The 72089-nt window shown below is 44.1% G+C and overlaps 2 protein-coding genes across 2 annotated transcripts in view; both read right to left on the minus strand.

Annotated features, from left to right (window-relative positions):
* Positions 1 to 24459: 24459 nt before the first annotated feature.
* On the minus strand, positions 24460 to 53110 carry GTF2F1 (general transcription factor IIF subunit 1). The gene is made up of 14 exons (XM_089652654.1): positions 52990 to 53110; positions 48414 to 48456; positions 44883 to 44929; positions 44521 to 44593; positions 42719 to 42912; positions 42454 to 42624; positions 41665 to 41873; positions 36051 to 36189; positions 35713 to 35774; positions 33696 to 33809; positions 33542 to 33615; positions 30436 to 30577; positions 30228 to 30351; positions 24460 to 25876 (listed from the first exon to the last, which is right to left on the minus strand). The coding sequence occupies exons 2-14, from the start codon at positions 48423 to 48425 to the stop codon at positions 25672 to 25674; spliced, it is 1566 nt and encodes a 521-aa protein (XP_089508780.1). The 5' UTR covers positions 48426 to 48456; positions 52990 to 53110; the 3' UTR covers positions 24460 to 25671.
* Positions 53111 to 65394: 12284 nt separating this feature from the next.
* Positions 65395 to 72089, minus strand: part of YJU2B (YJU2 splicing factor homolog B) — a 17624-nt gene continuing 10929 nt past the window's right edge. Inside the window, exons 8-9 of the mRNA XM_089652655.1 lie at positions 69749 to 69887; positions 65395 to 66056 (exon numbers count right to left, since the gene is read on the minus strand). Coding sequence (XP_089508781.1) covers positions 65617 to 66056; positions 69749 to 69887 — 579 coding nt within the window. The 3' untranslated portion in view covers positions 65395 to 65616. The remainder of the gene's footprint in view (positions 66057 to 69748; positions 69888 to 72089) is intronic.

The following is a 72089-nucleotide window of genomic DNA, read 5'->3' on the forward strand; positions in this document are numbered from 1 at the left end:
CATTATTATGGAACCTCAAGTGTCAGTGTGCAATTTCTCTGGGACCACAAGTGTTGGTGTGCCATTCTTCTTGAACCATAAATGTCAGTGTGCCGTTGTTCTGGGATTCCAAGTAGAAGTGTGCCATAGCTTTGGTGCTTCAAGTTTCAGTGCTCCATTATTATGGAACCTCAAGTGTCAGTGTGCAATTGCTCTGGGACCGCAAGTGTTGGTGTGTCATTGTTCTGAGACCATAAGTGTCAGTGTTTTGATTTTTGAGGACCACAGGTGTCTGTGCATCCTTATTCTGGGACCACAAGTGTCAGTATGGAAATATCAGTGTGTCTTCTGGGATCCAACATGTCACTTTAGTACATTTGGCCCTACTGCACTCATACAAGCACATATATTTTGTTAGATAAAAATCTACCTGTATGCAATTGGTTGGAACTCTAAAACATGAAGAGAATAGAGAACCTTCATGTAAATAATGTCCCTAAGAAAATAATTTTAGCCAACTGCACACTTAGCCATTGTCTATAGCAAACGCTGGCCAGAGTAGAGATACGTTTACTAAAAACAGTTTTGTGACAAGAATCCACTGGCGTTATCAGTTGTAGAAAAGAACAGAATGTAGATTAGCCATGGAGGAGTTTTAGGTTTAGGGTGGTCAGTCAACAGGCATGCAGAACCTCCTGTTTATAGCAAATATACAGCCTAATATAGAGCCATTTACATCAGAATTTATACAGCTGTGCCAGACTTGTTGGCCATTTTCATCGCAATGAGCGGAAACAATAGTTTCTACATGGCTGGGCTTCGGGGCCAAAAAGAAAGTATGACCTACATACAGAACTAGATCATGCCTATGCAATGTGTGTTGGCAGAGATGTAGTTGCCACCAGGGCCTGTGAGAAACCTGTGACTACACAGGAGGAGAATAAGGAGACAATTTGTCACCCCTTGCCTGACCAAGGATCTTCATGGTAGGATCACTAAGTATTCTACTTATAAATGTATAGGATATTTTAGTGTATGGGTTACATCTACTTTAAATAATTAACATTATTTGATTTAAGAGTTAAAGGTCTGTTGTCATAAAAGTCAAATAGCAAAATGTAGCCCTCATCCAATATTATGTATTGCTTGAATCCATCAGAAACCACACCTCCTCAGATGGGTCGATTTCAAGTTCTTGAAGAAACGAAGCACATTGTTCTTGATATGACTTAATCCTTTATTGCTAACCAGCCACATATAACGGCTTACTATGAATCATAAGCATACACGCAATATTGAAGAATGGCGGACCGCTGCAAAGACAGATGTTGTAATAGGTTGGTCTTCAAAGGCCGCTTGGTAGTTTATGATGTGGTCTTGTTACGCCAGTGCGTCAGTCGGCATCCGGCCGGGGTGACACCCTCTCCATTCTGTCTTTATTTTTAGCAGCATCTGGATAGCTGGATGGAAGCATCCATCTCTCCCAACGCATTCCAGTCTAACCAGCGAAACCTGCTGATAACTTGCCAGTCACGCGCGGAATGCTAGAGGAATTCCCGTAAATCAGGAAGCAGCTTCCCCAGCATGTCTGAGTCTGAGAGGATGAGGGCAAGAGGGAGACAAAGCCTAAAGCCATCATGGAAGCTGATTCTCCATCGCTGTAATTGCTAAAGCAGGCGTATCCGGTGTGCAGGGGCGGACTGACCATTCTGGTACTCAGGCACTGCCCGAGGGCCCGGGGTCAGTAAGGGGGCCCCATGAGATGTCCCTGGTACCTTTCATAGGCTTTTTTGGGTGTGGTTTGAGTGTGGGCGAGGACACAGGGGCCCCATGATCCCTTATTGCCCAAGGGGCCCAATGAGTTGTCAGTCTGCCCCTGCCGGTGTGCCAACTGTCAGCAAATTAACACTCTGTAAAAAAAATGCAGGGTAGATGGTTATCAATTTAAAGTTGAACTCTGGGTACAAAACATTTAAATGTCTACCTCAATAGCCACAAAGGATAAAAAAAAATCAACTTTGTAAACACAGATTGCCTTTGCAAGTTAAGTTATTACCTTGTAAACTCAGCAGTGACATCATCACTGTGTTGCACATAGCCTCTGCAGAGAGCAGAGCTGTGGGAGGGACCAAGAGGGTTCCATCACTAAAGACTGTCTGCAGAAAATTCCCAAACACACCCCTGTAGGCTGCTTACTGTTTGTCACATGAAGAAAGCCTAATGCTCCACATACTGTACATGTTACTATCTGACCATGACCCTCCTCGAGACGTCTGCTGTGTTTTCTAAAAACAATAAAAAAAATAGTTACAAATAGGCAACAGTGCTTCTAGCGGTTACTTTTACTGTATGCTGATGCATCCTCAACTGCCTGTGCCATGGCATGTCAGGATCCAGGATCATATAACTGACAATACAAGGGTAATTTTTCCTCTGTTTCTTTCAGTAGTCAGCTGGTGGATGGAATAATGGAAGGGCACTTTCTTTACTGAGGATACAGTAAATATATTTTTTTTATGCTCAGGTATGCATGCTTATGGTAGGTTTGCACCTATACCCAACAATCAAAACCATGGTACTTTTGTACTTACTGTAAAATTAATTTCTTGGAGTCCATTGAAGGGCTACAGCAATCAGGAAACTGCTGGGTTGTAAGGACATCTACAGTCAGGTCCATAAATATTGGGACATCGGCACAATTCTAATATTTTTGGCTCTATACACCACCACAATGGATTTGAAATGAAACAAACAAGATGTGCTTTAACTGCAGGCTGTCAACTTTAATTTGAGGGTATTTACATCCAAATCAGGTGAACGGTGTAGGAATTACAACAGTTTGCATATGTGCCTCCCACTTGTTAAGGAACCAAAAGTAATGGGACAGAATAATAATCATAAATCAAACTTTCACTTTTTAATACTTGGTTGTGAATCCTTTGCAGTCAATTACAGCCTGAAGTGTGGAACGCATAGACATCACCAGACGCTGGGTTTCATCCCTGGTGATGCTCTGCCAGGCCTCTACTGCAACTGTCTTCAGTTCCTGCTTGTTCTTGGGGCATTTTCCCTTCAGTTTTGTCTTCAGCAAGTGAAATGCATGCTCAATCGGGTTCAGGTCAGGTGATTGACTTGGCCATTGCATAACATTCCACTTCTTTCCCTTAAAAAACTCTGGTTGCTTTTGCAGTATGCTTTGGGTCATTGTCCATCTGCACTGTGAAGCGTCCAATGAGTTGTGAAGCATTTGGCTGAATATGAGCAGATAATATTGCCCAAAACACTTCAGAATTCATCCTGCTGCTTTTGTCAGCAGTCACATCATCAATAAATACAAGAGAACCAGTTCCATTGGCAGCCATACATGCCCACGCCATGACACTACCACCACCATGCTTCACTCATGAGGTGGTATGCTTAGGATCATGAGTAGTCCCTTTCCTTCTCCATACTCTTCTCTTCCCATCACTCTGGTACAAGTTGATCTTGGTCTCCTCTGTCCATAGGATGTTGTTCCAGAACTGTGAAGGCTTTTTTAGATGTTGTTTGGCAAACTCTAATCTGGCCTTCCTGTTTTTGAGGCTCACCAATGGTTTACATCTTGTGGTGAACCCTCTGTATTCACTCTGGTGAAGTCTTCTCTTGATTGTTGACTTTGACACACATACACCTACCTCCTGGAGAGTGTTCTTGATCTGGCCAACTGTTGTGAAGGGTGTTTTCTTCACCAGGGAAAGAATTCTTCGGTCATCCACCACAGTTGTTTTCCATGGTCTTCCGGGTCTTTTGGTGTTGCTGAGCTCACCGGTGCGTTCCTTCTTTTTAAGAATGTTCCAAACAGTTGTTTTGGCCACGCCTAATGTTTTTGCTATCTCTCTGATGGGTTTGTTTTGGGTTTTTTTCAGCCTAATGATGGCTTGCTTCACTGATTGTGACAGCTCTTTGCATCTCATCTTGAGAGTTGACAGCAACAGATTCCAAATGCAAATAGCACACCTGAAATGAACTCTGGACCTTTTATCTGCTCATTTTAATTGGGATAATGAGGGAATAACACACACCTGGCCATGGAACAGCTGAGAAGCCAATTGTCCTATTACTTTTGGTCCCTTAACAAGTGGGAGGCACATATGCAAACTGTTGTAATTCCTACACCGTTCACCTGATTTGTATGTAAATACCCTCAAATTAAAGCTGACAGTCTGCAGTTAAAGCACATCTTGTTTGTTTCATTTCAAATCCATTGTGGTGGTGTATAGAGCCAAAAATGTTAGAATTGTGTCGATGTCCCAATATTTATGGACCTGACTGTACACTAGCAAATACAAATGTGTGGTTCGTCCCAGGATAATCCCCCCCCCCCCTAGTCTTAGCATGCCTCCGTTTTGTGGAAAAACAGTACCAAGGGCATGACCATAAACCCAGAGTGGGAACTGTGTCCCTCAATGGACTTCAAGAAATGGATTTTACAGAAAGTACAAAAATCCCATTTTATTTCTCATCCATTGAGGGACACAGGAACTCAGAGACTGTTAGTATGTCCAAAAGCAGGGATGGGCAACAGCAACAAGAAACTAACATGTCCACAAAAAACATAAGATCCACTCCAGCTTGAAGAGCAATCTGACTGACCTTATGAAGAAAGCCTGAACATCCACCTGGTAAAACCTTAAGAACATGTACACAGAAGACCAGGTTTCACCCTTACAAATTTGGGAAAAGGTTGCTAGATGCTGAAAGTACAAGAAAGACCTCACACACCTAGTGGAATGTGCCTTGACGGGAAAGGGTGGAACTCGATCCTTAAGACTACAGGCCTTAATGATGATCTGTCTGAGCCACTGAGAAACAGTGGATAGAGAAGCTGTTCCCCTTTGCAAGGACTATTAGGAATAATAAACAGAGTCACTCTTTCAAATAGAAGCACTGGCTGCAAATTAAATTTGCACAGCATGAACTACATTCAGACATTGGAGCGAGCTCTCCTGACAAGTTGGAGCTGAACAGAGGGATGGAAGAATGATGTCCTGGTTTAGGTGAAAGGCCGAAAACCAACTTATGTAGGAAGGACGTTATGAGCCTCAACACCACCTGGTCTGTGTAAGACTAGAAAGGGTTCTTTATGTGAAAAGACCACCAGCTCAGATATTTGCTTTGCAGATGTGATGACAACTAGAAACCAATCTTGTGAGTGGAAAAGGGAATATCCCCCCTCGAAAAAAGTATTTTTTGAATTGCCAAGATACAAATTCAGATCCCACTGAGTCACGTAGGAAGCACAATGGGAAACACCCCATTCAGGAGTCTTGATGAAAGAACTGAAAGAAGAATTGAAAGCTAGCAGACTCTAGAACAAGATCACAAGCGCAGAAGCCTGACCCTTCTTGGTGTTTAGGGCCAAATGCTTATCCAGGCCCATCTTCAAAAAAGGCAAGGAATCATACCAAAGAGTTTCCTGGGATGAAAGTTTCTCTCTTGCACCAAAGAAGGTGTGCCTTCCATGACCTTGTGGGATGCAGACATCCTAACTTTTAACATTTTGAAGATATTTAATTCTGAGATCCTTCTGACCCTCAGAAACTGGACCGTGGTGGGTTGGTAAACCAGTCCTTGAAACAGGACAGCCAGATGATCTGGAAGAGTCTACGTAGTGCCTGTCAGGAGTTTAATCAGGTTGAGTTACAGCCAGGGGCGGACTGACCATTTGGAAACTCAGGCACTGCCCGAGGGCCCGGGGTCAGTAGGGGGCCCCATGAGATGCCCCTGGTACCTTTTTCATAGGCTTTTTTGAGTTTGGGCAAGGACACAGGGGCCCCATGATCCCCTATTGCCCAGGGGGCCCCATGAGTTGTCAGTTCACCCCTGGTTACAGCATCTGTCTAAGCCAGTTCAGAGCTATGAGGATCACTGGAATGTCCTCTATCTTGATTCTGTGAAGCAGATGAGGAAAGAGTTTCAGGAGAAAGGTGTAGATTAGAGTGTACTGATTCCATGGAGTCACCAAAGCATCCATTGCTTCTGCTAGAGGATCCCTGTACATGAAGGAAAAGCTGTCCAGTTTCTTGTTGAATCAGAAGATCCACATCTGCCATCCCTTACCTGTGACACAGATCCTGGAACACTTTTTTGTATAGGGACCATTCTCAGGACCCTGGAGCTACTAGCTGGGGAAATCTTCCTGCCAATTGTCCACATCTGGGATGTAAACAGCAAACAAGGTTGGAACTTGAGAATCTACCAAAGACAGGATCTACTCTACCTCTCTTTCTGTGGCAAGACTTCTGGTTCCTCCCTGATATTTGGGGTATACCACTCCTCTCCAGCATAACAGGCTGACATCCATCATAAAGACTGAACTGAAGGATTTTCTGACTCCAAAGCAGTATTTCTAAGGATCCAAGCCAGGAACAATCTTATCTACAGTGCCAGACTTACAGGTCTGTACAATGAATGGATTAATATTGTGTAAGAGAAGTTTGGAGTGTGGGCAAACGGGACTGCTTTGAAGGAGACTCCCATCAATCCCAAGCCTCTCATGCAGAAGCGAATTGTTGGATGACTCCTGTACTGAACAGAGTCAGGGAGCAAAGAGTGTGAAGTTTCTCCTAGGGAAGAAAACTTTTGACTTGAGCGGTGTTCAGGATCAGATCCAAATATTCCAAGGGTGAGTTGGTTTCAACACTAACTTCTGAAGGTTCAGGACCCAACAAGGTCTGAATGGTAATAGCACAATTGTCCACTAGAACCTACATGGACTGTTTCCAGAGCACAATATCCTTTAGTTTTCCCACAGTGGGGATGCCCCAAGAGCAAAACAAGGCTAGCACTGGAGCCAGGATGTTGGTGGTTACCAATGCTACAGAAGTCAGGATGAATTGCGGTGCCACAAAGTGGAAATTCAGAGGACCCAGAGAAAATTGAAGGATTTACTGGTGCACTGATAAAATGGGAACTTGCAGGTATGCGTCTTTGGTGTCCCCTTAGGAAAGAATTCTCTGTGATGAAAAGAGGCTATAACAGACATGGTAGATTATATAAAGACTTTCTGGGCCCAAATGAAGACATTTTAGGGCCTTGAGATTCAAAATGGGATATATGCCCTGTTTTGATTTGGGAACTGTGAACAGGTTGGAGTAGAACCCATGGACCGTTCTGACCCAGAGACTGGGGTAAAGATCCCCTTCACTTTGGAAAGTGGGGGCACCCCCTCATGCTGACGAACATTTATCCAAGGGTTTGAAGGACTTTGAAGTCCAAGATTTATAGGTGGCCAGGGAGCCAAACTTAGGTTTGACTTTGGAAGTTACGGCATGGGACTTCCTCTAGCCTCAGACTGGACAACAAAAAGGCAGCAACACAATGTTGAGGTCATCCCTCTACTGTAAGAACATTCAGTGTTGTAATTTATCATTTTTAATAAAGTATATACCAAAATAACAGTATTTGCCAACCACCCTTATCCTGCACTACTGTATCTAAAGTACCTTTAGACATGTGTATACAGTTGTGTTCAAAATAATAGCAGTGTGTTGAAAAAAGTGAATAAAGCTCAAAATCCTTCTAATGGCTTTTATTTCCATCCACACAAATGCATTGGGAACAAAACACATTCTATTCCAAATCAAAACATGAAGAAAAATAGATCAAATTTGTGTTGTACCTCTAAAAAAAATTGAAGAAAAGTGAATATTAGACGGTTCAAAAAAATCGCAGTGTTTGTATTCTTCTTTACAAGCTCAAACATTCACTATATAAACTGAAAAATGTTTGAAGAGTTTGCTTTCCTTTGAATCACTTCATGAATATTTGGTTGTAGTCGCACTGTTTCTGAGAACTGCTGTACATCTGTGTTGCATGGAGTCACCCAACTTCTGGCCCCTGTGATCAGGTATTCCAGCCCAGGATGATTGGATCACATTCCACAGTTCTTCTCTATTTCTTGGTTTTGCCTCAGAAACTGCATTTTTGATGTCACCCCACAAGTTTTCTATTGGATTAAGATCCGGGGATTGGGCTGGCCACTCCATAACGTCAATCTTGTTGGTCTGCAACCAAGATGTTGTATGTTTACTGGTGTGTTTGGGGTCGTTGTCTTGTTGGAACACCCATTTCAAGGGCATTTCCTCTTCAGCATAAGGCAGCATGACCTCTTCAAGTATTCTGATGTATTCAAACTGATCCATGATCCCTGGTATGCGATAAATAGGCTCAACACCGTAGTATGAGAAACATCCCCATATCATGATGCTTGCACCACCATGCTTCACTGTCTTCACAGTGTACTGTGGCTTGAATTCAGTGTTTGGGGATCGTCTGACAAACTGTCTCCGGCCACTAGACCCAAAAAGAACAATCTTACTTTCATCAGTCCACAAAAATCAATTTCTCTTCAGGCCAGTCAATGTGCTCTTTGGCAAATTGTAACCTCTTCAGCACGTCTTTTTTTCAACAGTGGGACTTTGCGGGGGCTTCTTGCAGATAGCTTGGCTTCACATAGGCGTCTTCTAATTGTAACAGTCCTCACAGGGAACTTTAAACCTTCTTTCATCTTCCTGGAGCTGATTGTTGGCTGAGTCCGCGCCATTTTGGCTATTCTTCTATCCATTCCAATGGTAGTTTTTCGCTTTCGTCCATGTCTTTCAGGTTTTGGTTGCCATTTTAAAGCATTTGCGATAATTTTAGCTGAGCAGCCTATCATTTTCTGCACTTCTTTATATGTTTTCCCCTCTCCAATCAACTTTTTAATCAAGGTACGCTGTTCTTCTGAACAATGTCTGGAACGACCCATTTTCCTCAGAATTTCAGAGAGAAATGCACTGTAACCAGCATGTACAACATTTGCTGCCTTTCTTCCTTAAATAAGGGCAATAATTGCCACCTGTTTTTCAAAGAATGAATGACCTCACTAATAGAACTCCACACTGCTATTATTTTGAACATGCCCCTTTCAATTAGTGATTCAATGACACAGAATCAGCAGCATGCATGTCATGACTGTTGGGTCTGTTGGATTTCTATTACTCTACTACACCTGCTAGTACATTATTTGCCATGTAGAAATATCATTTCTACCAAAAACAGTGATTGATCCGGTTAGTGATGTCTGAGTGCTATTATTTTGAACACAACTGTATGTAATATCAGAATCCCATAGTTATGCAAAGAAAAGATTATAAAAATATCTGTTGTGTTTTTAAATTGTTAGAAATACTCTGATCTATTTTATATGCAATTAATCTCATCTTAAAAGTTGTTTTAATAAATTTAGTTTAACAAGCAGAAATGTCATCAGGGTTACACATAGCAGTGGTCAAGATCCTGGATCTGGTGCAAAGTTATAGAATTTGACTGGCTCACAATAATTCTCCTCCCGCTCCCAGTCTGAGTGCTGCTGGACAAGGCATGACTAGAGGCTGATATAAATCTGGTAATTATAGTGTGTTTACTTGTGAGCCACCAAGGTATACGAACAGAGGAGCATATATATTTTTCTAGATCGCTGGTTATTTTGCACACTCTCTACAGGTATGCATTTAATATCAATTAATTCAATAATTACCGCGCTCTAATACTACCGTATTTGCCGGCGTATAAGACGACTTTTTTGCCCTGAAAAACATGCCTCCAAGTGGGGGGGTCGTCTTATACGCCGGGTGCACTTCAGTTGGGATAGACATAGCTGCCATAGTGGCCTTCCGATACTCGCTCGGTGACCATAGTGGCCTCCCGATGCCCGCCCACCTCATTCTACATACGAGCCGCGGCGGGTCATCAGCGTGGCTGCGGCGAGCATCAGCAGCGATACAGGGGTGCCAGCCTTTTCGGCGTGAGCGGCCCGTTCTGCTCGGCGGGAAGCAGCGGCACTCCGGCCCGCCCCTTGTCTATTCAGAGCTCGCACATGCGGACTTGCGCACTAGTGCCAATTACAGGGAGATGCAGGGACATGGTAGTGACATGGAGACAGGGAGGGCAGACAGGGAGCAGGGACCAATCCAATCAGGCTTTGTATACAGCCAACCACAGTACTGCACCATTGTACAGTACAATACAGCATAGAAAATGTCCAGCAGTCAAACCCCTATCAACCCTATCATGGCACCAGCAAAAAGAAAGAGGGGGTAGTCTTATACGGCGAGTATATAACAAACTCTATATTTTGAGTGGAAATGTTGGGGGTCGTCTTATACGCCGGCAAATACGGTAATTAAAAAAGTTCTCAGTGCTTGAAAAATAATATAAATAAATCAACAATTAATGATACCTTTAAAAAATTGTAAATACTCCTATATATGTGCCAATTAATAAATCAAATAATAATTAATGATAAAAATAATATATAAAGTCCAAAAAATCCAAAAGGTATAAATAAAAAGTCCCAAATGCAAAAAAAAAGTGCTATAGTGTTCAAGTCAAATCAAATCATACTCTCCTTCCAACATATGGTGTGCTTCAATCCTGCAGCTTTATAATTAGCCTGTGTGTCTGGGAGGGATGATCCCTCCTTTGATCCACTCTCTCCTTCTAATATGTGCTTCAATCCTGCAGCCTTGCAAGTAGCTTGTATGCCTGTGAGGGATGATCCCTCCTTTGATCCACTCCTTGTTGTAACAGCCAAATGCATGCAAAGAGAAAAGAATATATGGTGCCTTATCCCAGAGACAAATTCAGATTTTAATTCACTTTCACATTACACTCACTTCTTAAAAACATCAATAGCGCTTTTTGTATAGCAAACAACCGCTGCCTGTGGTGAAGGTCTGGCCAGAGGGTGTGTACCCCACGCCGTCAGTACTCGCCGTATCAGATGTGCAGTGACGTCACTGCCCCTCCCCAACGTGTTGCGCCACAGGGACTGCGTAGCTTCGTCTGGGGGATGATCACATCAGACATTTTGCACTTGGGACTTTTTATTTATACCTTTTGGATTTTTTGGACTTTCTATATTATTTTTATCATGAATTATTATTTGATTTATTAATTGGCACATATATAGGAGTATTTACAATTTTTGAAAGATATCAATTGTTGATTTATTTATATTATTTTTCAAGCACTGAGCACTTTTTTAATTAGTATTAGAGCACGGTAATTATTGAATTAATAGAGGCTGATATAAATACAGACTGAGAAATGTGCATTTAAATATATATATATATTTTTTTTTTATTCATGAACTGGATTAAACCAGGTTTTTTTTACGTTTTTTTTTTTTTTTTGCACATGTGCATGAACTTTCGCTACCACTGCCCATGATGATGCTCCTAACACAATGTCGGTACCATGAATCCAGTGGGGCGGGAATGATCTGTGAATGGGTGAATAAGGACGTGTTGCTGACCCAGGCTCCACCATAGTCAGCCCCATCTGGAGAACACTAGGCATTTCTGCTGGATGAATTCCCCTTTTATGGAAACATGAATGAGCGGTGGAACCATGAGCACAAAGCAGTTAAAATATGGGAAGTTTTGGCAGGAGACAATGATGGAGATGTTTACAGTAAGGCCAGCCATAAAAAAAAAAGAAAATATCAGAGATGCCACGATCTTGCAATTCCTCCCGTCAAAATAAATCAGAGGAGAGGGAGACAAAAGGAATTATATCTGCCGGGCCAGAGACGCACCTGGGACAGAAAGATGAATTGATGGAAGAAAGAGGAGAACAATACTAGGCAATGAAATACAGCACGAGGGAAACGTGACCTGAGCACCATGGCGAAACAGCCGAAGACGGTAAAGAGCACTAGGCTAATGTACAGCAATGGCACAGAGTACAGAGCAGGAGGCTGATAACAGCACAGAGTGCAGAGGCGCCATAGGGGCCTGTCGATGGGATTTTCTTCACGATAAATGGATTTTGCATGCTGATACGAGCCTATTGGAATGCAATCTCTGCTTGAAGCAAGTCAAACACAAGAGAGGAAGAGGTCAAATGCAGGTCGAATACACGTGTCAACGACTACTGAATGATCTCATAAGAGTCTAAAGCTGATGTCAGACCAGGGGTGGGCAAACTTTTTGACTTGAGGGCCGCAATGGGTTCATATATTGGACCCGGGGGCCGGACCAAGAGTAGATGAATGATGTGTATGTGTCATCCATAGTAAGTATAGTAATATTCCCCCATAGTAAGCATAGTAATTAATCCCCCATATAGTAATTCATCCCCCATAGTAATTCATCCCCCATATAGTAATTCATCCCCCATAGTAATTCATCCTCCATATAGTAATTCATCCCCCATAGTAATTCATCCCCCATGTAGTAATTCATCCCCCCTATAGTAATTCATTCCCCATATTAATTCATCCCCCATATTAAGTCCCCAAGTCCCCCCTGTGTCAATTCACTTACCTTTGCTCCGCGCGTTCCTCTCGCCGTGTTCCCGCGCCGTTCCGGTGTAGCATGAAAATCTGTCTCCTATGAGGATCTGTCCCCCTCGACGTATCTGCGCATGTTCCAGTTTCAGGCATTAGCAGCCGATCGGCGATCTCCGGCACATGCGCAGATACGTCGAGGGGGACAGATCCTCATAGGAGACAGATTTTCATGCTACACCGGTCTTCAGGGCGGACTGTGAGAGGAGCCTAGCTCCGCGGGCCGGATTAAAAGGTCCGCCGGGCCGTAGTTTGCCCATTGCTGTGTCAGACTGTCACCATCAACATATGGCCTAAAAGCACAGACGGCAGGGGATGAGGTTTGGTAGAGAACTGAAGCATGACAGGCAAGCCTAATAAAATGTGACTCAAGGAGCGCTTATAAATAAAAGCAGCTGATACACTAAAAAGGAAACCGTAAACCTTCTAAAAGACAAATAAAAGAAAAAGTGCAGCCCTAAAATGAGTATAAAAATCAATATAAATGCCAAAGAAGCATAAAAGACAAATCTCTCAATAAAACTACTGGTAATAATGCATATATCAAGACTGTTTAAAGCACTCATAAACCTAAAGGTATATCATTAGAATAAATAATAAATGTCCAATAAAAGGTGCAAGTAAATAACAGTTAATCCAGGTAGGTGACTCTTATTATCCCAGTGGAAAACAGGTAATCCGGTGATGTGCAGAGTATAGTAAAAATGCACACTCACCAGATGCGCATTGTTAAGAGCGCAGTATTATTATTATACAGTATTTATATAGCGCCAGAAAGGTTTGCTCAGCGCTGTACATTATAGTGGGAGACAGAACATGAGACAATACAGTAACAAAACAATACACGAGGGGTTTGTGTATGTATTAATCAGCCAAAGGTCCCCTCTATGGTGGAATAGGATGCAGCCTGGTATGGAAACCTTCCTCTGTAGTTATGGGCGATGTCAGTCAGAGGTCCCCTTAATGGTAAGCTGCAGTATGGTCTGTTGTGGATCTCCCTCCTCTGGGCCCTGGGATTGTCACCTGGGTTCCTTCTACAACTAGTTCACAATAATCCAGAGATTTCCTTGATCCCCAACTGTCCTTTAATTCAAGATCCCAGAAATGCAGCGGCAGATCTTCAGGGTGATCCCGGTCTTGGGTGTCATCCAGCACAGGTGCCTGGCTCGTTGTCTCCTGATCTGGGCTGGTGTCACACTCTGGGTGGAGGGGGGACTTCACAGAGACCTCCAGATGAGCTGGGGCTGGCACTGCCTAGAGGTCACAGTCCATGCCGGATGGCGTAGTAGAAGAGCCGAGCACTCACACGTATGGAGTGAAGCCTACTCAGAATAAATCTACAAAAAGCAGCTTTTATAAAAGTTTTTTTTTTTTAACCCCCTTCCTGCCCAGGTCAATTTCCAGCTTTCAGTGCTGTTGCACTTTGAATGACAATTGCGCAGTCATACAACACTGTACCCATATGAATTTTTTATAATTTTTTTGTGACAGAGCTTTTTTTGGTGGTATTTAATCAACCCTGGGTTTTTTATTTTTTCTTAAACCAAAAACCACTGAAAATTTTGAAAAAAAAAAGTTTTTTCTTAGTTTTTGTTATAAAATTTTGTAAATAAGTGATTTTTCTCCTTCACTGATGAGCGCTAATGAGGCTGCAGTGATGGGCACTGATAGGTGGCACTGATGAGGAGGCAATGATGGGTATTGACAGGCATCACTGTTAGGTGGCACTGACTGGTACTGGTAGGCTGCACTGATGGGCGACACTGACTGGCACTGAAAGGCAGCTCAGATGGGCACTGATATGTGGCATTGATGTGCACTGGTAGGCACTGATGGACACTGACAGATGGCACTGCTGGGGTACACTGATCATCAGGGCACACTGATCATCAGTGTACATGTCCCCTCTGCGGAATGCCGATTACCGGCTCTCCTCTCCTCTGTCAGCGTGACAGCTCGAGAGGAGAGAAATGCCAATAAACTGCATTTCCCTGTTTACATGTGATCAGCTGTGATTGGACACAGCTGATCACATGACCGAGCCGACATCTGTGGCTCTTTCCGTGGATCGGTGATCCGCTGTGTCCGAGGGACACAGCACACCGATCACCGCGCATGCGCGGTTAGAATGGGAGAACGTCATATGAAGTCCTCCCATATCGAGAGAACCACCTTGCCTCCGTCATATTACTATATGGTGGGCGGGAAGTGGTTAAACACGATTCCCAAGGCTTTTGCCAAAATGCTCAAGCATGCACCATATACAGTGGGGCAAAAAGGTATTTAGTCAGCCACCAATTGTGCAAGTTCTCCCACTTACAAAGATGAGAGAGGCCTGTAATTGGCAACATAGGTAGACCTCAACTATGAGAGACAAAATGAGAAAAAAATCCAGACAATCACATTGGCTGATTTGGAAAGAATTTGTTTGCAAATTATGGCAGAAAATAAGTATTTGGTCACCTACAAACAAGCAAGATTTCTGGCTCTCACAGACCTGTACCTTCTTCTTTAAGAGGATCCTCTGTCCTGCACTCATTACCTGTATCAATGGCACCTGTTTGAACTTGTTATCAGTATAAAAGACACCTGTCCACAACCTCAAACAGTCACACTCCAAACTCCACTATGGTGAAGATCAAAGAGCTGTCGAAGGACACCAGAAACAAAATTGTAGACCTGCACCAGGCTGGGAAGACTGAATCTGCAATAGGCAAGCAGCTTGCTGTGAACAAATCAACTGTGGGAGCAATAATTAGAAAATGGAAGACATACAAGACCACTGATAATCTCCCTCGATCTGGGGCTCCACGCAAGATCTCACCCCGTGGGGTCAAAATGATCACAAGAACAGTGAGCAAAAATCCCAGGACCACACGGGGGGACCTAGTGAATGACCTGCAGAGAGCTGGGACCAACGTAACAAAGGCTACCATCAGTAACACACTACGCCGCCAGGGACTCAGATCCTGCAGTGCCAGACGTGTCCCCCTGCTTAAGCCAGTACATGTCCGGGCCCATCTGAAGTTTGCTAGAGAGCATTTGGATGATCCAGAAGAGGATTGGGAGAATGTCATATGATCAGATGAAACCAAAATAGAACTATTTGGTAGAAACACAACTCGTCGTGCTTGGAGGAGAGAGAATGCTGAGTTGCATCCAAAGAACACCATACCTACTGTGAAGCATGGGGGTGGCAACATCATGCTTTGGGGCTGATTCTCCGCAAAGGGACCAGGACGACTGATCCATGTACAGGACAGAATGAATGGGGCCATGTATCGTGAGATTTTGAGTGAAAACCTCCTTCCATCAGCAAGGGCATTGGAGATGAAACGTGGCTGGGTCTTCCAACATGACAATGATCCCAAACATACCGCCCGGGAAACGAAGGAGTGGTTTCGTAAGAAGCAGTTCAAGGTCATGGAGTGGCCTAGCCAGTCTCCAGATCTCAACCCCATAGAAAACCTTTGGAGGGAGTTGAAAGTCCGTGTTGCCCAGCGACAGCCCCAAAACATCACTGCTCTAGAAGAGACCTGCATGGAGGATGGGCCAACATACCAGCAACAGTGTGTGCCAACCTTGTGAAGACTTACAGGAAACGTTTGACCTCTGTCATTGCCAACAAAGGATATATAACAAAGTATTGAGATGAACTTTTGATATTGACCAAATACTTATTTTCCACCATAATTTGCAAATAAATTCTTTCCAAATCAGCCAATGTGATTGTCTGGATTTGTTTTCTCATTTTGTCTCTCATAGTTGAGGTCTACCTATGATGCCAATTACGGGCCTCTCTCATCTTTTTAAGTGGGAGAACTTGCACAATTGGTGGCTGACTAAATACTTTTTTGCCCCACAGTATTTACTGTACATATTATAGCACTCTTTTTTTTTACATTATAAATATTTTATTTTCATAAAGAAAAAAGAGAAGGTATACAGCTTTGTGCATAAGACCAATAGAGACAAAATAAAGGCAAATCATGGAGTTACCAGTGGGACCCTATAGAAAGGACAGGGCATTTTACAACAGGGCCAACATATGTCAGGAGTAAAAAAAAAAAAAGGGCCGATTAGGCCAAGACTCATTGGTTGAAAGTGGGTGCTACAATAGGAAAAAAAAGATATATTGTCCATCATAAAATTATCATTTGAACAATGAATGTCCATGTGAAACTATCATAAGTGACCTGGAAAAAGCAAAATGTATGGTGGTAAAGTTGGAAAAAGGAGACAGGAAGAGTATAGGGGAAGATGAAAGAGACAGAGCATATCACTGGGCATGCGACTAAGGAAAGGCAATCAAGATGGGGATTACTGCAAACCATTGTTATTGGGGCCAGTTATAGACAGGGTTTGAAATGATCCGAGTCTATATATGGAAACCAGGGACCCCCAGGTCTAAAAGTGAGTCTTGTGTCTATCACGTAAATGTGGTGGTCAAATTTTTTTTGCATATTATGTCACAGCTCCCTAGTCCACACAGCATAGATTGCCAGTGAAGCAGGATCTCAGTGATAGTAAAGAAACATTGGGGTCACTTCTTATTATGAGAAATAGATCCTGGTAAGATGGATTAAAAGAGTGTTGAGGGGTTTGCATATGTTACAGGAGGTGGCTTGGTGGAATGTTGTAAAGACATCAGTCCAGGACAGTCTCTCCATATCCGACTCATTGGGGCCTTCTTTCCACCACACCTCCAGCAGGTTCCTGGGATAAATGGTATTGTTTTGTGTAATGTGCAGGGACATCTATACCATCTAGTTAATAGTTTAAAACTCCTCCTGAGCAGAGGATGCTACTCTCTCATTTTATTTCAGGCCTTTATACGGCACCATAAAAGTTATGCAGCATTTTACATACTTTTCTGCCCTCAAGGAACTTAAGATCAAAGGTCCCTATTTCACAAAAATACAAGCACCCATATAACAATGCCACTGTAGACCAAAGCCAATTAATCTACCTTTTCAGCAGTCTTGATTGGTTGGCCAGATATGATGCAACTCCATGTATGTGCACCAAAGTTACTACGTCCTGCCACCAACAGTATGCCTAGTTTGTACTTCGAACTGCACAATTGCAGCTTAGGCTGTTTTCACAGTGATTCGTTTTTTTTTCCCAAAAAAAAAAGGCAGAAGAAAGACATGTGACCAGGTATTCCTATGGAACTCTTTGCACTGATCTGTTGTGGGTCTGGTTAATTTTTCAAAACCCTGCTTGCTGCATTTTTGGTGCAGTAAAAAAAGTGCAGCAAAAACGCACCTCTCCATTGAAATCAATGGAAGACGTGGCAAAAACACATCAAAAAAAGCACCCGTGGTGCAGTTTTTGAGTCACATCATGTTAAAAACACACTGCAAATGGTAAAAATGTATAAGCATTTTTGCATGGATCAGTGCGAAAGTGAAACATTTAAAAAAATATGCTCCCAGGCAGAGAAGGAGCTTTTATGGAAAAAAAAAGAAAGAGAAAATTTGCACACGGGAAATAAATGAGTCCACTGTGAGATAAAAGTCCTTATTATGACAATGATGTAAAGTCCATCAACCCTGATCTTTCCAACTGTTAGAATGGGTAATCACCAGTGCAGGAAAGGCGGCTAGCCCAGTCAATTTGTACTGGGATTTAAAGGAGGGATTCTAACTGTTTGTGGAATCCTAAAAGGTAAGCTCACCTTCACCCAATCTACGTATTTTGGTTGAGATGGTGTATCTAAGATGGAAACAGACCAATTTACAAATTCCCATTTAAAGCGGAAGTTCCAATACATACTTAGGTGGGGCCAGGGCCCTTCAAGGTGTTTCCAGTCTGCATAGAGGAATGAGTCAAAAAGCAAATGGAAAGGTCTTAGCAGCTCTAAGAGCCCTGAAAAACACAAGGCCTGGAACAGCAGGCTAATCCTCCATATGCAGATAATACACATTGCATCAATATAAATTTGAAACAACACACTGTAAACCTGAGTCTCTTTTATAGAGGGACCGTGTGCCTCTGAATTGGATTCAGATATATTGATAGGGGCCACAGGCCTGGTTTGATTTTAGGGATCAGGAGAGTCAGAGACAGACTGCAGAAGATGGAGCCAGAGTGTGCTTAGAGCCTCTTTGGGCAGCCTGCCCCAGTAACTGAGAACAAACAGCTAAGAAGTCCTAAGTGGATATGGAAGTCCCTGTGGGGGATAACTTCCATAGAACCGCTAGGGGAGTATGGGCAGAGGTTGCCCATAGCAGCAGGACTGTCCTCTGTGTCATAATGAAGACATGTTTTATCTGTGCAGCAGTATGCAACTAGGCCCAAAGTGAGTCAAGGCCCCAGATACTCAAAAACCTGGGTAGCTGGTGCATATCAGGGATACTGGTGTCCGGAAGTGACCAAGTCACTGTAATTGGGCAGCAGAAGTAGACTGAAGATCATTGCTTCAGGAGCAGGTGCAGCAATGAGATGGGGATTCCTCCAGGTTGAAGAGCAGAACAAAGAGCACAAAGTAAATCACTCCACTTGGCCCTATCTCTTAAGATTATAGGTTTCGATAATGGTCTGTCTGAGCCACTAAGAAATGGTAGAATGAGAAGCTGATTCGCCTTTATGGAGGCCAGAAGAATGATAAAGTGCCAGTCTTTTCTGAAGGAAGCAGTTGGTGCAAGGTAAACTCTCACTGCCCAGCCACATCCAGTTAATAGAGGTAAATGTTTGATGAACTAGAAAAAAAAAAAAAAAGATGTTTTGGATGAAAGGAGAGGCTGAACCTACCTCAGGTTGAAAGGAAGCTCCGGGCCTCAACACCACCTTGTCCTTGTGCACGACGGGAAAGGGCTCTTTATGGGATAAGGCCCTCAGCTTAGGACACTCATGTTGCACAGGTGAAGGCAACAAGAAAACACCACCTTATGGGTAAGAGTGGAAAGGGGAATATCCTGGATAGGTTCAATAAGTGTTTTTTGAAATGCTAAGAGAACCAAATTCAAATTTCACAGAATCACAAGGGAACAGAGGGAACCACATGGGAGACACCCTGCACAAAGATCTTGAACAAAGACCGGGAAGCCAATGCTCTCTAGAACATGATTACATGAGAACAGAGCTGATTTTATTTTTTTAAATCAGCACCAGGGACAGGACTCCCATTGAAATAAAAAAATGTCCCTTGTGCGAATAGGAGCCTCGCTGGACCTATCACAAGCACTCGTGAAAAGTGCCAATTATTCATAAAAACTGTACTACCGCTTCTCACAATGGAAAGTGCTTTATGAATGGAAAAATTAGTCAACTGAGTTAGCCTTTAATGGTCCTGAGGGCCAAATGCTGGTCCAAACCCATCTGTAAGAAGGTAAAGACTTTTCCCCATAAAGAATTTCCTGGAATGAAAGCCTCTCACCTCACACCAAGCAAAGTATGCCTTATACAGTGTACAGGTACAGATAAACCTTGACTGAAGTAGACTTCCTAGGTATTAGCATTGTGGAAATAATCAATTCAGAGGATCCCTGTACCTGGAAATAATCTTTTCCAGGTTCAAGGTTGTTCCTGGACGTAGGGATGTCCAAATCTTGCTTTACCCACCTGTGACCACTTCCCTGGGTCCAGATGCTGCCAGCTAAGGAAGTCTGCCTACCAATTGTCCACACTTGGGAAGTAAACTGCGAACAATGCTACAAACAATGTAGAGTTCTCCCTGGGACTGGATCCACTTTTATCTTTCTTGCAGCGGCATAACTTTTGGTCCAACCGGGAGGGCCAGCATTGCAGGGACAACCAAAGAGCCCAGTGTTCCAGAATATTGATTATGTCCAAGCACCAGAGCTGTTTGTGAAGTGTGGGAATGAAGCATGTGGTACAACAGGTGTGGTCCCACTGTATCTAGAAATCAGACATATTGCACCACAAGGCAAACAGGCAATGTAGCTCAAGATATGTGGCAAAGCCTCAGGTACTCATAAACCCAACTGCTTGGAAGTAGGTGTAAGGTCAGGTGGCTGAAGGTGACCAAGTCACTGCAGACAGGATAGGCAGAGTATTAGAGTTCCTCATTATTCTTGCAAGTCGGAGCAGCAGCAGCAAGGTGCATCCTCAACCCTGAATAGTGAGATATAGAGCATAGAATGTGTGCAGAACACTCCACCAGGGGATGCTCAATTCCTCAGCATTAACCCCTTCCACAGAGAGACTGACGGAAAGCAGGACATTTGAAGGCACTCTGTGGTTCAAATAATGTGGTAGCCCCCGATGCTTAGACCGAGCAGCCTATTCAAATTGTAAGTCTTCAGAAACAAGACAATTGCCAAGGCAAAGATATGGCTCTGGACCTACACAGTGATCTGTGGCTGCCTTTTACCAGTACGCGATGGCTGCACATGATCCCTGTCTTTTGTGCATTACCGTTCTTTTAACTTAGGAAAAGCAGAGACCTGGCTGCCATATTTTATATGTATTTTCACTTGGAGTGAACTGTGGTGTAACTTCACTGATTACCGTAACAGCAATTTTCATTTTTACTTTATTGCTTTTCTGCATGTCTTGATGATTTTTCAGCATGTAGAGTCTTCTAATCTTGGCTAGCTTCAGGTCAGATGGGTTAGTAAGCACACCTTTTCCGGACTGTGTACAGCCTTGGTGCTGATCAACCAGCAACCCAATTTTTGCCAAGAGGCAAAAATGGCTGTTGTCACAAACCCCAACGTGCTGTATATATGGACTATGCTGTCCATATCTCCCACAGTAAGGCCACTTATCAGATCTGAGGTGTAGAGAGGTTCCATCTTGAGTTCAGATGCTGGGTAGAGAATGGGTACGGGGGAAACAACCAAAATGCTTAAGGGCTCATGTACACGGGGCGTTTGGAAAACTGATTTGTGCAGCCAGTTCTCTCTGTCCCTATTTATTATTATTATGGCATTTCTCAGGGTGGGTTTCAGGATAGTGGCTAAATGCCTGTGAAATGTGTGCTGAAACAGCCCCTAGTAGTGTTCATTGGGAAACTATGGGGTGGATTTACTAAAACTGGTGCACTCAGAATCTGGTCCGGCTGTGCAGGGGAGCCAATCAGCTTCTAACTTGTTCAGTTAAGCTTTGCCAATAAAACCCGGAAGCTGATTGGTCACTATACGGAATTGCACCAGATTTTGCACTCTGCAGCCTTAGGGCTCATGTACACGGGGCGTTTGGAAAACTCTTCTGTACAATGGAAACTGACTGCTGGAAATTGTAGGTTAAAAAACGTCAGTTTAGCCGCGTTTGCGTTTAGAAGCGTTTTTAGATGATAACCTCAGGAGACCTTCCCAAATCCCCAGAACGCACTGAAAAACAGTAAATAATTAACTATTTCAGACATTTTGAGAGGAATATAGAGAGAAGAAGCAGAGAGAGCAGTATGTGTTGAGATGACCTGTCTTTTCTGGTTGTATTCACTATGGATCCCATCATGGGCATAATGCGACACGTTCTATCTTTTTTTCCTTCACGCGAAACCTGGAACTGACTGCGCTGGTGTTCCGGGTTCATTTGAATACATGGAAAACACTTTGCATGCATTTCTGGTAATGAAAAAAGGCTCTGGACAGCATCTGGATATCGAACAGTTAAAAAACGCTTATAAACGCAATTAACCGTGTTTACAAGCTTTTGGCGTTTGAAACACCAGTAAAATCTACTGCTGAATGCAATTTTGGTGCATTAAAAAAAAAAAGACTAAACTCTACTGCCTGTAAACGACTCTGTGTACACGGACACATAGGAAAACATTAGGGAGAGTTCAGGGGCTGCTGAAAAAAAACCGATGAACATCTCCTGAACGTCAGTTTATCAGCTGCAGTGTACATGAGCCCTATGCTGGTTTTGCTGGACTTGGCCGACTACGTCAGCTCTGAGTGAGTTTGGCACACATATGCCTTAAGGAAGTCCAGGAGTTGGTGTATTTAGCAGCTAACAAAGTTTTGCCATGTGTCATATTATTACATTGAGCTTTATTGTGACAGCACCTCAGAGTGAGTTCACAGGGTTTGGGGTTTTGTTTTAACAGTAGCACTACGGGGGGGGGGGGGGGGTTAATGTTGTATGTTCTTTTGGATGAAGCAGCCTCACTCTTATTACTTTATCTTTTGTATTTTTTGATTTCTAGTATTAATGTTGGATGAGTCCATAACCTGAGTATATTGGTGTTCTAGTCTCTTAACCACTTCCAGTCCGGACACTTTTACCCCCTTCCTGTCCAGGGCAATTTTCCGCTTTCAGCGCTATCACACTTTGAATGACAATTGGGCGGTCATGCAACACTGTACCCATATGAATTTTTTACTATTTTTTTTGAGACAGATAAAGCTTTATTTTGGTGGTATTTATTCACCGCTGGGATTTTTATTTTTTTTTACTATGTAAATGAAAAAGCCCAAAATTTTTTTAAAAAAGTGTTTTTTTTATAAAATTTTGCAAATAAATAATATTTCATCGTAAATCTTAGCCAAAATTTATTCCGTTATTTTTTTTAGTAAAAAAAAACAAAAAAAACTCCAAATTAGTTTATAACCAAAAATTATAATTTTTAAACATTTTTTTTACATTTTTTATTTTTTTACATACTGTCACCCTAGCAGTACAGTGTCACCATACTACTTGTGGGGGGGTGATGAAGGTTTGCAAATAATCTTTCTTCATAAATCTTGGCCAAAATGTATTCATCTATCTATTTAGTAAAAATAACCAAAATTAGTTTATAACCCAAAATTATAATTTTTAAAAAACATTTTTTACATTTCTATTTTTTTTAATATTGTGTGGGTTTTTTTTTTTTTTACATACTGTCACCCTAGCAGCACAGTGTCACCATAGTGTACTACTTGTGGGGGGTGATGATTTTTTTTTTTTTTAAATGGATTGCTTTTACACCCATATAGGATGTAAAAGCAATCATTTCTCTTTCTCTCTGTCTGCATTCTTGCAGTCATTGAGAAGTACTGAGTGAGCTGTGATTGGTCACAGCTTGTCACATGGTACAAGGCTGTTGTGAATAGCCTTGTACCATGTGACCTCTGTGATCATTCACAGATTTCACACGTAGGAAGCAATGATGTCACAAGTGACATCTTGCTTACTACTTTGCATGTGATCACTGATTGGCCAATCAGTAATCACATGATCGGGACCTTGTACAGAGGTCCCGTCCAACGATCGGTGTTTCACTGTGTCTGGAGGACACAGCGGGCACTGGATCGCGGTGCTGCGTGCTCCCAGGGAGCGCGCACAGCTAGAAAAGTCGGGTCCCGTTTATGAACGACAACCCGCCCCTGGAGTGCCACCGCCCTGCCGTTTATAAACAGCAGGCGGACGGCAAGTGGTTAAATATTGCCATGAAAGTGAAGTCAGTAGTTGAATCAGCTCAACACTACTACCAGCTTAAGACATGCTTGAGGTTTGACCATGTGGGACAAAGAAACAGGTTCCCTCCCTGGCAGGACAGAGTAGCCTTTTCTTTACTTCCCTGCTGCTCCATTCAGCCACTGGGAGCTATGAAGGAGCATGTTACAACGCTGGTGCTCAGTGATTACCCTACTGCTGTTACATGGGGTGGGTAGAGCCCACAGTCCTGTGTAAGCTCCGACTGGAGGGACTTCTCTTACTCAGGGCTATCTTATTCTACAACCACTTGCTGAACGGAGACTGGGGAAGTGAAAAAAAAAAAAAAAAAAGACATATGTGCAGCTCGGGAGGGAGTTATTAGAGCAAAACTGTTGCTCTGCATGGAAGGGACTGACCTTAATCCTGACATGAGCAGTAAAAACACTTACCTGTTGGGTTTTATAACCTGATAAAAAGAAGAAAAAAAAAAGTGAATGAAGGAGAATTATAGGCAAAGAGCAAGATCAGGCTAATGAAACACTTAGGTCCCTATAGGCCATCTCAGTTCACACCGAGTCTGATCACAAGTCCGGCCACTCTCCTGACAGAGGAAAGAGAATGGATCTGGGCTATTGTTCAGATATGTGAAATATTCAGACAGGACCGCAGCCAATCACGGCAGGCCCTGCCCCCGCAACATACATCTGTCAGGAATTAATCTCCAGTGCCAGACAACTGTATCAGACCAAAAAGACAAACACCACAAGGGGAAGTATAAAATCATTCCTTTTTAATAATTATCACTCCTCGAAGAACAAAATAGTCCAGGTACTGAACATTCATCGCTCATGCATTGCTGTCACACACAATAAATCAAAACATTTTCTCCGAACACGTCATCCCCGACTCTCTTCACACCTGAAATTTGGTCTGCGGAGATACAGAGGCTTTCTAAACCAACCCAACTCCGGTGTCCAATTCTAACGAAAAACTACATCTGAAATCTAAATAGCTGCCGGCTAATGTAAGCATTTTAAATAACCCAAAACATAGAGGGGAGCCATTGCTGGCTGTCTTCTGAAAATGCATGTTTGCCTGGCTGTCTACAGTTACAATACTTTGAGCCACAACACCCACAGCAAACATGCAGAACTCAGAACCTATTAACTTCTGCAGGTCAGAGACTCAAAAAGTTAACTTGCACTTGAGAAAGTAACACGTTCATTTTAATAGTCGCTCTAGCAGCTGCACATACTCACAAGCCTTTTGCTGCTCCACCTTTCTGTTCAGTTGTTGAGAACGAAATGCAAGCCTCGGTTAAGCTCCGAGTCTCCACCTGGAGCTTACACAGAGCTCAAGACTTTCAACCCATACTAGATAAAACTGGGTGCCTGAGGAACCAGTCACCCAGCCCTAGTCATTTAGAATATGCCGTATCCTTTTACCTCATCACCTGTTCAGCAGTGCAGCTTAACCCCTTCACGCCGCCGCCTCTCGGCCCTTTAAGGGTTCCAGAAGCCGGGAGGCGGGGTTTAAGGTCACATGATCGGGAAAGGTCCCGATCGAAAGAGGAGATCGAGACCTTTCCGTGAGTACCAGACATGTGTGCTGGGAATGTTCAGGGCGTGCGCTCTCGAGCACATATGTCCTTTTTTAATAGAACGCAAATGTGCGGCCACTCGGCCTCTAGGCCCAGACACTGGGAGGCCACACATTTGTGTGCGGCCGGCGTGAAGAGGTTAATGCACTCCCTACAGGCAGCCGTAAATAAAACAAACCCCCCCAAAAAAAAACACACATCTACACATTAGCGCATGAAACCATCGAGCAATAGGATCTTAAAATCCATAATAACTGAAAATACTGTATAAATTTTCTTAGTAACCGGTGTCACCCTCAGGTCTCCAAGAGAATTTCAATGACATCAAAAAGGAAGTATAAGCTCTTGCTGTAAGGATGTGGTCATTCCTTCTGTAAGGATGTGGTCATTCCTTCAGGTAGAAGTGCATTTTCTCATGTATGGTTTTACGGTCAGGGTTCAGTCTCTTCAGAATCTGGGCCAACACGTTCACTGTCTGTTCACTGCTCAGTCCTGTCTTCTTGGTCTGGAACTTCTTTAGCAAGTCTTTTGTAGTCATCGGTTTGCGGGTCAAGTACCTCCGAACAGCCTCTTCGGTAAGCTGAACGTCCCTGGAAATAGAAGAGGAAACATGTTTAAAGCAGAACTCCAACCTCAACTGTGTCCGTCCCATCTTATTCTGGTGCTTGGTGGAAGATGGATTTTCTGTAATGTTTTCCCCTCCTTGTCCAACTATGAACTTCTCTGGCTATACGTCTCCTATGGATCACAGGAGTGCAGTTCATTCTGTACTTCTGTGACCTATTTAAAGCCCGCTGTCAGCTGATGTCACAGAGTCGGTTCAGGCTCTGAAAAGATGGTGATCTGGTCAGAATCCACCCTGAAGCCTGGACTAGCAGCTGAACTGCTGGGAGACTGAGCCAGCCCCTCCCTCCCCAGCCTGATACTACAGTGAGTCCTGGAGGGGCAGAACAGAGAGTTGGTGACTTAGGCCCCATGTACACGGGACACTTCTGAACGATGGAAACTGATTGCTGGAAAACGTAGGTTAAAAAAACATCTGTTTACCCGCGTTTGCATAACGTGTTTATGCGCGTTTGCGTTTGGAAGCGTTTTTTAAAGATAAGCACAGGAGAACCTCCCAAATGCTCAGAATGCACTGAAAAGTGGTAAATTATTAACTATTTCAGACAGTTTCAGAAAAATACAGAGAGTAGAAGCAGAGACAGCAGGATGTGTTGACATTAGCTTAATTGTGAGTTGCTCATTAACATTTCTTTTGTTTCCAAGGGTGGGAAAGGTGTCTGGTGGAGGGAGTCATTAAGGCCAGCTGGCCAGGGGGTCTCCCTGAGGAATTTGAGGTGTGAATGGTCATTAACATTTCTTTTGTTTCCAAGGGTGGGAAAGGTGTCTGGTGGGGGTGGGGGGGGTGGGGGGGGGGGGGGGGAGTCATTAAGGTCACCTGGCAGGGGGTCTTCATGAGGAATTTGAGGTGTGAATGGTCATTAACATATCTTTTGTTTCCAAGGGTGGGAGAGGTCTGAGGTGTGAATTGGTCATTACAATGTGTGACAAGCTTGGTAGGAACATCCTGTGTTCAGTGTTTTGTCCATCTGAGCACCTTGAAAACGCTTTGCATGCATTTTGCATGATGAAAAAAGGCTCCGGAGAGCATCGGGAACTGGAAGAGTTAAAACAATTTCAAATGCAAACGCTTATAAACTCAATTTGCCGCGTTTACAAGCATTTTGCGTTTGAAATGGTGATAAAATTGACTGCTGACCGCAAGTTTTCCGCATTCAAAAAAACGACTATAAACTCAACTGCCTTTAAATGAAGATGTGTACATGGACACATAGAAAAACATTAGGGAGAGTTCAGGGGCTGCTGAAAAAAATGCTGAACAGCTCCTAAACGGTTCATCAGCTGCAGTGTAAATGAGCCCTTACAGTCACTACTCTCTGCTCAAAGTGGAGGGGGAGAACTGAGTGATCAGCAGTGTTTGATTGCTTAGTTCTCAATGCAGTACTGCAGGGGACAAATGCAGCATCAATCCACCTAGGTGAGTATCATTTATTTTTTTAAACCCAATACTTCTCTTTTATGTCTTTTATGTCAGAAAACCTCAGATAATGTTTTAAATAATGGCATAAAGCAGGCGAAGGAGGAGAGGAGGTGAATAACAGACCTTCATATTCAGGACCCTGCACTCTTTGGGGTTTCCGGTCTCCTCCATGATGTAATTTGCAGGAATGCCACGTTCTATTTCCCAAAAATGCATTTTCCCAATGAATATGTAACTCAATGGCTTTTAAGAAGTCTTACTGAGTACCTGATGTAATTTCACATAAAAAGTATTTTTCACATGGATGATGCTGACCAAACAGGTTAGTCAGAATGTACAACCTCCTTTAGCTTTACCAACTACGAAATACAAGGTCCTGCCTGATTAACTGCAAACTAAACGGATTTCACATCACATCACATCTAAAAAGGAGACTGTACAGAACTTGTGGCAAGGATGTTAGTTTAACAAGAAAATCAGGAACAAGTACTATATATTACACGCTGTGAAGCCCAAATTAAAGGATAAGTTCACCTTTGGGAACATGTTACATGTCCCATCCATTTTTAGGGTGGAATATGTAACATGTTCCCCCCCCCGCTGCAGACGTCACCCGCTGTCCTTTTTCCCTGTGACAGCAGAATGGGGAGAAGTTCCTCGTACTAGCCGTCACTTTTTGAAAACACGCTCTGCCTACATGGCCGCGTCATTAATTCAGAGTTCTGTGAATAAATGAACTACAAGTCCCAACAGCCTTTGCAGCAGCATCATATAACGTGTGTGGCGGTGATCAGGGACACTGACTGGTGACAGTATGGAAACATTTTTTTTTTTTTTTTTTTTAAGGTTTTTTTTTTTTTTCTACGTACTGTCACCAATGCAGTGGAGATATGACATGCTAATATTGTTGCTTTCCTGATCTCTCCTCCCCTCCCCCTCTCCATATACGCCATCAACATGCTAATGATATTTTAAGAAAAAACCTCCATTTTCATTACAGACCTTATTTTAGACCCAGTAGCTTCAGTGGCAATGCAGGCAGATCATGCCTGGTGGGGGGGGGGGGGGCAAGCAGGGCACTATACATAGCCTCCTGAAAACATCACAGCACCCTGCCCCTGCATCCCCTCAAGAGCCCTCAGCCCATATACTGGCTGGCTCATGGGAGGAGTTCTGTAAATATCAAAAATGCCTCGATGGCTGCAATGTCAGTTTGAAGGACTGGATGTTCCCAAGCAGACTGTAGCATGTACAACCCCATAGAAATCGAACACATGTGATGGTGAGCCTCCAATACTGAAAGAACTGAAAGGTAATGAATAAATAGGCGGGCTATGGAGAGTCAGAGAAAAAGCTAGATGATGCTGGATGTCCTCCAGCCAGGAAATGAGACTCTACCTGTTTCTAATGTGAGAAGCTCAGGTTATGCAGTGAAATCAGAGTAAGCAATTTCAGTATAGAAAAGGAGCCGGTACAACTCTGCAAGACTGAGGGGGTGGAGAGAGCTCAGCTTTAAGTGTTCCAATTGTGACACTTGTAGGCAAAGTCATTGGTTCACTCTATATCAGGGTCCATAGAAAGGGGTCCATAGAAAGGGGTCCATAGAAAGCGGTCCATAGACATCCCATACTTACATTTCCTGCTCTGCATTTTCAGTACAAGAGAGGAGCCCAGACAGCTGTGCAAGACTGAAGGGAAGGTTGGGGTTGAGCTTCAACACATTACCTGATAAGATTTACATTAAGCTGACCACATTCACTTAAACACCTAAAATTATTAAAATAAGGTTAATGCCCCCCCTTTAACCACTGATCACATGATCGGGACCTCACACTGAGGAGTGCGCACAGGGAGAGAATGCTGGACGACGTTTATAAACGGCCACCAGCTCCTGGACTGCTCCCGTCCAGCCGTTTATGTACATGGGCCAGACGGGAGCGATGCAGAAGCAGGTGGCCGTTTATAAACGTCCTCCCGCATTCCCTCCCTGTGCGGGCTCCTCTGTGTGAGGTCCCGATCATGTGATCACTGATTGGCCGATCAGTGATCATATGACTAGTAGTAAGCAAGATGTCACTTCCTGACATCATTGCTTACTACATGTGAAATCTGTGAATGATCACAGAGGTCACATGGTACAAGGCTATTCACAACAGCCTTGTACCATGTGACAAGCTGTGACCAATCACAGCTTACACAGTATTTCTCAATGGCTGCAGGAATGCAGCCAGAGAAGGAGAAATGATTGCTTTTACAACCTTTATGGGTGTAAAAGCAATCCATTTAAAAGAAAAAAAGAAAAAAAAAATCATCACCCCCCACAAGTAGTACACTATGGTGACACTGTGCTGCTAGGGTGACAGTATGTAAAAAAAAACAAAAAAAAAAAAACCACACAATATAAAAAAAAATAGAAATGTAAAAAATGTTTTTTAAAAATTATAATTTTGGGTTATAAACTAATTTTGGTTATTTTTACTAAATAGATAGATGAATACATTTTGGCCAAGATTTATGAAGAAAGATTATTTGCAAACCTTTATAAGAAAAACATTTTTTTTTTCAAAAAGTTTGGACGTTTTCATTTACATAGCAAAAAAAATAAAAATCCCAGTGGTGAATAAATACCACCAAAATAAAGTTTTATCTGTCTCCAAAAAAATGCTAAAAAATTCATATGGGTACAGTGTTGCATTACCGCGCAATTGTCATTCAAAGTGTGACAGCGCTGAAAACTGAAAATTGGCCTGGACAGGAAGGGGGTAAAAGTGTCCGAACTTGAAGTGAAGCGGTTAAAAAGGAATAGCATGGAGTCCCTGAAGATATGTCAAAATATAGAAAAAAAAAAAAAAAATGATGAGGGTGTCCATATGACAGTCAGATGTGCTATTGCTCACCCACTGCTTGGCGTGGACTTTCCTGACTGCGGCTGTGGGGTCGATTTTCCAGATGTGCTCTGAGGCCCAGACTCCATTTTTAGGCGCTTTGCAGCCGGCGTATGAGGGAGAGCGCCACGTTTACCTAGTGGACAGAAAGACGAGAAGGTGTTAGAAATGGGCAGAAAGGACAACTCAAGACCTAAATCGCAGCTTGCTACACACACACCTTGTTCCAGTTTGCTGGCCGCAGCTTTGAGAGTGTTGGAAGTGTTGGCGGAATCAGGAGACGGTGTACCAGGTCGACTGTTACCGCGGGAGCTGCTGTTGGAGCCCCCCTTTTTATCTTTCTTCGGGGGAGTTTTCTTTTTCTAGGAAAGAGGAGAAGGCATGGCAGAGCTTGTAGACGCAAACAGAAGAGAATTTACAGATATAGGTGTTCCTACTGAGCAACTATTACAAATCGAACACATTTTCAGGTAGTTTAAGCCACTTTCAATTGCAAAAAAAAATAAAAAAATCGATCTAGGTGATCTAGAAGCAGGTGACCAGTGCAGTACGATGTAACTCATTAGGTAATAAGTGTGAGGATGACATTGCAGCTGAAAGAAAAAAAAAAAAGGGATTGAAAAAAAAAGAAAAAAAAAAAAAACTACCTTCCACATCTGCCTCTAATTAGCACAGAATTTAATCAATAATACAGGTCCTCTTTAACCGCCTCCCGCCCGCCATATAAGGAAATGGCGGGCGCAAGGCAGTTCTCTCATTCTGGGAGGATGTCATATGAGCACCAATCAACGGAAAGAGTCGAGGAAGTCGGCTCTGTCATGTGATCAGCTGTGTCCAATCACAGCTGATCGCATGTAAATAAGGAAATGCCGGTTATCAGCATTTCTCTCCTCACGAGCTGTCACACTGCCAGCTCGTGAGGAGAGGAGAGCCGTTAATCAGCATGCCTTAGAGGGAACATGTACATTGATCATCAGGGCACTGATGATCAGTGTAGCCCCATCAGAGCCACCTGTCAGTGCCCATCAATGCCACATATAAGTGCCCATCTGACTTGCCTTTCAGTGCCGCCTAACAGTGCCAGTCAGTGCCGCCTAACAGTGCCAGTCAGTGCCGCCTAACAGTGCCAGTCAGTGCCGCCTAACAGTGCCAGTCAGTGCCGCCTAACAGTGCCAGTCAGTGCCGCCTAACAGTTCCATATATGAGTGCTGCCTTTTAGTGCCCATCAGTGATGCCTGTCAATGCCCATCAGTGCCACGTCATCAGTGCTGCCTATCAACGCTCATTAAAATCAAAATCTCTGTGAATCCCCAAAGAAAAAAAAGTAAAACTTTCACCCTTGAAAGTGCAAATAACAAACCTTTTCTACAATCCTTCCCCAAACTCAAATCCTACCCCACCATTTCCCCAATATATTCAAAATATCCACAATACAAAGTCCACAATGCAAATAACAAAAGTCCACCACGAGTCCACACTCATATAAAATCTTCAGGCGTTGAGAATTATCCCATTCATCACTTCAGATCCAGGAAACCTCAAATAAAATAAACTAAATATAGTGCATTTACTTTTACCAACAATCAAATATTGTGAAACCATGCAAAAGTCACTTGTGAGAAAAAAAAAAAAAAAATTATTTTAAATTACTACTTTTAGTGAATCTCGTGTAAAAATACTGTAAATAAAATTAGGGTGAATACACCTACACAGCCCACTCGCGAGGTGAATCCACTGCAAAATACCCAAACTTGTGTAAAAAGTGCCAACACTTCAATAAAAAATACACAGCAAGTGCTCAACTTGTGAATATATATAATCCACAATCCAAAATAAGTGCCACCACTCTGGTAGGATTAAAAACTATTACCCTCTTTCATTTCTCATAAGCATTTTAAATACTCCAGGGTACACCAGCTTTCTCCTTCCAGATAATTCTAAGCATTGTTCCCCGATCCTCACAGGGCAAGAGAGCAAGATTCAGCGGGATGTATAAGTAATAAAACAAAATTTTTATTGCTGCTTACATCAGAAAAACGAAAGACCATCCTGTTCCAGCATAACCATCAAACCAGCATCAAAGATGGCCGCGATGCTCCTTCCGGTTTTGCGTCTGACGTCACGACTCTGACACGTTTTGTCACTTCCGACTTTTTCTCAAGGGACTTTTTTTGAGAAAGTCGGAAGTGACGAAACGTGTCAGGGTCGTGACGTCAGACGCAAAACCGGAAGGAGCATCGCGGCCATCTTTGATGCTGGTTTGATGGTTATGCTGGAACAGGATGGTCTTTCGTTTTTCTGATGTAAGCAGCAATAAAAATTTTGTTTTATTACTTATACATCCCGCTGAATCTTGCTCTCTTGCCCTGTGAGGATCGGGGAACAATGCTTAGAATTATCTGGAAGGAGAAAGCTGGTGTACCCTGGAGTATTTAAAATGCTTATGAGAAATGAAAGAGGGTAATAGTTTTTAATCCTACCAGAGTGGTGGCACTTATTTTGGATTGTGGATTATATATATTCACAAGTTGAGCACTTGCTGTGTATTTTTTATTGAAGTGTTGGCACTTTTTACACAAGTTTGGGTATTTTGCAGTGGATTCACCTCGCGAGTGGGCTGTGTAGGTGTATTCACCCTAATTTTATTTACAGTATTTTTACACGAGAATCACTAAAAGTAGTAATTTAAAATAAATTTTTTTTCTTTTTTTTTCTCACAAGTGACTTTTGCATGGTATCACAATATTTGATTGTTGGTAAAAGTTAATGCACTATATTTAGTTTATTTTATTTGAGGTTTCCTGGATCTGAAGTGATGAATGGGATAATTCTCAACGCCTGAAGATTTTATATGAGTGTGGACTCGTGGTGGACTTTTGAATTTGCATTGTGGACTTTGTATTGTGGATATTTTGAATATATTGGGGAACTGTGGGGTAGGATTTGAGTTTGGGGAAGGATTGTAGAAAAGGTTTATGTTATCAATGCTCATTGCAGCCTATCAGTGCCCATCACCACAGCCTCATTAGCACATATCAGAAAAAAATCAGTTATTTACAAAATTTTACAAACAGAAACTAGGAAAATTTTTATTTTTTTTCCACATTTTCAGTTGTTTTTGGTTTGTTTAGCAAAAAATAAAAAACCCCGGAGGTGAATAAATACCACCAAAAGAAAGCTCTGTCTAAAAAAAATGATACAAAATTCATATGGGTACAGTGTTGCATGACCGCGCAATTGTCATTCAAAGTGCGACTGTGCTGAAAGCTGGCCTGGACAGGAAGGGGGTAGAAGTGCCTGGTAGGCAAGGGGTTAATAAGTGATACCTGCATGAAAAGAGCTGAGGAAGCCTCTTTGTCAATATCGCTGTCATCTGTTGACTCGGATTCCTCGCTGCTGTCTGTGGTTGAAAAACAGTGTCAATTGGAGAGACTAAACCCCACCCCCAAAGTGTTCTGGAGAGACTCATCTCAGCCGCACCTCCTCTTTTCCTCTTCCGCTCCTGAGGCGTGGAACCTTTCTTCTCTTCATCCTCTTCCTCCTCCACCTTCTCCTCTTCGCTCTCCTCGCTGCTCTCACTCGCCTCATCAATCCCTGTCGACATTTAAGCAGAATTCCAGACATAAAACACAATCAGAATACACAGCATTAGCGGGTCTTACCGACGATTACATTTATAATGCTGGTCCACTACTCCAAGGGGAGGACACCTCTTCTGATCAGTGCAGCTTCTCTGCTGGGAGTAAGCTCACTGCACAGGAAATGGTCATTGCCACATTGGTAGCTCTTCCCTGAATCCTCTCCCCAACCTATGAGAAAACCTCTCCATCAGACACAAGTAATCCCATACGTGCTGGGTTCATAGAGTAGAGCGACACTGGTTCCCCGCTTGTACAGCAGAGCCCCACTGGCTCCCCCCCGCTTGTACAGCAGAGCCCCACTGGCTCCCCCCCCGCTTGTACAGCAGAGCCCCACTGGCTCCCCCCCCGCTTGTACAGCAGAGCCCCACTGGCTCCCCCCCCGCTTGTACAGCAGAGCCCCACTGGCTCGCCCCCCGCTTGTACAGCAGAGCCCCACTGGCTCCCCCCCGCTTGTACAGCAGAGCCCCACTGGCTCCCCGCTTGTACAGCAGAGCCCCACTGGTTCCCCCCGCTTGTACAGCAGAGCCCCACTGGATCCCTCCGCTTGTACAGCAGAGCCCCACTGGATCCCTCCACTTGTACAGCAGAGCCCCACTGGATCCCTCCACTTGTACAGCAGAGCCCCACTGGATCCCTCCACTTGTACAGCAGAGCCCCACTGGTTCCCCCACTTGTACAGCAGAGCCTCACTGATTCCTCGCTTGTACAGCAGAGCCTCACTGATTCGTACAGCAGAGCCCCACTGGCTCCCCGCTTGTACAGCAGAGCCCCACTGCTTCCTCGCTTGTACAGCAGAGCCCCACCGATTCGTACAGCAGAGCCCCACTGGCTCCCCGCTTGTACAGCAGAGCCCCACTGCTTCCTCGCTTGTACAGCAGAGCCCCACTGCTTCCTCGCTTGTACAGCAGAGCCCCACTGCTTCCTCGCTTGTACAGCAGAGCCCCACTGGCTCCCCGCTGGTACAGCAGAGCCCCACTGGCTCCCCGCTTGTACAGCAGAGCCCCACTGGCTCCCCGCTTGTACAGCAGAGCCCCACTGGCTCCCCGCTTGTACAGCAGAGCCCCACTGGCTCCCCGCTTGTACAGCAGAGCCCCACTGGCTCCCCGCTTGTACAGCAGAGCCCCACTGGCTCCCCGCTTGTACAGCAGAGCCCCACTGGCTCCCCGCTCGGACAGCAGAGCCCCACTGGCTCCCCGCTCGGACAGCAGAGCCCCACTGGCTCCTGGCTCGGACAGCAGAGCACCACTGGCTCCTGGCTCGGACAGCAGAGCACCACTGGCTCCTGGCTCGGACAGCAGAGCCCCACTGGTTCCTGGCTGGGACAGCAGAGCGCCATTGGCTCACAGCTCATGCAATGGAGCCTTTGAGATTTCTCAGCTATCATTCCTTTACTTGGTACTAGTTTTTTTTTTTTTTTTTTTATTTGCCTAAAGCCCCCCCCCCCCCATAAAAAGGAACTCCACCCATTCAGGACAGACTCTCTTTAAAGCCCATGCCCTGACCCAAAAATACCATATCAGCGCTTCACTGGCACTTCTTCCTATGTAGCAGCCACTGCAAAATACCTGGTTATTGGAGGAGCATGTGATTGGGTCCCAAAATGCAGTGCTTGGGCTTCAGAGACTAACCCCTAGATGCAAACACAGTCATATGAAAAAGGAGGTTGACGTAATGAACCTTATTTAAGCTCTCTCATGGAACGTTCATGGAGTTAGGAGTGCGCAGCAAAGATGCAGAGCATAAGCGGGTCGGGGAGGGGATGTATAGATCCCCTGAATCGGTCAAGTGACAGGCTCTTTAAAAGCAGAGTGCCACAAACACAAGGATAGAATAAACCTAGTGTATTTCTATTTCACCTTTAGGAACGTCCTGATCCTCTTTGGTGACTTTGGGTTTGCCAAGAAGTTCCTCATCTGAGCTGATGCAGAAAGAAAAAGTAAAGGTAATGGTCTGTTCTCATCATGTTTTTTTTTTTTCCATGCAAAGTTTATTGAAAGTTTACCAAGAAAAAGTAACAATTACAACAAAAAGCAGTTTGTGATCTGTAACCCCAATCTTAGGGGAACAGCACCGAGTATACAAAATGCCGCTATGGCAAGTATTAAATCTCCTAACAGGCAAAACGTATTGTACTGCCGGAAACCACCGCAGTACTCGCCACATGTTCTGCTGATGATAATTCAGCCTCCAGTACCTGCTCTCATCAGACATATAGTCTACTTCTTGTCCTTCAAAGTCACCATCATCACTGTCTTCTATGGCTTCATCGTCAACCTGCTTCTTCTTTTTCTTAGTTCGGGCAGTTTGCTTCTGTGTCTTCCGCCGACCTTCATCTTAAATGAAAAACAAATGACTGAATGATGGGTGGTACTGCACATCTAAAAGAAAAACCTTGTATGGATCAAAGGATCTATTAGTAATGTAATAGCTGAAACATCCCAGAGCTGCAGCACTTCTCCAGACCTGCTCCTTTCACTTGTCCACGGAAAAACAGAGCGCTGGCTCAAAGAAGCTCATCCTGGCTTACCGTTATAAGTATGGCTGCAAATATGGTGTCTCCACCCCAATGGCATCCCTAGGGTTGGTGTCACCCGGAGTCTGATTCATTAAGCTCACCAATCCGCAGGTCCGATCCATCCTGCGGGGATCGTCGGCATGCAACCTATACAGGGTGACACCGGACCCGCTCCACAAAAAGGTAAGTTGTAAAGAAAGCCGACGATCCCCGCAGGATGGATCGGATCTGCGGATGGTGGAGCATAATGGATCGGAGTCCGATCCATTATGCTCCCCAATCCACAGATCTGATCCATCCTGCGGGGATCGTCGGCATGCAACCTATACGGAGTGACACCGGACCCGCTCCACGAAAAGGTAAGTTCCCTCCACTGGCTTCCGATTGCGCAACGGATCAAATTCAAAATCCTAACACTGACGTACAAAGCTGTCCACCATACTGCCCCGAACTACATCACTGACCTAATATCCAAGTACCGCCCAACACGCACACTCCGCTCCTCACAAGACCTCCTTCTCTCTAGTTCCCTGGTCTCCTCCTCCCATGCCTCCAGGACTTCTCCAGGGTGTCACCCATCCTCTGGAACTCCCTGCCCCAACCCATCAGATTATCACCTACTCTCCTCTCCTTTAGGCGCACCCTGAAAATCCATCTCTTCAGGGAAGCCTACCCCACCCCCTGCTAACCTGCCGACCTCCTCCACTCTTCCTACCACTCCATCCCCCACAGCTATCTCCTCCTGTGCCACCATCCCCTCCCTCCTAGATTGTAAGCTCGAAAGAGCAGGGCCCTCGATCCCCTCATGTTTTGCATTGTATTGGTATTGTTCTGTCACATGTTCTGTCCCCCTTTGTAATGTACAGCGCTGAGCAAACTATTGGCGCTTTATAAATACTGTATAATAATAATAATAATAATAAAGTTGTAAAGAAAGCCGATGATCCCCACAGGATGGATCCGATCCATCCTGTGGGGATCGTCAGCTTTCTTTACAACTTACCTTTTCGTGGAGCGGGTCCGGTGTCACCCGGTGTGGCGCGCACCCCCTGCACCTGCCTCGGGGCGCCACTGCTCCACCCAAAGAAACTAGCACCTCCTTAACGCGTTTCACTACAAATGGCTTGATCACAAGGCCATCCTGTTGACGCATGAATAAAAGTAAGCAGAAGAGTGGAGAATGGAGTGCGGATCTTATTCGATTATTAAACGTAACTCCAAAAATCTTTTCTCTGTATAAATTTAACTTACCCTTTAGGTTTATTTTAAGCACCACCTTCATCACATTAACCAATAGGAGAACCACTACCAGCTGCTGTGGGCTCGCTGACTGGTCTGTGTGATCAGTGAAGGTAGCAAAGCTCCAACACAGTGGTATTCCATACACATGTGTGATGTTTACAAAGAAGGAAGCAACCCTCATTAACACACCTATAGCATTTGTGACGCAATTTTAAAATGTTGGAAAAGCACCAAGAAAGTTTGCCGAACACCCATGAAAGTGTTATTCTAGGGTGAAGGGCTTAAAAGGGGATGGAGGGGAGTGATTTAGAGGAAGTGATCTGCTTTGAGATGTGTTTAAGTTGCGATTTCTCTGCAATATGGATTTGCATACTTTTATCTCTCTTAACCGCTTCCCCTCCGCCCTGTAGCAGAAATACAGGGTGTCAGGGGTGCGCAAAATCATGTATATATACCTGGTCCTGGTGCATATATATACACGTGATTTTGCATGTGATAAAAAGATTTTTTAAACGTGTGCAAAACACAAAAATGGCTCTGGCAGTGAAAGAGATAAAGTACAAGCCCTGCCCCCCCTTTCCTGACAAGCAGCCAAGTGGTGCTCATTACACTGCAAGGTCTCTCCCCTCCCTGCTAGTATCATGTATATATACGTGATTTTGCATTTCCGGGTAAAGGGCGTGTGTGCGCCCTACCCGCGCCATCATTAGCGGCCTCGGCTGTCAATCGCCGGGTCCCGGCCCGTGATTGCCAAGTATTTCCAACAGGGGGAGAGACCTGTGTATAAACAACACAGATCTCTCCCGTCAGCTCCTGCACACTGCTTTGTATGGCTCTGCATAGCAGAGCCATACAAAGCAGTGTGCTTACAGTGAAAACACAGACACAGCCCAGGTAGTAAAACAGCACACAGTTAACCCTTTGATCGCCCCATATGTTAACCCCTTCCTGCCCAGTGCCACTGATCACTGTATTGGTGTCACTGGGGATGTCAGTGACACCAAATCAGTTCCCCCCCCAAGTGTCAGAATGCCCGCCACAGTCCCATTATAAGTTGCTGATCGCCGCCATTACTAGTATAAAAAAAAATTCCAGCATCTTTACCTCCATTTGTTAATGCTATAACTTTCATGTAAACCAAATTACACATTTTTTTTTTTTTTTTAGCAAAGATATGTAGCAGAATACATTTTGGCCTAAATGTATGATGACATTTGATTATTTTAATATTTTTATTGGACCTGTCTAATAGCAAAACGTAAAAAAAATATATATTTTTTTCTCAAAATTGTCAGTCTGTTTATAGCGCAAAAAAATAAAAAATAAAAAAAAAAAATTAAAAAAAAAAAAATGCACAGGTGATCAAATACCACCGAAAGAAAGCTCTAGTTGTGGGGAGAAAAAAAAAAAAAAAAGGATGTAAATTTAATTTGGGCACAGTGTTGCATGACCGCGCAATCGTCAGTTAAAGTAACGCAGTGCCATATCGCAAATAATGGCCTGGTCAGGAAGGGGTTAACACGGCTTGCTCCAGATCAAGATGATCATGGAAAGATTATCAGTCATTTGCTGGCATCCAAAAGGTGCTGATGTGTTAGCTTGCTGGCACTGACACTTTACTGACACACAAGATTTGCCATTGACAACGCTCAAAGCCTTAGCTCCTGCCTGACACTGTCAGTATTCCTGGCTGGCTTGATGCTTTTGCCGGCACGTAGAAGCAAACGGTGTTGCCACCACATGGCCACTCTGTAGAAACAAGAAGTGGCTGGATCTGCTCTATCCTAGTTCTTGGTTATTTCCCAGGGCATTCTGGGATACAGGATCCTCATATGCCTCTCCTCCAGCACCCAGCTAATACTTTATAAATGCTTCACTACTGTGCTGTAGCAGTATAGGTGCTGTTAAGGTACGGTTACAGCATGTTACCATTGAAATGAATGGAGGCAGCTGACCTGCGGCAATGCCTCCTGAAAGTGGCATGCAGCTTAATTTTTAACACAGCACAATGCTACCGCACCTGTGTGCACTGCTTTAACATCACTGCTTAGGAGCCGCTTAAACACAGGGTATTGGCACTTATGTAAACGAGCCCTTCAGCATTGCTCTAGGACCAGGTCAATGCCACAGTTACGGCACGCACCAGGACCAGGTCAATGCCACAGTTACGGCACGCACCAGGACCAGGTCAATGCCACAGTTACGGCACGCTCCAGGACCAGGTCAATGCCACAGTTACGGCACGCACCAGGACCAGGTCAATGCCACAGTTACGGCACGCACCAGGACCAGGTCAATGCCACAGCTACGGCACGCACCAGGACAATGCCACAGTTACGGCACGCACCAGGACCAGGTCAATGCCACAGTTACGGCACGCACCAGGACCAGGTCAATGCCACAGCTACGGCACGCTCCAGGACCAGGTCAATGCCACAGCTACGGCACGCTCCAGGACCAGGTCAATGCCACAGCTACGGCACGCTCCAGGACCAGGTCAATGCCACAGCTACGGCACGCTCCAGGACCAGGTCAATGCCACAGCTACGGCACGCTCCAGGACCAGGTCAATGCCACAGCTACGGCACGCTCCAGGACCAGGTCAATGCCACAGCTACGGCACGCTCCAGGACCAGGTCAATGCCACAGCTACGGCACGCTCCAGGACCAGGTCAATGCCACAGCTACGGCACGCTCCAGGACCAGGTCAATGCCACAGCTACGGCACGCTCCAGGACCAGGTCAATGCCACAGCTACGGCACGCTCCAGGACCAGGTCAATGCCACAGCTACGGCACGCTCCAGGACCAGGTCAATGCCACAGCTACGGCACGCTCCAGGACCAGGTCAATGCCACAGCTACGGCACGCTCCAGGACCAGGTCAATGCCACAGCTACGGCACGCTCCAGGACCAGGTCAATGCCACAGCTACGGCACGCTCCAGGACCAGGTCAATGCCACAGCTACGGCACGCTCCAGGACCAGGTCAATGCCACAGCTACGGCACGCACCAGGTCAATGCCACAGCTACGGCACGCACCAGGTCAATGCCACAGCTACGGCACGCACCAGGTCAATGCCACAGCTACGGCACGCACCAGGTCAATGCCACAGCTACGGCACGCACCAGGTCAATGCCACAGCTACGGCACGCACCAGGTCAATGCCACAGCTACGGCACGCACCAGGACAATGCCACAGCTACGGCACGCACCAGGACAATGCCACAGCTACGGCACGCACCAGGACAATGCCACAGCTACGGCACGCACCAGGACAATGCCACAGCTACGGCACGCACCAGGACAATGCCACAGCTACGGCACGCACCAGGACAATGCCACAGCTACGGCACGCACCAGGACAATGCCACAGCTACGGCACGCACCAGGACAATGCCACAGCTACGGCACGCACCAGGACAATGCCACAGCTTCGGCACGCACCAGGACAATGCCACAGCTATGGCACGCACCAGGACAATGCCACAGCTATGGCACGCACCAGGACAATGCCACAGCTACAGCACGCACCAGGACAATGCCAAAGCTACGGCACGCACCAGGACAATGCCACAGCTACAGCAAGCTCCAGGACCAGGTCAATGCCATAGCTACAGCAAGCACCAGGTCAATGCCATAGCTACTGCATGCTCCGAGAGCAGGTCATCGCCATAGTTACAGTATACTCAGAGACTAGGTCAATGCCATAGCGACAGCATGCTCTGCATCCAAGTGGCTCTTCAGCCATATAGAATATAATTTGTCTAAAAATTAATGCAACTGCAGGAACCTCATGCTCTTAGGCTGTCACAACAGTTAAAACCCCAACACCAAGCAAACAGATTTTGACATTTTTGAACGATTAATATCTTCTCTAACTGCGTACAGAACATTCAGAACTCTGCTTTAAGGCTGGAAGGAAAAAATAAATAAATAAAAGCTGCTGGGTATCCAACAGAGGGCACCTATGACTGAAGTATCACCTTCAGATGACATAACCCTTTAATTTCTTTTTTTTTTTTTAGCTGGATCTCCTCTGGTCCCTCACCTTCATCTCCGCTGCCCTCACTTTCACTGGTGCTCATCTCTAGTTCATCCTCCAGATCGTGGATTTTCAGGTCACTCTTTTTCTTTTTCTTGCTCTTCCCACCTTTGTCCTGTTTTCCGCTACCTTCCTCATCATCATCATCCTCTCCACCCTGGTCCTTCAGGCGGCGCTGCTGCATAATGCTGAAGTGGTTCAGGATTTTGTTTCGCCTAAACCAAAACATTGAAGGGAAATGTAAGGTGTGTTGGACTGCCACTGTGGGTTTGTTTCAGATGTTGCCATTATTCTACAATGGAGGAAACAAGCAGCCAGTTTGCACCTTCGAAAACTATACATAATAAGGCTCAGTGTTGCCCTCAAAAAATACCCCCCACACAAAACATTTTAGTTCCTGCACCTTTCCTCTCATTTTCTCTTTCAAGGACAATTTGCAGCCATGTGTTCCAGTGCCTCCATGTGGCTGTTCCAGGTGCTGCACCAATTCCTTGCTTAGGGAGGCTATGCAAACACTCCGATTGTTTGTGAGACCATAGGGCCCATGAACATATTTTGCGTGGTAACACCCGTTACATGACACTGACATCCCTTTTAGAATGGCACCCCAACATACTAAGACCATGCACATGCACCATAGTGCATTGCAGCAAAAATTATTTAATACATCCGACATCTGGGACATTTTTTGCATTGGCAGCCCTTTTTTTTCCCTTAGGGCTGCCTCACTACAACATGCATTAAAGGCCAATGTACATGCCCCCCTGAATATATAAACACACACACGGGCCTTACCTTTCCCATTCCTGTTCGGCCTCTTCTGCAGTCAGTGTCCGGTGCTTGGCCAGTGGAGTAAAGTTGTACCAGTTGGAGACAGGGAAAGCTTCAAATGCTCCATCTGGACACTGGGTGAAGATGAAGTAGGAGGCGTTCTCTGTTACTCCACCTTTTTTAATTCCTTTAAACCTGGGAAGACAAAAACATACATTGGCTGTTGTCCTTATACAATACCATGGATGTACCTTGTCAGACACAAAACATCTCCATGCATTCAACTCACTTGCGTCCGGCCTTGCCGTTAACCCTCAGTACCCAGGGCTGGTCCTCCACCTTGAACTCTTTGAGAATGATGCCATACTTCTTGCGTCTGGCTTCCTCCCTCAGCTTGCGATTAAACTCACTCCCAGCTCCAGATTCAGGCAATTCCTCCTCCTGGTACATTTTCTTAGCGCTCAGGTCACGCTCCATGCGAGCCTGGATTGTGCAGAAACCCAGGAAGTGAAAGTGTATGTCAGAGAACAGTCCTGCTAATAATATCTACAACATATTTCAGATCTGTTTACCCAAGGCTGAAAACATTCCATTTCACAGTACCCAACAGCTTCCTTTCCTTTCCTTCCATTTTTACCAACATACCTGATCAGGGGAATGTGAGACATTCCAAAGACCTGTAAGCTACAACAAGGACTTTTAAAGTTACCCTGTTGCCTTTTTAAAACCCTTGAAAAAAGAGACCTGTTATACCTACCTGACCCAATGCCCATTCCTCATATCTTCGCTCTGTTTAGTAGTGATTCAGGGACTGGTGGATGGAACTACAATGTGCGAGGGGTGTGCAGGCATCTGAAACAACTGGGATGGTAGGATGTGAAGATTCTTCAAGGAACTATAGCCCTTAGACAGAATCCGAAAAATGGGTGACAGGACTGATAAGTATAAAAGCTCTTTAAAATGCCTTGATGGGTGGGTGTCAGTCTAGAGAAGTGGGTGTCAGTCTGGAGGAGTGGGTGCATGCAGATTACCCCAGGTAACGCCCACATGTAATGCTGAGCCTCCATGATTGAAAGAACTGAAATCCAAATGAAAGGAAGGGGTGTGGAAGGTACAGTCAACTGGGGAGGAAAACGCTAGAGGATGCTAGATGTCCTCCAGCCAGGAAATAAGGAGGGCTTCGACTTGCTGCAACTTCAGGGAAGAAATAGGAGTTCATAGTTTACATATACCTCAAAGGTTGCAGTGATACTTTAACAGTGTAAAAGAAAGGAGAAAGAAGGGAGGAAGGAAGAAAGACAGAAAAAAGAAGGGAGGAAGGAAGAAAGACAGAAAAAAGAAGGGAGGAAGGAAGAAAGACAGAAAGAAAGAAAGACAGAAAGAAAGAAAGACGGAAGAAAGAAAGACAGAAAGAAAGAAAGACAGAAAGAAAGAAAGACAGAAAGAAAGAAAGACAGAAAGAAAGAAAGACAGAAAGAAAGAAAGACAGACAGACAGAAAGAAAGAAAGACAGAAAGAAAGAAAGAAAGACAGAAAGAAAGAAAGAAAGACAGACGGAAGGAAGGAAGGAAGGAAGGAAGGAAGGAAGGAAGGAAGGAAGGAAGGAAGGAAGGAAGGAAGGAAGGAAAGAAAGAAAGAAGCGAGGAAGGAAGGAAGGAAGGAAGGAAGGAAGGAAGGAAGGAAGGAAGAAAGACAGAAAGAAAGAAGCGAGGAAGGAAGGAAGGAAGGAAGGAAGGAAGGAAGAAAGACAGAAAGAAAGAAGCGAGGAAGGAAGGAAGGAAGGAAGGAAGGAAGGAAGGAAGGAAGGAAGGAAGAAAGACAGAAAGAAAGAAGCGAGGAAGGAAGGAAGGAAGGAAGGAAGGAAGGAAGGAAGAAAGAAAGAAAGAAAGAAAAGAAAGAAAAGAAAGAAAAGAAAGAAAAGAAAGAAAAGAAAGAAAAGAAAGAAAAGAAAGAAAAGAAAGAAGCGAGGAAGGAAGAAAGAAGAAGGAAGAAAGAAGGAAGGAAGAAAGAAGGAAGGAAGAAAGAAGAGATGATGGCAGTCACACACAAGGAAGACATCAGAGACTGGTGTATATAGCAGATGTTGTGTACCTGGTTCCATGTAGAGAAGTCCACTTTATCTGCAGCATTGAAGGCCATGACATTGTACCTCTTACTGGGGTTCCTGTATAGGAAAGGGACATAGGAAATTACTCCTGTACTCATGAAATATTACAAGGTGAACCTGTTACCCAATTTACATTTTAAGGAAATTCCTGCTTAATACCCAGCACAATCTGTCTTGAGGTACCAAAATTGTTTGCTGTGCACCACACGGATCTTGTTTGATTTTGTTATGAAGGGCCTGACTACTCTGACTTTAGTATTAAAGTGAGCAATATTATTGGACACACTGATGAGTGCAAATATTAGACCTCCATGGACAGTCCCTGGATCACGGTATTGGTTCTCACCTGGGAACGCGGACGACATACTCCGTCACAGACTGGCCGCTTCCCCCCTGCAAGACAAACCAAGTGAGAACAGAAACCAACATGACATAAGGTGGACATCCACACATGAGAAGAATTGTTCTTGTTACCAGCGTAATCATACACTTTTCCTATTGCAGTATCGGACAATGAAGAGCACCTGATTGGCTGCTAAATGCAACAGGATCTGCTCTTCCTTCCAAAACTCTTAGGTATAAAGTCCAAGAAGCAGAGGATTACACATGTGATGGTTAGATCTGGAAAGGAGGGGGGGAGGGAGTACACCACTTGCCAAAGTGAAAGGTAGGTAATATCCAACCTACCCATACAGAGGCTAGATTCTGGGACAGACAGACTGGCAGATCTCATAGAAGACTTGAAACAAGTTACATACCTTTCCTATCAGCATCAAGCAATAATGAAACAGTAGTCCAAATATCAGGACCAGTTAAAGTGATCTGAAAGGCTTAGTTAGCAAAAAAATAAAATAAAATAATAATTACATAATATATACAGTGGGGATCGAAAGTTTGGGCACCCCAGCTAAAAATTTGTATTAATGTGCATAAAGAAGGCAAGGAAAGATGGAAAAATCTCCAAAAGGCATCAAATTACAGATTAGACATTCTTATAATATGTCAACAAAAGTTCGATTTTATGTCCATCATTTACACTTTCAAAATAACAGAAAACAAAAAAATGGCGTCTGCAAAAGTTTGGGCACCCTGCAGAGTTAATATCTTGTACTGCCCCCTTTGGCAAGTATCACAGCTTGTAAACGCTTTTTGTAGCCAGCCAAGAGTCTTTCGATTCTTGTTTGAGGTATTTTTGCCCATTCTTCCTTACAAAAGTCTTCCAGTTCTTTGAGACTTCTGGGCTGTCTGTCACGCACTGCTCTTTTAAGGTCTATCCATAGATTTTCAATTATGTTGAGGTCAGGAGATTGTGAAGGCCATGACAAAACCTTCAGTTTACGCCTCTTGATGTAATCCCCCGTGGATTTCGAGGTGTGTTTAGGATCATTATCCATTTGTAGAAGCCATTCTCTCTTTAACTTCAGCTTTTTCACAGATGGCATCAAGTTACCATCCAAAATTTGCTGAAATTTTATTGAATCCATTTTTCCTTCTACTCGTGAGATGTTCCCTGTGCCACTGGCTGCAACACAACCCCAAAGCATGATTGATCCAACCCCATGCTTAACAGTTGGACAGAGGTTCTTTTCATTAAATTCTGTGCCCCTTCTTCTCCAAACGTACCTTTGCTCATTCCGGCCAAAAAGTTAAATTTTAACCTCATCGGTCCACAGAACTTGTTTCCAAAATGCATCAGGCTTGTCTATATGTTCATTTGCAAAGTTCAAACGATGATTTTTGTGGTGAGGACGTAGAAGAGGTTTTCTTCTGATGACTCTTCCATGAAGACCATATTTGTACAAGTATCTCTTTATAGTGGAATAGTGTACCACAACTCCAGTGTCTGCCAGATCTTTCTGGAGGGATCCTGCAGTCAAACGTGGGTTTTGAATTGTTTTTCTCACAATCCTGCGAGCTGTTCTGTCTGATATTTTTCTTGGTCTTCCAGATCTTGCTTTAACTTCCACTGTTCCTGATGACTGCCATTTCTTAATTACATTCCGAACAGAGGATATTGACATCTGAAAACGCTTTGCTATCTTCTTATAGCCTTCTCCAGCTTTGTGAGCGTCAATTATTTTCAGTTTCAGTTTTCTAGACAACTGCTTAGAAGAACCCATGGTGCTGATTGTTGGGGCAAGGTCAGATGAGTCTGGGCATTTAAAACCTTTGAGATTGACATCACCTGGTCTTCCCAGACGATGATTGAGAACAATCCATGACACTGGCAGGTCTCAGCTTGGCAAAGGGGGCAGTGCATGCTATAAATTCTGCAGGGTGCCCAAACTTTTGCAGACGCCATTTTTTTGTTTTCTGTTATTTTGAAAGTGTAAATGATGGAAATAAAATCTAACTTTTGTTGACATATTATAAGAATGTCTAATCTGTAATTTGATGCCTTTTGGAGATTTTTCCATCTTTCCTTGGCTTCATTATGCACATTAATACAAATTTTTAGCTGGGGTGCCCAAACTTTCGATCCCCACTGTATATATAACAAACACATCATACTCACATGCTGTGTGCAGTGGTTTGTCACAGAAAAGCCCGGATCCTCCTCTTCTCAGGCCCCCCGCAGGCTCTCCTGGCTCCTCTCTCCTGTTGGGTGCCCAATCAGCAAGCAGCTTGCTATGAGGGGTGCTCGCTGCTCCCTGGGTCCATTCACACATGGAGCCGCAGCTTGGCCCTGCCCCCTCTCTCTTCTCATTGACTCACTGGCTGTGATTGACAGCAACAAGAGTCAATGGCTCCCGCTGCTGTCTCAGCCAATAAGGAGAGGGAGTCCCAGGATGGCAGAGACTTCAGTGCACATTGCTGGATTGAGAGGGGGCTTACCCTCTATAGTATGTACTTGCCACTATCCAAAGCACTGAGTATGATTTTTCTGTCCGCTGCATTGCTCCTTTGCTGTCTCCATGAGTCAATTCTGACAGGTTGTGTGGACTCCGAAAATGAGGGTGACGGGGAGGGTCCCTCAGTACACAGCCTGTGATCGACAGCCTCAGCTGTGCATGTTTCCCTATGAGATTGTGCGTATGCGTGTGGTATCCATTTCCTCCTCCTAGGGTCTCTGCTTTCAAAAAAATATATGTTTGGGGGTTTAGTGTAATCTTCAAGCCTAAAATGGTTATTTAAATGTGTGCAAAAAGACTCCCCCCGCAAAAATGGTTCTGGCAGCGAAAGGGATATAGGATAAGCCAGACATGCACCTTTTCCTGAGGAGCAGCCAATCGGTGCTTATTACACTGTCTCTCCTCTCCTTCCTAGTCCCGGGGTGCGGTGCTGGAGACAGACAGGGATGGGAGGAGATATACAGCCCAATGTTAAAAAAAAAAAAAAAAAAATGTTTAAGGCGTCATAATTATTATTATTTCAGGTACTTATACGGCACCATCAATTTACACAGCACTTTACATATATATTGTACATTCACATCAGTCCCTAACCCTCAAGGGGCGTACAATCTAAGGTCCCTAACTCACATTCATACATACTCATACTAGGGACAATTTAGACAGGAGCCAATTCACCTACCAGCATGTCTTTGGAGTGTGGGAGGAAACCAGAGTACCCGGAGGAAACCCACGCAGGCACAGGGAGAACATGCAAACTCCATGCAGGTGGTGCCATGGTTGGGATTCGAACCGACGACCTGAGTACTGCCAGGTGGAAGTGCTAACCATTTAGCCACTGTGCTGCCCATAAAGCCCCAGACATTCCTAAAAGCATCTCAGATTTAAATTAGGTTTTTGTTAAATTTTCTTTTTCTCATTATCATCAGGACAAGTATATTGTGGGACAGGTAAATTGGACCCAGATTTGGTCCTTGGACAAGTAGTTTTTTTTAAAAATTTCCAAACTCCTGCAGGACACCTACCAGTGACGTCATAGTTGGAAAATGATATCACCTCGCTTCACACCTGAAATAGAGGATTCAATTCATAGAATTAAAACTGGACTGATGCATAGAAGAACTGCACAGGAAAGTGTAGCAGATAATACAGAGGTAAGATGGGGATGTGGAGAACACAAGGATGGAGGTCCCAGGGGTGATACAAGAGGGCATCAGAACATTCACAAATGACTTAGGAAGCAGAAGTTTGTGAGGATGGCATAATACAGCCATAGCATAAGCTGGCCTTACACAAAGAAATCCAAACATTCCCCCAACCATGCTAAACAATGCGAACAGATGAATCCTCACTGCTGCCTATTGTATGTGTGACAACTTCATTCCCAGGACAGTAACCTCTGCATTCTGCAAAAGATCGGATGAGATGTGAAGAGGACGTTCTTTCTGATCTTCTGTCAGGATTCCAGGCACCATCTTAGTAGAAATCTTTCTCATTCCCAATTCCTGTGTTAGAATCTGCCGCACTATTTCTCTTTTCACTGGATAGAGAGAAAACAGGTGGCGCACACACCTAGTGCATTATCCAAGGTTTATTGTAGGAATGGAATAATAAAACCATACTCACAGACGAAGCATGTATCTAAAAAGCATAGAAAAATGACAATGGCCACAACGGCGGGCAAGGTGTTCTCACTGTCAGTGCGGTCAAATGGCTGACGCGTTTCGGGGACGAATCCCTTTCCTCAGAGCTGATGACCAACCTGCAGGCATCAACAGCGAGGCTCTTTCTGTCCATACATCAGCATCAGAGGCTGGTCATCAGCTCTGTGGCCACTGTCATTTTTCTATGCTTTTTAGATACATGCTTCGTCTGTGAGTATGTTTTTATTATTTCATTCCTACAATAAACCTTGGATAATGCACTAGGTGTGTGCGCCACATGTTTTCTCTCTATCCAGTGGCTGATTTCCCTGTCTGAGGAGGGCTGCACCCCTAGAACATTTCCTTTGGTTGTCGCTGTCCTGGTACCCTTGGCTTCCCTTTTGGCTGTGCATATCCTGAGGCGCTGGAGAGTACATACGATTTCTCTTTTCACGTTCAGTTCTTCTGCCATCATCCACACAGTCTTTGATCTGAGCATACAAGGGTTTTGCACTCCGTCCACATTTGCCTGCGTCCTTTGCGTTTTTGGCTGCCCATTTCTTGCATCATGGACATCATCCTGCTCCTCCCTAAAGCGCCTACGTCATTCAAAAACACTGGATTTTTTTGCTGATATCACTACACATGATAGCGGTAATGAATATGTCTTACAAAATTTATTTCAATAAAAATTTGAGAAAAAAAAACAAAAACAAAACACTGGATTTTTTCATGGAATGTTCACCATAAGCCTCTCTTGCAAAACTTGATGTTAAAAATAAGTTCACCGCTGGAACCTCTTAGGCCAGGGGTGGGCAACTGTGGCCCTCCAGTTGTTGGTGAACTACAAGTCCCATCGTGCCTCTGCCTTTGTGAGTCATGCTTGTAACTGTCAGTTTTGCAATGCCTCATGGGACTTGTAGTTCTACAACAGCTGGAGGGCCACAGTTGCCCACCCCTGTCTTAGACTGTAAGCTCCCAGGATCAGGCCCTCCTAACTCTCCTGTATTGAACTGTATTGTTGCTGTATTGTCTCCTGTTATATTGTAAAGCGCTGAGCAAACTGTTGGTGCTATATAAATCCTGTACAATAATAATATATAAATCCTGTATAATAATAATATATAAATCCTGTATAATAATAATAATATATAAATCCTGTATAATAATAATAATATATAAATCCTGTATAATAATAATATATAAATCCTGTATAATAATAATAATATATAAATCCTGTATAATAATAATATAAATCCTGTATAATTATAATAATATATAAATCCTGTATAATAATAATAATATATAAATCCTGTATAATAATAATAATATATAAATCCTGTATAATAATAATAATATATAAATCCTGTATAATAATAATAATATAAATCCTGTATAATAATAATAATATAAATCCTGTATAATAATAATAATATATAAATCCTGTATAATAATATATAAATCCTGTATAATAATATATAAATCCTGTATAATAATAATAATATATAAATCCTGTATAATAATAATATAAATCCTGTATAATAATAATAATATAAATCCTGTATAATAATAATATATAAATCCTGTATAATAATAATAATAATATATAAATCCTGTATAATAATAATATAAATCCTGTATAATAATAATAATATATAAATCCTGTATAATAATAATAATATATAAATCCTGTATAATAATAATAATATATATAAATCCTGTATAATAATAATAATATAAATCCTGTATAATAATAATATAAATCCTGTATAATAATAATAATATATAAATCCTGTATAATAATATATAAATCCTGTATAATAATATATAAATCCTGTATAATAATAATAATATATAAATCCTGTATAATAATAATATATAAATCCTGTATAACCACTTCAAGTCCGGACAGACACTTTCACCCCCTTCCTGTCCAGGCCAATTTTCAGCTTTCAGCGCTGTCGCACTTTGACAATTGCGCAGTCATGCAACACTGTACCCATATGAATTTTTTAGCATTTTTTGAGACAGATAAAGCTTTGTTTTGGTGGTATTTATTCACCACTGGGATTTTTTTTTTTTTGCTATATAAATGAAAAAGTCCAAAAATCTTGAAAAAGTGTTTTTCTTATAAAATTTTGCAAATAAATAATCTTTCTTCATAAATCTTGGCCAAAATGTATTCAGTTACCTTTTTAGTAAAAAAAATAACCCAAATTAGTTTATAACAAAAAATCATAATTTTTCAAAAAAAGTTTTTAAATTTTTTTTTTATATTATTATTTATGGGTTTTTTTTTAACATACTGACACCCTAGCAGTAGTGTCACCATAGTGACACTGTACTACTTGTGAGGAGTGATGAAGATTTTTTTTTTTTTTTTTTACACTGATTGCTTTTACACCCATAAAGGCTGTAAAAGCAATCATTTCTACTTTTCTCTGGCTGCATTCTTGCAGCCATTGAGAAATACTGTGAGAGTTGTGATTGGTCACAGCTTGTCACATGGTACAATGCTGTTGTGAATAGCCCTGTACCATGTGATCTCTGTGATCATTCACAGATTTCACACGTAGTAAGCAATGATGTCAGAAGTGACATCTTGCTTACTCCTATTCATGTGATCACGGATTGGCCAATCCGTGATCACATGATCGGGACCTCGTACAGGTCCCATACAACGATCGGTGCAATGGATTGCAGTGCCATGCGCTCCCAGGGAGCGCACACAATCCAAAATGGCAGGCACCATTTATGAATGGCAACCAGCCCCTGGACTGCAAACGTCCGGCCGTTAATATACATGGGCCGGACGGGAAGTGCATAATAATAATGTTACATGTTCCACCCGTTTTTTTTTGGTGGAACATGAAACATGTTCCCATAGCTGCAGCCGCTGCCCTCTGCCAGAGAGTACAGGAAGACTTCTCCCCGTACTCTCTGTCAAATTTGAAAACAGCACGGCCGTGCGGACGGTCACGTCACTCATTCACAGAGTGGCTCTGTGATTGAGTGCCTACAAGTCCTAGCAACCTTAACGGCTGTGGGCTTGTAGTGTTCAATGAACTACAAAGGCGCTGTGGTCGTTCATTGAAGCTTCCAGTCAGTATATCTGATTGGTCGTACATCCCGGAGCGGCAAGCAGATATTCTGACAGGTCTGCAGGAGACCTGCATGGCATCAGCGATCCAGGCTCCTGCAGACAAAAATAATAAATGCACTTTTTTTTGCAGGTGAACGTATCCTTTAATCCACTGCGCCAGATCCCTGCCGCTCATTTTTCGCCGACAGACGCACACGTTATTTCTTCTACTACTCCGTAAAGTCACCTGTCTGTGACCCAAGAGAGTCCATGTTAGACGTCAGAACACACTGGAGTGCGCACAGCTGTAACACTCAGCACCATAGAGCTACGCCGCAGGCATCCCAGGAATTAAACGGTCACATTATTCTGACAGCCGGAACGCACAGCTGTCAGGATACCTGAACATTCTGATTGGCTGCAGTCACACTTTCTTCCATCCAGCTCCTTTGGTTCCTCAAATTAACTTCCTCATGCTGAGCGGTGTCGCAAGGGCCAGATATTGCCTGAATTTCAGCTGATTCATGGGAACCAACCGGAATTGGGAGCCACATGCGGCCAACCACACGGGCGCCGCTGGGGAAGTCCAAGATACAGGCCGCCAAACATGAGGACATGGTCCCAGAGCTGTGAAGAGTCTTGTGACTCCTCTCTACATCTCCTGATACATGGGGGGGAAGAGGTTGGATTCTGCAGAGCAGAAGAGTACAGGTCATCTCACCCGTTCCCAAGAAATACTAGATTCATCGATACTGGTCTATGGAATGACCTGAGCTGCTGAGAACCAATCAGAGCTGGTAGCAGGATGGGGAGAATGAAGAGCAATGGCTGCATAATGGTGATGAGTGAAGGCAGGGGTGAAGAGTGACCCATTACCGGTATATTCGGGGCTCCTGTTCCCCCTCACACGCTCCAATCACACAATTTTTCGGTTTCAACCCAGAAAGCCGTCTCCGTCGCACATCTACTCACGTTTCCGGTGTAGCGGTTTTACACTTCCGGTGTTTCCAGGAAGTCCACAGTCGGCCATTTGTGTTGTGGTCATGTACAGAGCAGCGGCCGCCATCTTTGTTGTTGGCACTAGTATGCATCATTGAATACTGAGGCTACATCGTCGTGTGATCAGGAATCTGGAGATGTGGCCTCTACTCACACTTGGGTTGGGTTATAGCAAAAGACGTAAAAGTATAAAAACAGATAATCTCGTCCTCAGCGTCCTCTGACCTGAGAGGAATATGGAGGCTCCACCTTCCTTCACATCCTTCTGAGGTACTGACTCCAATGTGTGGAGATCAGGGGGTCTGCGCATTGCTGCCTGCTGATTGTGGATGTTGGGAAGGCCCAGAACACAGCCAGGCCATCTGCATTTCCAGCTGCAATAGCTGCCTATGATGTGCATGACCCTAGATTCACACCGATGCGTTTTTCGCAGCGTTTTGCAGAAACGCACTACAGTCCATTTAACATGATTTCCTATAGGACACGGTCACATCTCTGCGTTTTCACCCGGTGCGTTTTTTGGAAAAGGTCGGGGGGTTTTTTGAACGCAAAAAGTTGCATTTTTGGTTCTATAGACTTCAATGGAAACCCTGCAGAAAAGCATGTAATGTGTTTTTGCTGCATTTTGCGTCTTAAGTCTGCCTAGCAACAAAATGCAACGCAAAATGCCACGCAGAAACGTTTTTTGGAAAGGGTCAGGGACTTTCTTTTTAACGCAAAAAGTTGCGTTTTTTCTTCCATAGACTTCAATAGAAACTCTGCAGAAAAGCACGTAGTGCGTTTTTGCTGCATTTTGCGTTTTAAGTCTGCCTAGCAACAAAATCCAAAACGGCATGCACAAATGTTTTTTGGAAAGGGTCAGGGACATTTTTTAACACAAAAAGTTGCGTTTATGGTTCTATGGACTACAATGGAAACCCTGCAGAAAAGCATGTAATGTGTTCTTGCTGCATTTTGCATTTAAAATCGTTTTTGCGTTTAAAATAGCAACAAAATGCAAAACGCAACGCAAAACATTATGCAGAAACGTTTTTTGGAAAGGGTCGGGGCCTTTGTTGAATGCAAAAAGTTCCTTTTTTGGCTCTATAGACTTCAATAGGAACCCTGCACAAAAGCATGTAGTGCATTTTTGCTGCATTTTGCGTATTAAGTCTGCTTAGCAACAAAATGCATAAAAAACGCAACGCAAAACGCCATGCAGAAATGTTTTTTGGAAAGGGTCAGGGACTTTCTTTTTAACGCAAAAAGTTGCGTTTTTTCTTCCATAGACTTCAATAGAAACTCTGCAGAAAAGCACGTAGTGCGTTTTTGCTGCATTTTGCGTTTTAAGTCTGCCTAGCAACAAAATCCAAAACGGCATGCAGAAATGTTTTTTGGAAAGGGTCAGGGACATTTTTTAACACAAAAAGTTGCGTTTATGGTTCTATGGACTACAATGGCAACCCTGCAGAAAAGCATGTAGTGTGTTCTTGCTGCATTTTGCATTTAAAATCGTTTTTGCGTTTAAAATAGCAACAAAATGCAAAACGCAACGCAAAACATTATGCAAAAACGTTTTTTGGAAAGGGTCGGGGCCTTTGTTGAATGCAAAAAGTTCCTTTTTTGGCTCTATAGACTTCAATAGGAACCCTGCACAAAAGCATGTAGTGCATTTTTGCTGCATTTTGCGTATTAAGTCTGCCTAGCAACAAAATGCATAAAAAACGCAACGCAAAACGCCATGCAGAAATGTTTTTTGGAAAGGGTTAGGGACTTTCTTTTTTAACGCAAAAAGTTGCGTTTTTGCTTCTATAGACTTCAATACTCTGCAGAAAAGCATGTAGTGCGTTTTTGCTGCATTTTGCGTTTTAAGTCTGCATAGCAACAAAATTCAAAACGGCATGCAGAAACATTTTTTTGGAAAGGGTCAGGGACATTTTTAACGCAAAAAGTTGCGTTTATGGTTCTATAGACTTCAATAGCAACCCTGCAGTAAAGCATGTAGTGCATTTTTGCTGCATTTTGCGTATTAAGTCTGCCTAGCAACAAAATGCAAAACGCATCAAAAACGCAATGCAGAAACGTTTTTTGGAAAGGGTCAGGGACTTTCTTTTTAGCCCAAAAAGTTACGTTTTTGCTTCTATAGACTTCAATGGCAACCCTGCAGAAAAGCATGTAGTGTGTTTTTGCTGCATTTTGCGTTTTAAGTCTGCCTAGCATCAAAATGCAAAACGCAACGCAAAACGCCATGCAGAAACGTGTCAAAAGCAAACTGCATAGGTGTGAACCTAGACTTAAGACAGGTTCACTCTCAGTGCTACCCCATTGTGTCTGGGTTTGTTTTATTTCACTGGCTTCATGACCACCAGATCATCTGCCTTCACTGAAAACAGGACAGCTCAGTCAGGGGCACGCCCCCTTCCTGCTGATTGGACAATAAATGAAGAGTAACACACTGGTGAGATCATAGCTGTGATCTCTCCTCCTGTCAGCAGACCTGAAAGTGAAGCCCGATCGACACCTGTGCTGGTTTTATATAAAAATACATTGATTGAGGTCGCTGTTTTCATTCGCGGTGTTAATAATGTGGCAGCACCTAGATATTGCAGAGATTCCCTTTAAACTTTAACATTTCTAACAGCCTCTGTTTGCAGAAGCAAGGTCACCAGCTCTCTCCCCCCCTCCCTTATTTCCTGTGAAGTGTTCCAGTCTGTAGCTGGTATTCTTATCTGTAGCCATATACTGCACAGTTTAGAACGTCTTTTGAATGTACAGAAAATGAAAGAGGAAATATATGCATTGTGACGTAATTGTTGATATGTATACTCTGTGAGATGCTTTTCTAGGCACTTAGCTTTGCAGACATGAGTCTGGCTCGGTCAAACCAGCTGGTGAATAAAAGGTTTGTTCTCCCCAAGTTCATGTCCGGAGTTTTAGCTGGCATTCCCAAAGTTGCTACTACAGTACCTCTTTGGAATTCAGCTATACAGCAAACCTGTGCATTCACCGTGTAGGGCAAAGTGACAGGTCCTCTTTATTCCCCCCTGCCCCCTTTCCTTTACTGCTCCTCCACTTCATTCATCCACTGGGAGCAAGCAGAGGAAGCCCTACACCTCTGCCTCCGTGTGACACGCTGGGCCAATCACAAAGCTCCAGTGCCGTCACCTGCTCCTCCATGCCGGAAAGCATGGATCATAATAAAAGGCTGAGGCCTGTACAGTCACCCAGTTCAATGTATTGCCCCACAGCTGAAAAACGTGATCAGGGGCGCACTGACCATTTGGAAACTTGGGCACTGCCCGAGGGCCCAGGGTCAGTAGGGGGCCCCAATGCGATGCCCCTGGTACCTTTCATAGGCTTTTATGGGTGTGGTTTGAGTGTGGGCGAGGACATAGGGGCCCCATGATCCCCTATTGCCCGGGGGCCCCATGAGTTGTCAGTCCACCCCTGCATGTGATAGCTCAGGCAAGGTATACCCCAACACTCCCCGGAGCGGAGGTCAAATCGTGGATTCTCCAGTTGTGTGTTTATGTAAGAAACACTCAGAGTTCTTCAGAATGATATCATATCCAAATGTAAAACCCAATGGACCCCATAGGTGGAATCATAGATGTCCTCTCCCACCCGGATTCTTCTAGCCTGGCCAAGTCAGGCCCAGCACCAATCATGTGCAGGCAGATCCTAAGCAGAATAATTGCCCGACTTTTGAGAACAAGAAGACCAAATGACCTGCCATTGATACTTTCTCCTTAGGGCCCTCTCACATGGGCCCTTCTGCTCCTCTGCTGATCAGAGTGGAGTGGGCAGATGACAGGGCCACGTCCTCTCCGTTTCTGCAGAGCGGACACAGCCTGCTCTACCTCTATGGGAGGCTGGGTGTCAGTGGACTCCGCTGTCCGTTTACAACCCGGCTGCCTCCAGTCTGGTTCATCCAAACAGATGAGGGAGCAGTCCTCCATTTTTTTATAGCGGATCTGATCAGACATGGAGGTAGGTAGGTGAAAAACTGACAGGCAGACCTCACTGGATCGCCCATGTGTCAGAGCCCTTACCTTGCTACCTCCTTCCCCCCCTCCCTCTTTTTTCCCTTTACACTCCCCTTCTTTTTATTATCTTTTTACCTACTAATCCCCTTCACGACCCCAAACACCTTCCTCCTACACCCACTCTCAGGGATGTCTTTCAAAGGGAACGCAGTTACAGCATCTCCAGCACTGAATGTGTGCAATGGCAAGGGATGCTGGGAGGTCTATTGTTGCTGGGGTGGATCTATTGTTGCAGGGTGTCTATTGTTCTAGGGAGGTCCATTGATGCTGGTGGGGGATCTATTGTTGCTGGGACGGATCTATTTTTGCAGGGTGTCTATTGTTCTAGGGAGGTCCATTGATGCTGGTGGGGGATCTATTGTTGCTGGAGCAGATCTATTTTGCAGGGTGTCTATTGTTCTAGGGAGGTCCATTGATGCTGGTGGGGGATCTATTGTTGCTGGGGTGGATCTATTTTTGCAGGGTGTCTATTGTTCTAGGGAGGTCCGTTGATGCTGGTGGGGGATCTATCGTTACTGGCGTGGATCTATTTTTGCAGGGTGTCTATTGTTCTAGGGAGGTCTGTTGATGCTGGTGGGGGATCTATCGTTGCTGGGGCAGATCTATTTTTGCAGGGTGTCTATTGTTCTAGGGAGGTCCATTGATGCTGGTGGGGGATCTATTGTTGCTGGGGCAGATCTATTTTTGCAGGGTTTCTATTGTTCTAGGGAGGTCCATTGATGCTGGTGGGGGATCTATTGTTGCTGGGGCAGATCTATTTTTGCAGGGTGTCTATTGTTCTCGGGAGGTCCATTGATGCTGGTGGTGGATCTATTGTTGCTGGGGCAGATCTATTTTTGCAGGGTGTCTATTGTTCTAGGGAGGTCCATTGATGCTGGTGGGGGATCTATTGTTGATGGGGAAGATCTATTTTTGCAGGGTGTCTATTGTTCTAGGGAGGTCCATTGATGCTGGTGGGGGATCTATTGTTGCTGGGGCGGATCTATTTTTGCAGGGTGTCTATTGTTCTAGGGAGGTCTGTTGATGCTGGTGGGGGATATAATGTTGCTGGGGCGTAATAAATCATGCTTCTCTGTCTGGCAATCCGGTGGACATGTCTGGGTTTGGCGGTTGCCAGGAGTATGATACTTGCCTGGCTGCATTGTGCCAAGTGTAAAGTTTGGTGGAGGTGGATTATGGTGTGTTTTTCAGGGGTTGGGCTTGGCCCCCTAGTTCCAGTGAAGGGAACTATTAAGGCATCGGCATACCAAGACATTTTGGACAATTTCATGCTCCCAACTTTGTGGGAAGAGTTTGGGGATGGCCCCTTCCTGTTCCAACATGACTGCACACCAGTGCACAAAGCAAGGTCCATAAAGACATGGAGGAGCCAGTTTGGGGTGGAGGAACTTGACTGGCCTGCACAGAGTCCTGACCTCAACCCCATAGAACACCTTTGGGATGAATTAGAGCGGAGACTGTGAGCCAGGTCTCCTCCCCCGATATCAGTGCCTGACCTCACAAATGTGCTTCTGGAAGAATGGTCCAACCTTCCCATAGACACCCTCCTAAACCTTGTGGACGGCCTTCCCAGAAGAGTTGAAGCTGTTATAGCTGCAAAGGGCGGGGCCAACTCAATAATGAACCCTACGGACTAAGACTGGGGGCCATTAAAGTTCATGTGTGTGTAAAGGCCGGCCGACCAATACTTTTGAAAATATAGTGTATGTTCAGTTCTGCCTTAACCACTTGCCTACCGGGCACTTGTACTCCCTTATTTACCAGGCCAATTTTCAGCTTTCAGCGCTGCCGCACTTTGATTGACAATTGCGCGGTCATGCAACATTGTACCCATATGACATTTTGATCATTTTTTTCTCACAAATAGAGCTTTCTTTTGGTGGTATTTAATCGCCCCTGGGCACTTTACTTTTTGCGCTATAAATAAAAAAGTGCAAAAAATTTAAAAAAAAAAGTTTCTTTGTTTCTATTATAAAATTTTTCAAACAGGTATTTTTTCTCCTTCACTGATGTGCGTTGATGAGGCAGCACTGATGGGCACTGATAGGCGGCACTAAAGGGCACTGATAGGCAGTACTAATGAGGTGGCATGGATAGGTGGCACTGATAGACAGCACTAATGAGGTGTCACGGATAGGCGGCACTAATATGCAGCATTGATAGGCGGCACTGATAGGTGACACTGATGATGGGTACTGATAGACGGCACTGACTGGCATCACTGCTGGGCACTGACTGGCGGCACTGACTGGCACAACCCCTGGGCACTGACTGGTGGCACTGACTGGCTGCACTGGTGGGTGGGCACAGGTGGGTGGCACTGGTGGGTGGCACTGCTGGGCACATGTAGGTGGCACTTCTGGGCACAGGTGTGTGACACTGCAGAGTGGCACAGGTGGATGCACTGCTGGGCACAGGTGGATGCACTGCTGGGCACAGGTGGGCAGAGCTAGTGGGCGCACTGCTGGGCGGAACGTGCGGGTGGCACTGCTGGGCACCGATCATCAGGGCACTGATCATCAGTGCCCTGATGATCGGTGCCGATCCCCGCTCTGACAACTGCCGGTTCTCGGCAGTACTTTCCTCACGATCTGACAGTGTGAGGAAAGTGCAGCCGAGAACCGGCACTTGCATTTCCCTCTGATGAGCGTGTCATTGGACACCGCTGATCAGGTGGTAAAAGGCCGCTGTGATCGGCTGTGTCCGTAGGATCAGCTGTGATCGGCTGTGTCCGTAGGACACAGCGATCACGGAGATCGCCGGGTGCGCGCCCCCTGGGGCGCGCAGGAGAGCGCGTTCTGGGGGGACGTCTTATGACGTCCACTCAGAACTGGCCGGCCGCAGTGAAGCCGTCATTCGGCTATCTGCGGTCGGCAGGTAGTTAAACTAAACCCCCCCATACTGAATCCCGCTCTCATTTATTTTGTGTAGGTGTTCTGCATTAGCTAGTATATAGGGAACATATAACAGCTGTTAGAGCAAGCACTGCAATTCAGCACAGGAAATCGCAACTGCATTCCTAGAAGTATTATTATTATACAGGATTTATATATTATTATTATACAGGATTTATATATTATTATTATTATTGTACAGGATTTATATATTATTATTATTATACAGGATTTATATATTATTATTATACAGGATTTATATATTATTATTATTATACAGGATTTATATCGCGCCAACAGTTTGCTCAGCGCTTTACAATATAACGGGAGACAATACAGCAACAATACAGTTCAATACAAGAGGGATAGGAGGGCCTGATCCTGGGAGCTTACAATCTAAGAGTGTCAGTTCTGCATTCAAGTCCCACAGCATAACACACTGTCATGTGCCTGTCCTGGAACTAGCACTGCTTCCATGAATCGGGCAATGGCACAGGATAGCAGCTTTGGTTGTGCCATTAACAACCACTGTGACAGGTCCTCTTAATAACAGGACATATATGCCCAGTGTTATAGAGACCTATCATATAACTACCAGCCAGTACATGACTGTGTCTCAGACTGCAACAATGTCTACATTTCATGGTGGATTCATAGGCTGCATACAGGATTCTAAAGTGAACCTGTCACGAAATAACACGCAACAGCAGCCTCAGATGGCAGCTCCACACTCTAATACACAGGTGTCAAACCCAAGGCTCGTGGGCCGAATCTGGCCCTCCAGGTCATCTCATGTGGCCCTTGCACCTCTCCTGCAGGAACCCCCTTGTCTCTGCCCCCACCTTGTCTCAGCAGTTGGCAGCAGAAAGGAGAACAGAACAGCTCTGCCAAATCCTGCACCTCCCAGTGCAGCTGCACCACCCTCTCATCTCTGCCTCCCCTGGTCTCAGCATGCAGCAGACTCTAGTAACTGACTCCACGACTCCTCTGGTCCTCCTCCAGACCCTGCACTTTGTGCTTTCCAGCTCTGCCCCCAAAAGGGGTGCACAGTGATGTTAGGGAGGGTGTGGGGTTCTTGACATCTGATGTAATCAGGGGTGGGGTGCTCTGGACATCTAGTCTTAGAGATACAACCTGCCCTTTGAGGGCAACCATAATGCTGGTATGGCCCGCGATGAAATGGAGTTTGACACCCCTGCTCTAACGGATGTGATTTGTAAGAAAAAAGAATAGTTTGGATGCTATGAAGACACTGCCAAAAAATGAATATACAATCCAGCAGTCATCTTCCATCTGAGGCTTCCAGAAACTGGTGTTTTGCTTCATTACAGATTTCTGTCAATGGTGCTGTAAGGGTGTATGTGTGACGTGGACATATAAATACACAAGTTAATATTTTTATTTAAATGTTTTTTAATTATGAACATATTTACACAAAAGGAACAGAAAGCACTACTGTACTTCTTGAAAATAAAACTGGAAGATTGCAATGACACAGAAAATGTGCAGTTACTCCTGAGCCCGAGACTGTCCTCCCGGTGTCTGTGAAGGTTCTCCCTGATCCAGGTCATGGTATATTAAAGGATAAGTTCACCTTTCAGAACATGTTATGATCAGACTGGCCCCCGCTACCCTGCTTTGACAGCTCGCTGTTGAATTAAAAAAAAAAACAAAAAACAAAAAAAAAACACAACAACATGGCCATGCAGAGCTACACCCACCCAGTGGCATCACTCATTCACTGTGTTGCGTGACTAAGAAACTACAAGTCCCAATACCTGTATCGGCTGTTGGCATATTGTCCTCAATGAACTTCCATGGTGCTGTGCACCGCCGTGGTAGTTCATTGAGTCTTCCTGTCAGTATATGCATGGGCACGCAGGTATACTGACAGATCTGCAGGAGACCTGCATGGCACCAGCAATCTACTGATCACTGGTGCAAAGCTTTACAGGCTCTGCAACAAAAATTAATAAATGCACATTTTCTTTTACCTACCAAAAAAAAAAAATGCATTTAATATTTTTTGTATATAAGGTGAACTTATCCTTTAAGTAGTAGTTAGTCAACTGGACTTGTGCTGTAATGGTGATGTTTTGTTTCTTCAGGCCTCTTTTTCAATTCCAACAATCGTCAGGAACACATCCAGCATTTATATAAAGAAGTGGCTTGTAGAAGCTACAAAACATCGTCAATATTAGCCACTTGCTGCCCAGCCACTGTACATATACGGCGGCAGGGCGGCACGGGCAGGCAAAGCCACGTTTTAAAACGTGTGTTTTGTAAACAAATAGGGGGCGCGCGCGAGGCCGCGCTATCTGTCCCGCCGATCACTGCCGCAGATGTGAGTCGCCGGGTCACAGCCGGTCCTTAGCGGCTATCTCCCTGCGATCGGCCGCAAACAGTGACAGACAGCACAGCAGCAGTAGCTGTGCTGTCTGTCACTTCCCTGTCAGCTCGAGGATGAGCTCATCGAGAACGAACAGTTTCTCTTTCTCAATCAGCCTTGTCCTGCCCAGTACACACCCCCGCCCCCTAGTAAAACACTCCCCTCACTCCTATAACCCTTCCCTGAAAAATAAAGTTAACCCCTTCCTCCCCATTGCCATTAGTACAGTGTCAGTGTTTTTTTTTTTTTTGCCCTGATCACTGTATTAGTGTTTTTGGGGATGTCAGTGACCCCAAGTCAGTACCCCCCAATGTCAGAATGTCCGCCGCAGTCCCGCCATAAGTCGCTGGTCGCTGCCATAAGTCACTGATCGCCGCCATAATTTGCTGATCACCGCCATTATTAGTATAAAAAAAAAACCTAAAACTCCCAGTATCTTTCTCGCCATTTGTAAACGCTATAACTTTCACGTAAACCAATTAATTTACACGTATTGGGTTTTTTTTTTAGAAAAGACATGTCGCAGAATGCATTTTGGCAGAAATTTATGACTAAATTTGATTTTTGCATTTTTTTTTTACTGGACATGTTTTATAGCAAAAAGTACAAAATATTGTTTTTTTTTCCTCAAAATTGTCAGCCTTTTTTTTTATAGCGCAAAAAATAAAAACCGCATAGGCGATCAAATACCACCAAAGAAAGCTCAATTTGTGGGGAAAATAGGATGTAAATTTCATTTATGTACCGTATTGCATGACCGCGCAATTGTCCAATAAACTAGCGCAGTGCTGTATAGCAGAAAAATGGCGTAAATTGCAGTATCTATACCATAGTTTGTAGACGCTATAACTTCCACACAAAGCAATCAATATACACTTATTGGGATTTTTTTTACCAAAAACATGGAGCAGAATACATTTTGTCCTAAATTTATAAACAACTTTGAGTTTACTATATATTTTTTATAGCTGAAAGTAAAAAATATTGTTTTTCTTCAACATTTTTGGCCTTTTTTTGTTTATAGCGTGAAAAATAAAAAAAGAGCACAGGTGATCAAATACCACCGAAAGAAAGCTCTATTTGTGTGAAAAAAAGGACGTAAATTTCGTTTGGGTGCAGCATTGCATGACCGCGCAATTATCAGTTGAATTAGTGCAGCGCCGAGTAGCAAAAAGAGGCCTGGTCATTAAGGGGGGTAAATCCTCAGGAGGGCAAGTGGTTAGAGAACAAGTCAAGTGGAATATGATGAACTATTACTAGCAATACCACAACCTGGATCAATGGGAACCAACACAGATATATCTCCTTATTGTAATCCTCAACTTCGAGAGCAAAGAAAATGACAGACGTTCAATACATACCTTTAAAAATGAAGTTTAATCTGTTTATATTTTGCCTTCCCCTGCTTTTCTCCCCACCCCCCTTCATCAACATGCTAGTGAAATTGTTTTCATGATACACTTTATTTTAGAACCAGTGACATCATTACTGGGTTTCTATGCTTTTATATGCAATACAGGCAGATCTTTGCTGGCGAGAGGAACAAGCAGGGTGCCGTACATAGCTTCCTGAAAACAGATGTGGTAATGCCCACATGTGATGCTGAGCCTCCATGATTGAAAGAACTGAAATCCAATGAATGAAAGGAGTGGGCTGGGGACATTCAGGCACAGGAGGGAAGGGCTAGACAATACTGGATGTCCCCCAGCTAGGAAATACAATCCAATAAAGCAGGATGTATGTATTGTAAAGCGCAGCATATATAAAAAAATAAATAAATAAATGAGTGCGCTGTACACTAATTAAACCTGACACAACGACTAAACATAATAGCCAAAACATGAGACGCAAATAAACATATATAAAAATGCAAAAATACATTGGAAGTGCTATAAATCCATGTGCATGGTATAAGTGATCAACAAGTCCCAAATCCAACGTGAAACTTTCTGGATGTAATGTCCAACAAAGTGTTGTGGTGTCCACAAGTGCTCGCCACACCGAACAAATCAGCCTCTTACCGAACCAATTTGATCCCCAATCAAGAGATCAAACGAGCAGATGGTGTTCAGATTCCACACTGACACCCATGCTAGCAATATCGAAGGAGATGGATGGACAGCTGCGGGCTCACCCAAATTCCTCACTTCGATCCGCTCTCCTTTCAGTGTAGAGAAGGATTAAAACAGAAGAGACTTCATAGTGCAACCCGATAAAACTCAAAAATGTATTCAATAAAACATTGCAGTTACATAGATAAGGTGCATAAAGGCAGTGTACAAATTCAAATCTACCGCGGTGTCATTCCACCAGCCGGAACGTGGTGACGTCACAGAAGACTCCACGTCACATGCCTGATGAAGGGGTCCTGCGAGACTCTGAAACGTTGCCTTGCTGTAACTATGTGATGGTTTATTAAAACCTTTGGACCCATATTGGTGATCCTCGGTGTGCTGGTGACATTTTTTCCTTCCTAGAAGACTCCAGCTGACGCGTTTCTCCAAAACTGGCGTCCTCTGGGATTGGAGATTCCGGCTGGTGGAATGACACCACGGTAGATTTGAATTTGTACACTGCCTTTATGCACCTTATCTATGTAACTGCAATGTTCTAGTGAATACATTTTTGAGTTTTATCGGGTTGCACTATGAAGTCTCTTCTGTTTTATTCCTTCTCTACTCTGTAAGGAGAGCGGATCGATGTGAGGAATTCGTCTGGGTGAGCCCACAGCTGTCCATCTATCTCCTTCGATATTGTTAGCACGGGTGTCCGTGTGGAATCTGGACACCATCTGCTCGTTTGATCTCTTGATTGGGGATCAAATTGGTTCAGTAAGAGGCTGATTTGTTTGGTGTGGCGAGCACTTGTGAACACCACAACTCATTGTTGGAGATTACATTCAGCACGTAGCACTTTCACATTGGATTTGGGACTTATTGATCACTTATAACATGCACATAGACTTGTTGCACTTCAGATGTATTTTTTGCACATTTATATGTTTATTTGCGGTTTATTTTTGGTCTATTATGTTTAGTCGTTGTGTCAGGTTTCATTAGTGTACAGCGCACTCATTTATTTTCGTTTGTTCTGGTCTTCAGGAAGAGAGTAGCGGCATGTCACTTTATTCATCGCATTTGTTCACATTTGTACACTTTTCACCTTTTGTTGGGTGTAGCGCAGGTTTTCATGCAGCTTACGACTCAGACTCAGAGCTGGAATCGGAGTAGTCTGGTACAAGGCAGGAGGAAGCAGCTGGCTCTTTGGGGGGTGTGTCCTTGGGCGGGGTCTCAGGCGGAGAAGTATCTGTGTTACTGACAGTCTGTAGAGCAGTGCTCTCATTCGCTGGCTGTATAAATTCGCTGTTCTCCCAATGTTTCCCATTGGTCTCCTCTGATGTTTCTTGTCCACATTCAGCCAGGCAAACAGTCTTTTCCTTATCATTCCCCTCCTTTGACTCCCTCCTTACCACTCCCAGTGATAAAGCAGATGTTACGGGGCTGGATACAGGTTTAGGTCGGATCTTGAGATTCTTTAAAGAGTTGTTTGTTGTCTGGATCTTCACGTCACTTCCCCGAGAAAACCAAGGGCGGCTGGAAATCTCCGATCGTTTCTTCTGCTGCCTTTTGTCATATGCTGGAAGGTGAAGGAATATTAGAACCTCAGTAACTAATCATCTCCACCCCATAGCTGTCCACACAACCCACTTACAGCACAGTAGGACAGTTTAGACAGCCCGGGTTCACACTGATGCGGTAAGGAATTTGCAGCGTTTTCTGTGCGAATTCCACACCCCATCACAATCGCACCCCGTTCATGCGAACCGTTGCGGGTGTGTATGTTAAGTTACAAACACCCTGAAATCGGTCCAGAAAGCGCAGTGTGATGTGCAGAATCGGATCGCATGGGTGTGAACACTCATGAGATCCGATTCTAGTGCGGACCAAAAAAAGGGTTCCGCACTTTTTTGGCGCGGATGCGGTGCGATTTGAGCCATACAAAATGTACGGCTCAAATCGCACTGCACAGAATTCGCATGTGATTTGCACAGGAATGCGGTGCCTATGCGAAATGCCACACCACACAAGTGTGAACCCGGGCTTAGGAGGTCATTGTGCCTTCACCTAGTTCACTCAGTCCGAGACAGACAGACAGACAGACACACACCTTTTTTAGTGAGGTAATGTGTAATCACAGTTATGATTGCAATTTTGCCAAGAAGAAGCCATGTGAAAATCATTTTGGTATATAAAGCGGATAAAAAGATAGTGTTGAATAAACCAAAGCATACCAAAGCTTCACCATTGGGTCCGGTCATGAAGGTTTTGATTACCCTAGACTTGACAGGATTATTTTTACAAATTTTTTTTTTTTTTTAAAGATAGGTTTTTTTTTTTTTTTGCTTTCAGATTGTTAATGCAGAATTTATGTAGAGAAGTCCAGCAGGTTCTCTTCCTCTCCCAGTTTTTTTCTGGGGAGGAAGGGGGGCACCTGTAGGTACAAGGAATATCTCCTATACGTGCACTGCATGCATACTAGTACGTATGACGTTACCTTGCAGGAAAAGATTATTATTATACAGTATTTATATAGCGCCAACAGTTTGCTCAGTGCTGTACATTACAATGGGAGACAGTACACGAGACAGTACAGTAACAATACGATTCAATACACTGCTCCTTGGAGCTTACAATCTAGGAGGGAGGGGATAGTGGTACGGGAGGAAATAGCTGTGGGGGATGGAGTGGTAGGAAGAGTGGAGGAGTTCAGTAATTAGCTGAGGGCGGGGTAGGCTTCCCTGAAGAGATGGGTTTTCAGAGTGCGCCTAAAGGTGAGGAGAGTAGGTGATAGTCTGATGGATTGGGGTAGGGAGTTCCAGAGGATGGGGGAAGCCCTGGAGATGGGCATGGGAGGAGGAGACCAGGGAACTAGAGAGTAGGAGGTCTTGTGAGGAGCAGAGAGTGCGTTTTGGGTGGTATTTGGATACCAGATTGGTGATGTAGTTTGGGGGTGTTATGAACAGCTTTATATGTCAATGTTAGTATTTTGAATTTTATCCATTGGGCAATCGGAAGCCAGTGGAGGGATTGGCAGAGAGGGGTGGCGGATACGGAGAGGTTAGTAAGGTGGATGAGTCTGGCTGCAGCATTCAAGATAGTCTGAAGAGGGGATAGCCTGCGATGAGGTAGGCCAGTGAGGAGGGAGTTACAATAGTCAAGTCGTGATATAATAAGGGAGGGAATAAGTTGCTTAGTGGTTTCTGAGGTTAGGAACGGGCGTATCTTGGAGATGTTGTGGAGGTGAAGTCTACATGAGTTTGTCAGTGATTGGACCTGGGGCTGGAAGGACAGATTGGAGTCTAGGATGACACCTAGTACCCTGGCTTGATGGGAGGGACTGATGATAGTGTTGTTGGTCTTGATGGAGAAGTCGGGGGGCGCAGGCTGGGGGGAAAACTAGGACGATGATTTTTAAGTCAAGTCTACCACCACTTTAAGGAGGAAGTTTACCTTTTCACAAAAAATGAAAAGGATGAACTGACGCTGAATATCCTGGCCACGCCCTGGGACCTCACTGCTGTACACCATGCACAGCGAAACACAGCCCCGCACTGAGTATTCATCATAATGCAGCATGGTCATGTGGCTGGGCTGACAAATCAGTGACTGCCATTTCAAGCACTATAATGGATACTGCGGTGTACAGACCCTTATGCATGCAGCATGGGGCATCACAACTAATATGCAGCAGAACCCAAAGCGGTGGCCAGGATATTTGGAGGTAGGTTTCCTTTTCATTTTTCAAAACTAACCACTTGCCTACCAGGCACATTTACCCCCCCCCCCCATGCAGGCCAATTTTCATCTTTCAGCGCTGCCACACTTTGAATGACAATTGTGCGGTCATGCAACATTGTACCCACATGAAATTTTTATAATTTTTTTTTTCACACAAATAGAGCTTTCTTTTGGCCGCTTATTTTTTGCACTATAAACAAAAAAAGAGCAAAAAAATTTGAAAAAAAAAATGTTTTTCTTTGTTTCTATGATAAAATTTTGCATGCAGGTAATTGTGTTTGCTCCTTCACTGATGAGGCTGCACTGATAGGCACTGATAGGTGGCACAGATAGGCAGCATTGATGAGGCGGCACTGATGATGCTGCACGAATATGCAACAATGATGGGCACTGATAGGCGGCCCTGCTGGGCACAGGTGGGTGGCACTGCTGTGCACTGATGATGCTAAACTAATATGAAACAAAGATGGACACTGATAGGCGGCACTGCTGGGCACTGACTGGTGGCACTGCTGGGCACAGGTGGGCAGCATTGGTGGGTGACACTGCTGGGCACTGATGATCGGTGCCAATCTGTCCTCTGACAATTGCCGGTTATCAACAGTACTTTCCTCACACTGTCACAGCATGAGGAAAGTGCAGCCGATAACCGGCAACTGCATTTATAGGTGATCTGCTGTGTCATTGGATTCAGCTGATCACGTGGTAAAAGAGTGCTGTGATTGGCCTTTTACCACATCACATGATCAGCTGTGTCCGTAGTTAAACAATCTAATTTGCTTGAGTTAAAAGTGGTTGTAAACCTCAGACATGAAATATGAACAAAACCTATCCATCTACAGTGTGTGCTTGTCTCAATCCAGAACACGAATTGCCATTTCTGTCCGCTGCCTCATTCCTCTGCTATCAGCAGGAATGACTTCTGACATGTTTTCCTGACACCAAGAGAAAAATGGTGACAGGGGAGGGACCTCTAGCAGATTGACAGCTTCAACTCCATTCCTGTGTGCTGTGTGGAGGGGGACGTGTCTGTTCCCTCCAATCAGCTCTCAGAACTCTCCTCACTGTGCTCTTCAGAGTGTAATTTCAGTTCTCCACCCCCTTTTTCTGAATTCCCAGATAAGCTGTATAAATTCAGCACTTTGAACAGATGTAGAGAAGAGAAGACTACAGATAAACAGGTATAATTTACTGTATGTAGGAGGATTTGTTGCATCACCTGATGCCAGTCACTTCGCTGGGTATATGGGAGGGTTTACAACCACTTTAAAGGAACTAGTGTAATATAGGTGATGTATGAATTTGAATTGGATGAATCTGTCTGTGGTACTAATACTATCAATATGAAAGGGTTATTCTTATTCAGCAATAACAGTGCTTTCAGTGGAAACACAGGTTCTGGCCCCTATATTGGAATGCCCAGTTATTGCATCCAGGTCTTTTCTGCCTTGACTAAATCTTACAAACAATAGGTTTATCAACACTCCCAATGAACAATCTGGTGGTATCTGGGCGTCTTCCAATGCTTACACTCCAGGCTGCGGTACTTTAGTAGTGACGCCATCCTCTTATCCTCTTCTGTCTCCGGAAGCAGCTTCAGATCTAAGGAGGCCTTCTTCAGGAAAGCCTGGTCCTTCTGTTCCTCCTCTCGAATCTGTTTTTTCTCTTCCTATGTAGGGAAAACAGAATAAATTCAAAGGAAAGAAGGGAGTGTGACTAAAATACCAAGATGGGAACTGGGTTCAATTTCACAAAATTTTTGTAAAATCTTAATGATTTACCACCCCCCACACCGCTACCACCCCTGGTCCCTGCAGCCAGCTCCCTGGAATCCTATGGGACTTCCTGAGTACCAAAAGCAAAGTGCAAGGACCAGAGCAGCAGAAAGAAGGGAACCGCCAGCATTACTAGTGAAAGACACCAGGGGGTGAGTGTTACAAACATACACCTATCTCACAAACATCTGCTCCGTGACGATGTTTTCCAGAGTTCTTCTTTAAACAGGACCCCATTTAACCACTTGCCGCCCTGCCACTGTAGAAATACGGCAGCAGGGCGGTACGGGCAGGCAAAACCACGTTTTAAAACGTGTTTTGTAAAAAGGTAGGGGGTGCGCGTGAGGTGTGCCACCGCCCTACCTGTCCCGCCGATCACAGACGCGGATGTCAGTCGCCGGGTCACAGCCGGTCCTTACCGGCTATCTCCTGGCGATCGGCGGAAATCAGTGACAGAGAGCACAGCTGCAGTAGCTGTGCTTTCTGTCACTTCCCTGACAGCTCGAGGACAAGCTGATCGGGACAGAAGAGTTTCACTCTTCCGATCAGCCATGTTCCCTGCAGTGCACACCCCACCCCCTAGTAAAACACTCCCCTCACACAGATAACCCTTCCCTGCAAAATAAAATTAACCCCTTCCTCCCCAGTGCCATTAGTACAGTGTCAGTGGGTTTTTTTTTTGCACTGATCACTGTATTGGTGTCACTGGGGATGTCAGTGACCCCAAGTCAGTACCCCCCCAGTGTCAGAATGTCCGCCGCAGTCCCGCCATAAGTCGCTGATCGCCGCCATAAGTCACTGATCGCCGCCATAAGTCACTGATCGCCGCCATTATTAGTATAAAAAAAAAAAAACTAAAAATCCCAGTATCTTTCCCGCCATTTGTAAACGCTATAACTTTCACGTAAACCAATTAATTTACACGTATTGGGGTTTTTTTCAGTAAGGACATGTCGCAGAATGCATTTTGGCAGAAATTTATGACTAAATTTGATTTTTAATTTTTTTTTTTACTGGACATGTTTTATAGCAAAAAGTCCAAAATATTGTTTTTTTCCCTCAAAATTGTCAGCCTTTTTTTTTATAGCGCAAAAAATAAAAACCGCACAGGCGATCAAATACCACCGAAAGAAAGCTCAATTTGTGGGAAAAAAAGGATGTATATTTCATTTATGTACCGTATTGCATGACTGCGCAATTGTCCGTTAAACTAGCGCAGCGCTGTATAGCAAAAAAATGGCGTAAATTGCAGTATCTATACCATAGTTTGTAGACGCTATAACTTCCACATAAAGCAATCAATATACAGTCATTGGCATTTTTTTTACCAAAAACATGGAGCAGAATACATTTTGGCCTAAATTTATAACCAACTTTGAGTTTACTATATATTTGTTATAGCTGAAAGTAAAAAATATCGTTTTTCTTCAAAGTTTGGCATTTTTTTGTTTATAGCATAAAAAATAAAAAGCACACAGGTGATCAAATACCACCGAAAGAAAGCTCCATTTGTGTGAAAAAAAGGACGTAAATTTCGTTTGGGTGCAGCATTGCATGACCGCGCAATTATCAGTTGAATTAGTGCAGCGCCGAGTAGCAAAAAGAGGCCTGGTCATTAAGGGGGGTAAATCCTCTGGAGGGCAAGTGGTTAAACAGAGAGTGGATTTTGCCATCCACTGAACACTATTATTCCACTCTGGCCTGCATTTTTTCACCCTATTCATAGAATGCAGGTCACAGTATGCAGCCTGTGGTATCCCTGCAGAGGGAACTCTGTGACTGGAAGAAAGGCTGGTCACATGACTTTGACCAGGCCCTCCTCCTCCTCTGAGAATTTTGTTTCTTCATTGATTTTTATTGTGTTCCAATTGCTTTGGAGTCCCAAAACAAGCAGAGCACATTGTACATTTGTAAGTTATACTGTTGTGCTTCACACAGACTCTGTCGCCATTGAAAAAATGCAGGTAAAAAAATAAATAAATAATAAAATGCTTACTTGCTGCATTTTTTCCTCTTCATAAATGATTTTAATCAGCTGCAATGTGCTTATAACTTGATAGGGAATTTGATCACTCCAGCGGTCAATTCCCCAGCAC

Source organism: Staurois parvus, unplaced genomic scaffold, assembly GCF_062004578.1.
Source record: "Staurois parvus isolate SC_StPar_1 unplaced genomic scaffold, SC_StPar_1.0 ptg000689l, whole genome shotgun sequence".
Lineage (NCBI taxonomy): Eukaryota > Metazoa > Chordata > Amphibia > Anura > Ranidae > Staurois > Staurois parvus.

What these genes read in the sequence shown, in the direction of transcription:
- GTF2F1 (XM_089652654.1), bottom strand. An exon ending in AACGGCAAGGCCGGACGCAA is followed by an intron (nt 42,625 to 42,718) that starts GTGAGTTGAATG and finishes TTGTCTTCCCAG; the next exon opens with GTTTAAAGGAATTAAAAAAG. An exon ending in GCCGAACAGGAATGGGAAAG is followed by an intron (nt 41,874 to 42,453) that starts GTAAGGCCCGTG and finishes GTTTTGGTTTAG; the next exon opens with GCGAAACAAAATCCTGAACC.